Source organism: Lytechinus pictus, chromosome 3 (genome assembly GCF_037042905.1).
Source record: "Lytechinus pictus isolate F3 Inbred chromosome 3, Lp3.0, whole genome shotgun sequence".
Lineage (NCBI taxonomy): Eukaryota > Metazoa > Echinodermata > Echinoidea > Temnopleuroida > Toxopneustidae > Lytechinus > Lytechinus pictus.
Window position 1 is genome coordinate 42,000,354 of NC_087247.1, and position 66,446 is coordinate 42,066,799.

At 34.9% G+C, this 66,446-nt stretch overlaps 1 protein-coding gene and 1 long non-coding RNA gene across 2 annotated transcripts; both read left to right on the forward strand.

The window, feature by feature from the left end:
- The first annotated feature begins 18,291 nt into the window (after positions 1-18,291).
- Positions 18,292-24,248, forward strand: LOC129274485 (uncharacterized). Its single transcript, XM_064097091.1, has 4 exons — positions 18,292-18,372; positions 21,178-21,539; positions 22,958-23,074; positions 23,795-24,248. Exons 2-3 carry the CDS (start codon positions 21,178-21,180, stop codon positions 22,959-22,961), a joined length of 366 nt encoding a protein of 121 aa, XP_063953161.1. The 5' UTR covers positions 18,292-18,372; the 3' UTR covers positions 22,962-23,074; positions 23,795-24,248.
- Positions 24,249-35,461: 11,213 nt separating this feature from the next.
- LOC135153601 (uncharacterized) lies at positions 35,462-56,897 on the forward strand. Its single transcript, XR_010293085.1, has 3 exons — positions 35,462-35,604; positions 45,329-45,470; positions 54,661-56,897. It is a non-coding gene; the product is annotated as an uncharacterized LOC135153601 (long non-coding RNA).
- Positions 56,898-66,446: the final 9,549 nt, after the last annotated feature.

A 66,446-nucleotide genomic window follows, 5' to 3' on the forward strand; every position in this document is an offset into this window, starting at 1 on the left:
ATATTAGTGGTCTCATGTGATGGAAACAAATACAGCATTCAAAATCGCAAAAACGTAGTCAAAGTGCTTAAATTTGCCAAATTTTGCATTCTAAAAATTAAATATTTCTCGCGCGGTTGCTCCCGCTCCCGCGCTCCATTTAATCCTACAAGATTGTGGCCATGAAAAATCACTACGTTTAGGGTATTGCAAAGGTTATATCCGCTGCATCATTCATAAAAGGATGGCTATAAATTCCATTTATGATTTCCTTTCCTTTTATTACAGGAAATAGATCAATCAACAAAACAAAAACAAAACATCTTACATGTCTTGAAGAGTTAGATGTGCCATCCAAGGTTATGATAGTCCTGTATTAAATCTGACCGTCCATGAAACAAACCCTCTTTTCACTTTTGTTAAAATTCTGATTTCCTCTCCCATAGACATTGTGTACACTATGGGTGCACGTGTTTAAGAATATGTAACCCCTTATTCAAAATGATGGAACTTTTTTAACTGTCTTTAGCATTGTCATTTGGCAGTAATGTTTATCAACCTGTGGACAGAATTCTGTGCAAAAAATGAAAACGATTTGTTTATTTATGGATGAGTGAGCACGCATCAAAGGGGGGAAATGGCTTTTTCAAGGTCACAGACTCATTTTGAGGGGTTATAAAATGAATAATGGGCAAATTCAGTTTCAAATGTGACATAATTGCTGTTGTTTCTATCATCCATTATTTTTATCACCACACACTTTCCGACCTTTTTACACTTTCATGGTTGAGCGAGCACACTTGAAAACTTAGGAATTTATACTCTTTATATTGCATAAGATAAGATAAGATAAGATTTTATTAAACTCTATCGACCCCCGATCGGGAGTATGAGAGTCTCAACAAGAACATATTTACAATAATGAATATGCGTATAAAAATGAACATATTTACAATAATGAATTTGCGTATACAAATGAACATATTTACAATAATGAATATGTGCATAAAAATGAAATATTTTACAATGATGAATACAATTGTTTGCATTGTAAAAATATATGTTGCAAAAGGTTAATACAACAACAACAATAAAACCCATTATAAACTCATATTTTGCTGTGTTTAACACAATATTGTATAACGCACTAGTTGTTTGACCACCCTGCCACTTCTAGTAGTTACATTCACTCTGGTAACTGTATTATTATCAAAAAGCCTTTCATCAATACATGATTTAGAGAAGTACAACATTACCATTCTAATGAATTTTACAAGTTTTTTTCAAATGGCACCTTTTATTTACACTAAACAATCTTTCCATTTGGTAAGCACATGGTCTTACATCTGTCTTTCTTTCTGTACTCCTTGTATAATATCTTTGTATGTTCTCATTTTTTGTAAACATGTATATTTCAGCCACTGGCTGCCAAACGTGTATTGCCAATAAACCATTACTATACTATACTATACTATCAGTGTCACTTAAGATTAGGAAATATGTCTCAAACTCCAATTCTTTTTTCATCATCTTATAATTCGAACAAATCCGATTAGACCATGTTGCTGCATGCCAATCTTGTTCGGACATATCCTTTAAACGCAATTTCAAGGCTTTTAGAAACCAATCAGTCCCTAATTCCCTTGTGATGAAAATATGTTACCAAAACCTGCTTTCTGTAGTATATCTTCAATGCAACTCATCCATTTTGACGTGAACTACATAGTTGGATCTTGGTGCATATTAAAAACCAAGCTATAAATCAAGAAAGTGTACTTGTCCTCCTCACCTGTCACAATTCTAAGCCAAAATCCAATCATTCTACAACTGATATGACTTAATAAAGTGGAGCGCCCAGTTTCTCCATATGCCATGACATCTGGAGTAAACTTATTTACCCGTAAAATTGTTCTCAAGAACTTTTTGTGAAAAATTTCAATTTGAGCAATGTCTTCATACTCCCATACTTCACACGCATATGTCAGTATTGGTAAAATCATTCTATCAAATAATTCACACTGTGTATCAATTGACAGTTGTAATCTTTTTGCTTTTGATAATAAACTGTACAAAGCTTTCCTTGCATGGGATACCTGCTTTGTGACTGTTAATTTGAACGTACCATTATACTTAAATCTAAATCTATAGAAGTAAATAGTTTTCCCAAACAACATAGTAAAGTAATACCCCTGTAGTTATCTGTATCAGCAGCATCACCCTTGTTTCTGTAGATTGGATTGATTATGCCTGCACACCAATCTGTGGGTATCCACCCTGTATCTAACACGACATTAAAAAAGCGGACTATTATCATGATCATGTTTCTTGGGCAATTCTTGAAAAATTCATTACGTAATTTATCAATACCACAAGCTTTACCACTTTTCAATTTCTTTATCGTAGACACTACTTCGTCTGCAGAGAATGGATCATAGATACCATCAAAAGCAAGTTCAATATGTATATCATTGAGTGAGGTCACTGATAATTGATCAAGATCAATGTTCCTATTGCCAATCTTTCTAAAGTGTTCAACGAAATCAGACAATCCAACTGATGCCTCAACCATATTAATGTGTACCCCAAACAGACTTCAAAATGGACCAATATTGAGCTGGATTATTATTTCTTAATTTCCGCAATGACTCATTTTGCTGTTTAAAATACAACCTTTTTTTCGTCTCAATAATCTTTTATAACACTTGCTGGCTTCACAAAAATCATCCTCAGCTGAAGAAAGAGAACCTTTGCTCTTATTTTTATACCTATTCTTTTTATTCAAATATTCCCTTCTAGCTTTATGACATTCTTTGTCAAACCATGGTTTATTTACTTTGTTTTCCTTTCTTTCCACTGCTCTGCGAGGTGGCAGATATGTACACACACCAACTTCCGTCGCAGAATCTACAAAAACCTTACTTAATTCAGTACAAAAATTATTAACTTTTTCACTTGTTACATCAACTTACAGGTAATCTATACCTGAAGAAAGAACATCTAATGAATTACTCACATGCTGACTGAATGCATTCTTTTCCTAACAATTTTTAAGGATTAGTTGAATTTATGAACTAATGATTGGTGAATCCAGAATTTGAAAATGGGGAGGGGGCCGAGAAATATTGTTTCTATCATCAATCAATTTTATCACCACACACTTTCCGACCTTTTTACACTTTCATGGTTGAGCACACTTGAAAACTTAGGAATTGATACTCTTTATATTGCATAATGCTTTCTTTTCCTAACAATTTCTATAAGGATCAGTTGAAATCATGGACTAATGAGTGGTGAATCCAGAATTTGAAAATGGGGAGGGGCCGAGAAATTGGGGAGGGGAGCCACTATTAACACTTTCCAATTATAATATGCTTTTTAAGTCATACCATAAACCCCTATGATGATACGTCACAAAAAAATTGTGCTCACTCAACCATGAACATATACGTTATCAAAATTTTGTTTAGAGTGGCTAAAAGGTGGATAATAAAACAGCGTTAGCAATATAAAATTCACCAAAAACCAACCTTCGCCCAACTTTGTATTTACACAATCTTAAAAATGACTCTTGTGACTAAAAAAATGATAATTTTTAATTCAATCTTTGATTACTCATACCTGACTCAACCGATCAATCTCATTTTTTTTCATGGAGTTGCGTAATGAGTGTAGAAAACCACTTACGAAATATTACAGGAACATAGTCAAAACATGGCGATTTCGTAACGACAACACGTAAATCCGTCTCTCCTGATTTGTCAAACTTTTGAGGATTTAATCTGCACCTATCCGGATATAAACCCACGTATTCTAATCATAGGACATCTACACATCCACGGACTTAATATATTGGAATAACAATGTCGTATGATCTGCGAAAATCACAGAAAGCAAAAGGCTTAAAACCCACCACAGGACTACCACCAGGGGCAGTGCAGAAATCCAGCTACAAGAGACCAAACCCTTTCTCGCCGAAAGCTCCGGCTGAGGAGCAAGCTCTGAATTCAACCTCAAGTCCCAACCCTGCAGTCAGACTGCAGGTCCCAAGAAAGTGGCTTCTTTCATCCAAGTGATATTCATGACTTGAGATGTTTTGCATATTTAATGAGCTTGATGCGGACCAAAACACCTCTTTTCATTCGGTCATTGCTGCTCTAATTGTGCATCGAATTTCATGAATTTGGTACCATTGTAAAGAAAAAGAATCATTCTTTCAGGTCATGTGTTTGGATTTATTCAAAGATTTTGTAATATAGGTTAAAATTTTGATCTAAAATATGCTACAAAATAAATATTTTCACCTGACAAAAGCTGCTATTTTCACACTTTATTTTTGTTTGAGCCCAAATGATTTTTATATCATGATAAAGCTGAATATGTATGCTTTGAAATGATATAGGTTTCAAAATAAGAATTGGTTTAATCGGGTCAAGATCACACTTTTCATTTGCCAAGTACATAAAGCAGCTTGAAAACAAGAATGCTGCACTCTGATTGGTCAAAAAGACAACACAATGGCAAATTCCAATGGTTCCAGTGCCTGGGTTCGTGGGAAGGTCACACTTCCCATGTGGTAATCTCCTCAAATACCCCGCGCCTGTTGTTCTGTGAACCTTATCCAGCCAATCAGAACTCTGGAATTCATGCAAGTACAAAATTTCAGAAATCTCGTCTTGTACCTTGGTGGGAAAAGTGTGATCTTGACCCGATTAAAAGGTGCCGCATATCAAGAGTGGCATTGTGAGAAAGTACAGAAGTTCAGCTTTATGGTGATATAGATATTATTGAGGCTCAAAATAAAAAGTTTTGCACAATTTGCAAAAGAAAACAGAGGAAGAAAATTCAGTTTTGAGGCACATTTTCAGGCCAGAAATTCACTTATTTAACAAAATATTGTATACAAAATAAATGACCAATATGAAAGAGTAACTTTTACTCTATCTGATGGTGCAATAATATTTCATTTAACTTGAGGTTAAAACAGGTAAATTCTTAGAGAAAGAAAATCTCACGAATCACGAGATTTTGCAAGGAGGAGGATTCAGCCACGAGATGATTTGGATGAATCTGGCCTTTTTGCTCATTAGCATAGGGACCTGCGGTCTGACTGCCTGGGAAACAGAGCCACTCAGCCACTCCCAAAGACGTCATCACCATGACAACAGTCGCCGGCGATTCTCCGCCCGAGCAAGCATCCCAACATGAATACAGCTTGTTTATCACAAAGAAATTCGAAGAAATGCTTGATAGGGCGGTTGGCCGTCTCGAGAAAAAGATTGAGGGAGTTGAAATTCTTCTCGGAGCTTCCCTTGAATTTGAAAGACAAAGGGTTAACGATCTCCATGACAACCAACGCCGCCTTGAAGCGAAATTAAAGGCCTTAGATGAAGAGGTAACCAGACTCCGCGCCGATGCCGACAAGGGCGAGGTAGCCGCGAACAAGAGCGAACGGTTTTCGAGAAGGAACAACATTCGTCTCGTCGGGATCGATGAATTCCAGCCAACGACAGGTCTTGACGATAGTGGATCATCTTCTCAGCTTCTAGCAGCCTCCCAACCTCATCAAAGTGAAGATTGCATCGCGTTAGTAGAAGAAAAGCTACGATCCCTCTTCGGCATCAACACGAATGTTGAGCGTGCTCACCGCGATGGTAGGAAAGTTGCTGGTAAACCACGTCACATTCTTGTGAAGCTCTTATCCTACCGCGATAAAGTTGAAGTGATGAAGAAAGCAAGAAATGTCCTAAAAAATGAGAAGTTTTTCATCATCGATGATCTCACTAACGCAGATCTTCAAGAAAAGCGCAAATGGGCTAAGCAAGTTCAGGCGCTCTATGCCCAAGGTACAAGGATGCGTTTCTACGCCGGGAAGTGGCGCGTCCGTGGAGGAGATGCCTATAATTTTGAGACCCCATCCCACGATGTCTTACGTAATTCAGCAACCGGTGAGGAGTAGTGAGTTGATTACTCTTTCGACCAACCAGGTTAGTTAAACCTCCTGATGTCAATTTCACGCCTCATTTTGGCAAAGGCGTGTATGTCACCACCTCAGCTTAATGCCTTCAGTTTTATATCTGACTTGAATTTATCATATTCGTTTCTTCGAGGTATATAGATGCGATCGTTTTTTTTTTTTTAATTATTATTATAAAGCCACATTTTCGTTTTCTTATTGGAGTAACTCAATACCTCTTATTATGTTTATACTTCATTCCATCTCGTTGAATTTTATACAAAGCTCTGCAAACTGAGATAATCTTGTCATAACAAGCTTGGGAGAAGTGGGTTATTTTCTCCATAATATTCAATAACATATTTGAGCAAGAAAATGGTTCAAAACATGGGTTTTTTGCAACCTTTGTCTTATAATAATAGTTCAACATGCAGTTGTTACTCTTGGAGATGAACTCTTTATTTCACGACTGAAATGTGATTTTCCCCCTCTCTCTTTGGATAGTAGGCTAGGCCTACACACTTTGTTCTGCTCCTGGCCGAGCATTAGCTCCATCATCATTTCCACCTTCTCTATGTGTGTTTTGAGTTTGCCTGGATACTTGATCTTTAGTAATCTTTCGATCACAACGAATACAATCGAGTTATGTTAATTTGTTGAAACAATGTGAATCTGAAAGTTTTCTAGTTGTTTTCTTTTTACTTACAAGCACTGACCTTGACATTCATTTTTCCATTTAATTTCCTGTCAATGAAAAAGCATCATACGACAGAATTCCTTTAAAACACATTTACCTCGGGTCATAGCGTTAAGCATTAAATTTTCAGTTGCTGACTTTACAGTACCAATCTTCTACTGCTACATGATGCAGTTTGGGGATGATTGATCTTTTTTTTTATTATGCTGGCATAATCAAACTGTATGTGGATATATAACGAATTGAGTTACTGTTTTTAAAACGAGATTGGTTTGGTACATTGTGCCTTAATTTCCATGTTCCTTGATCCTTTAAGGTTCTTCAATTGAAAATATAATGTATTATACAATCATTAGAAAGAAAATGTTTTATCAGTCAATTTGATGCTTGCGACAGTTCAAACGAAAATTTCACTTTTTTCACAATTGGTAGTGTTGTCTCTTTAAAACACTTTTCGTTTGTTGCTGCCTGTGCATGAGTGAGTCCAACCCGACATCTTTCCCTCTGAGCGAATGCGCATCTAGAGAGCTATGTTTATATGTTTCCGGTTGGACGCACTCCTTTCTTGTACATTATTCTTCGAACGACATTGCGATCGGACATGTCAGAATTATGGTTGTCATGTTGAATTAATCATGTCAACCTTGTACATGTGGAAGCATGCACGTTCGGCGATCTCCCCTAATTAAGCACATATTTCACCTTTAAATTGTATTTCACCTTTAAATTGTATTTCATGTTACTCAACTAAGAGATCTCAGTTGTGTGATGAGCGGCATGTAACACTTTATTGGGTTATCATCATAGTGTTTTGGTTTATTTAGGAAATGGTAACAGCCGTGCGCATGTTGCAAACAGCTTTGGGTTTTATTTGTTTGTAGGAGCATGGACCTACTAATAGGTCCATGGTGGGAGTCCGTCTTCGAGTGTTAAGGGTTGCACTTTGCACTGCTGACTTCAAAGTACTCTTGTAGCTTTCCACAAAGATATTTCTTGTGTACAATAATCATTCATACTCAACCTCATAACCCTCAGCTTGAGGTACTGAACTATATTCTTTTCGAATCATCTGTTATCAACCCCTTAATTGAATTCAACGCAAGGATCAATTGCAAATTCAGTCACGTTTCCACGTTATGCTGCTTCATATTCCGGTTCTCTCTCGTGTAATTGTCAACGTCAGCAAAGTTGATCAGAGAGTGGTTCAATTTATAGGGATATGTTTTTCCGCAATGTTTCACTTTAATGAGAATGTCCCATTTTTTTTCCTGATAGAGTAATTAGCTACCAATTAAGCAGTGGCTCTGGCATTTCGACTAAATGTAAAAACTTGATGTTTTTAGTTTTACTGAATTTTCCCTGGTAGTAATGTAGATGCTACCTTGGACGTCATATCAATATATTTATATATATTTATATTTATATATATTGATATTCAATCTGAAGTTTGAGTAATTTTTAGATCGCAATTATACGGTTGTGCCGGCTGAATGCAGTTAGTCAATATATTGTACACGCGGATTCATCCACGTTTGGCGTTTTCGCCTAACACAACTATACCTTTTTCTCTTTTTTACTTTGTTTCAGGGAGCCATTTCATAAGGCTGTTCGTGGGCTGCTCGCGGCTGCGCGCACGACTGGTGGCACTATCTTCACGTTTTTTTTTTATATACCCACAGGGTAACTTTACGGATATACCCCTCATTTATTATTTATTTATTCATTTATACCCCTCATAATTGCTGATTTTCTCAAGAAATGGTAGCCAGTCGTGTGTAGGCCGTTGGCAGCTCCGACTAGCCTTCTGAAACACCCAGCTGTTTGCTTTCAGAATCATAACTAATTGTTTTCTTGAATTATTATCTTGAAATATGTATTTTTCTGTGTCTATCCGGCTTACGCAACCTCACACTGTCAGTTCGAGTAACGGAATCATAGTGTTATTTATATTTTTTTTAAAGTATGGTTTGCAAATGGAAAAAATAAATATCGGCTCGATATTACTGTTACTGTTTTTATATTCAATTCGATGTAAACATACGATCTTGCGTTAAGCATCTAACATTGGTAATCAATTCTTGATCGAAGATCACATATGACTTCTACTACTGTTAATTTTCTCGTGCACTACGTTTATTCAAGCGTACGTACGTGAAAAATCTGTTCCACGAGGCTCCGATGTTCCATGTGTTTTTGCCGACATGCAAATATCTTTTCAGTATTTTAAATAAATATTTTCCAGTATAGAAGGCCTATTTTACGATTTTGGACAATTTGATATTTCCACATATGAAAAAGATGACTTCACTATTAAAAAAAATAATAATAAATAAAAAAAAGTGCAGTCAATCAATAAATATATCGTGTTTACACGAACTTAATAATCTGATACAATATTTCATGCAGTGATACATGTTTTTGGTCAATATTGCGGTGCATACGACTATTGGTCCCTCGTCCTCGTTTTCTCTCTTCGCTTGAATTGACTGTATATCTCTTTTGATTGTAACGTGACTCCATCCATGCTCAGTGTCTTTACTGTACAACATTTTTAACTTGTTTCCAATCGATTATCTTCGGTATTTTTTTTTAATATATAAATGTACAGTATAGAGACCAAATAATCTGTAGTCTCCGTCCGCTTGTTGGTTGATCGATCTCTTTTGCTTTCTATCGATCATCTAGGCTTAAATCCTGTATTTGCTTACTAGTATACGGTTTTCTCATTTGTACTTATGTATCCTCACTTGTTTTAATTACGTCATAATTTTACTGGAGAGACGGATACAGGTTGAACATTTGTTGTCTATATTTTTTCTTATTTTGTTCATTTACGTTTTGCTTCCTTTCTCTCTTGGTTTTTTTTTTCTTCATATTTTTTTTTTATTTTTTTATTTATTTTTTTTTTTTTTTTCTTTTTTTTTTTTTCTGTAAATTATTTAAAGGTAGTTAAGTATATGGCATAGTGTATTCTATTCGTTAGGTACTATTGTTTAATTCCTCCCCTTTTTTTAATGACCGACTTAACTAAGTTTCCATTTAGCTTCTTGAACAATGATGACTTGTTGTCTCTCTCGGCGCAACGTGGCACTACTCAAACATTAGATAATCATGAAAATTCCAATTACGATACACACATACGAAATTTTATGAATAACAATACCGCTGATCTTAATTACAATTTCGATTCCAATGATCAATGCGGGCAGCTCGTTACGTCACAATATTTCACAGAACAACATTTCAGATCATTCGTTACGTCAGACAAAGCCGAGGAAAACCCCTTTCTTCTCCATATAAACATTCGCAGTGCAAGCAAAATTTTTTATAAACTTAAGTTATTTCTAGATAATAACCAGTTTCCGCAATCGTCATTCATTGGTTTAACTGAAACGTGGTTCTCGGACAACCCATGTTCCCTCTTCTCACTCCCTAATTTTAATTTGATTGTTAATAATAGAACAAAAAGACCAGGGGGTGGTGTCGCACTTTACATACCGCAACAATACGACTATACTCTTATAGCTAACATGACCATATCTAACGATGTTTTAGAAACACTTTTTGTTGAAATCAGAAACCCAAGAGGTAAAAACTTTATAATAGGTGTATTTTATAGACCTCCACATTCAAATGCCAATGCTTTTTTAGAAACCCTGAATGAAATTTTACTAAATCCTCTTTTGAAAAATAAAGATTGTTTTTTTATGGGTGACTTCAATATTAACTTAGTAAATTGCAACTCTAATAGCACCTCGCAAGAGTTTCTTGAAATGTTTCTATCACATTCTTTTTTGCCCCTTATTACGAAGCCGACAAGAGTGACGAATAACTCAGCCACTATAATAGACAACATTTTCAGTAATACAATTCGACAAAATCATAAAGCTGGTATTATTCTTAGTGACATCTCTGATCACTTTCCAATTTTTGCCAAATTATCTACGAATAAAAGTGTCAATAAAGAAACATTTAATCCTACATTCCGAAAGATAACTGACGACAACATAACCAATTTGATTAATAATTTAAACATAACAGACTGGTCTACTGTATATGACTCCTCGGACGCTGACGACGCATACAACTGTTTTATTACCATACTTACCTCTTCTCTAGATACCCATGTTCCCCTTACAACCAACAGAAGATCAAATTATAAAAAGATCCCTATCCACCCTTGGATTACTAAATCACTCTTAAGATCCATCAACCGCAAGAACAACTTATATTATAAATACATAACTAAACCAAGTGATACATCTCGCTACAAGTACACTTCATATAAAAACATTCTTACATCTTTACTTCGTATTGCGAAAAAAGAATATTACACTTCTCAACTCGATTTATACAAAAATGATATGAAGAACACGTGGAAAATCATCAATGGTGCATTAAACAATAAGAAGAAGAGTTCTACAATTACAAAAATAAAATCAAACAATACCATCACTGATGACAATAACATAATAGCAGAAGAGTTTAATTCATATTTTTCACAAGTTGGCAACAATTTAGCAAGCAAAATCCCTCAAACGAATAAATCTTACAACAATTTTCTCGACAACCCAAACCCAAACTCCATTTTTTTTAATCCCACAAGTTCAAGAGAAATCATAAATATTGTTAACAGTCTGCAGTCCAAAAAGTGCCCGGGGTTTGACGGTATTTCCAACCTCCTACTTAAGAAAATTATTTTGGCTATCGTCGATCCTTTGGTGCATATATTTCATATTTCTTTGAACACAGGAAGGGTACCCAGTCTTATGAAAATCGCAAAAGTAGTCCCTCTTTTTAAAAAAGGAGATAATCAGCTCGTCTCCAACTACCGTCCCATATCATTGCTCACCTCGTTATCAAAAATTCTTGAAAAACTTGTCCATACACGAACTAGTACGTTCTTTAAAAATTACAATATCTTTTCGGATTTTCAATTTGGGTTTCGCGAAAATCACAGCACCTCGCATGCAATTTTATCTTTCATTAACAAAATCACTACTTCCACTGACAAAGGTTGTCACACTGTCGGTATTTTCCTGGACTTCTCCAAGGCCTTCGACACCATTAACCACGAAATTCTTTTGTATAAACTATCTCATTACGGTATTAGGGGGAAGGCCTTGGAGTGGTTCAAGAGCTACCTTACAGATAGGACTCAGTTTGTATCAATAAACAATCACAATTCATCCAACCTTCCAATTACATGCGGGGTACCACAGGGTAGCTTACTCGGCCCTCTTCTTTTTATCACTTACATTAATGACATCCACAAAACTTCAAATTTACTTTCATTCATACTCTTTGCTGATGATTCCAACATTTTCTTTTCTCATGATAACATAAACCAACTTATTAGGATTGTTAACTCTGAACTCATGCATGTGACTGAATGGATCAAGGCAAATAAACTCTCACTTAACTTACAAAAGACCAATTACATGCTATTTAGTAATAACATAAATAGTTTGCCCGACAATCTCTTTTTTGATAACACTGTCCTTGAAAATGTTTCTGAAACAAAATTCTTGGGTGTACTTATTGATAATAAATTATCATGGAAACCACACATCGACAATATATGCAAAACAATTTCAAGAAATATTGGAATTATCAACAAGCTCAAATTTTTTCTTCCATCTCGTACACTACTTACACTATATCACACATTAATATTACCATACATTAATTACGGTATTTTGGCATGGGGTTGTGCAATCCAAACACAATTACATAGGATACTTTTGTTACAGAAAAAAGCACTTAGGATAATATTTCATACACATTTCAGATGTCACACAGATAAATTATTTTTTGAAAATAAAATCCTTAAAGTTAATGATATATATTTGTTCCAACTCGGCCAATTTATGTACAAACTAAATATAGATGATCTCCCCGCAATTTTTTCAATTATGTTCTGCAAAAACTCCTCTGTACACGATTATCCTACAAGACAACGAAACTCCTATCACCTACCTCCAACCCGAACTTTACTTGCAAAAAATTCTTTTGTCTTTTCTGGTCCCGTATATTGGAATTCCTTGCCCAACGCCTTTAAGGAATCCCCAAGCATCACAGTTTTTAAACATAACCTTAAAAAGATGCTTATTAGCCAATACTTTACACAAACAAGTCAATCTACCATATAACCAAAACTATATACAACAAAAACTTTTTTTTTTAAACCTCCCAGGATACAACTTGCCTGCCGACCTTTTCCCGCACCTGCCATGCTCCTCTTTGCACCTCCAATTGTACCTGCACCCCCCCCCCCCTCTCTCCCTACATCTGCTTCTCAGTTCCTCCCTCATTATCACAATTATTGTAACCATACTGTTATTATTTTTTTATTATTATTATTACTATTATCACTTATTCTAATTTGTGTTACTCTTTCGTTGTTACCTTTGATATTTTGTATAGCCTCCTTTTCCCTCCTTTTAAACTGTCTCCCGTCTCTCCTTTATATTATAATTTTGTAATATACGTACTGAAACTAAGTTACGGGGGCTTGCCTCTCATACAAGCTTTGCTTTTCTTGGCAAGCCCCTCCGTTCTGTTTTATATAGTCATTATAGTCAAAGTTACTTTAGTTCGCATTAGTTCTCATTGTTTATACCTTACTCCGATTGATGTTGTACTTCAAATTTGACTATGTATTGTTTGATTTTGTTGTGCTTTGTGAACGGAAAATGAATAAATCTAAATCTAAATCTACATCTCTAAATTATTCTGTTCAAAAGTTACAGCATTTTGATTAAGGGGGACTTACTTTTTTGTTGTGTATATATAAATATTTACTATTCTGGAAGCTTCTAATAGTATTGTCTACAAAAAGAACATTCTGCCAATTTCTAGAGCAGTCTAATTTTAGAAGATTCTTGAATGACATCAGTGAAATAAACAATGTAAACAACATAGCTAATCCTATTGTCCATTTCCACTACCACGAGGAGTCTCTATTGTGTAGCAGAGCTCTATTGTGTATATTTGCACATTCCAGAAATAACAAAAATTACTCTCATTAAATAGGTGTAGGCATGCCTAACAAAGCTTTACTGAGACATTCTGAAATATTCTTAATCATTATAATGATGCTAGAATATCCTTAAAAAGGAAATAACTAAATAAATGAATGTAATTGCTCTTAAAATTCTACTTATATATAACAATTGTATGATTCAATTCAATTCAATTCAAGGTGTTTTATTCAGATATTGCAGCCTAGAAGGCTGAATTGCATATGAATTTACAATTAAAAACATACAAATTGTTGCATATAATACAAAAGATCAATTTGAAGATAAACCAAGAATTACATGTTTGAAGCAAAGAAAAGTAGATTACAAGTAATATAAATGATTTTAAATAATAAATAATCAATTTGAGTTAGGCCTATGTTGCAAGTGAAGAAAATATAAATCTGAATTGTATTATAAATTAAACTAACAATACTCATTTAAGGCAAGAATTGTGTTTAAACTATTGCAATTTTATAAGACAATAAGGAACACATGTTTTAGTTACAAAATATTAATGGTCATGATCATGATAATTTAGAATTTAATCATATTACAAGTGAAGATAATGTGAATTTAAATTTGAACTGTACAGACAAGTTAGATTTATTATCTTTAAATGTAGTAATAAATTTGACCATAAACCAATCAAAACATCCTTCGAATAAACTGGCGTGATTCAGTGGCGTAGCTAGGATTTTTTCCTGGGGGGGGGGGGCACTGGGGGTCCTTGCTCTTTCAGAGAGTCAACATTTTTTTTTCTGTGTGTGTGTATGTGTCACGAGGGCGGATCCGACTTTCGTCAATACGGGGTGGGGCCAGAAATTATCTTCAATTATATTTTCCCGAATCGGTCACTTCTTTATTCTTATAAAACAACATAAATATGAAATAATGTCATAAGCCCTATATAAAAAGTGCGAGCGCGAAGCGTGACCGAATTTTTTTTTAACTTTCATGTATTTTGTCCTGAAAATTTTATATTCTGGGCAATGTAATTTGTGATCTTGAACAAGATGCGTATGTAACTAGATATTACTGCGAATGCCAAGCACGAGCAGAAATTTTTGATAACTGTTCTAGCATGATCGAAAAGGGACCTGTTAAGGACTGTTTACAGTTACCCACGAAGACGGTACATATTTCAATAATAGAAGCGCGAAGCGCGAGCCAAATTTTTTTTGGTCATTTTGGTCATTCTAAGCACTTTTTTAAATCATAAACAGGATAGTTATGTAACCAAACAATTGATGCGAGTGCGAAGCGCGAGAGGAAGAAAATTGAGATTTTAGACCTAAAAGTGGGACACTCTATTCATTTTGTAAATCATGAATAGGATATGGTTAATTGGGTATCATTAATAATGCGATCGTGAAGCGTGAGCAGACAATTATTGATATTCTGATCTGAAACTGGCTAATTTAAGCACATTTTAACTAAAGAACATGCAGGCTATCGCGCATGTTTTAGATTTAGACCTAGAATCTGGGCATTCTGAATACATTTGTTCAATCACGAGATAAAAATATTGCAAGCACGAGCTAAAAACATTTGATATACCGATCTGAAAAGGGTCAATTTAAACACTATTTCAAGAACTGTGTAGGAAAATTGTGAAGTGGATGTGGATCACACTTAATGAATGATGCGAGCGCGAAGAGCGAGCTGATATTTTTTTTAATCATTTTAACAAAGGACCGGTACATTTTAAGGACATTTTGTCATCATATGAAAATGATGAATATCTTCCTATTATTCCTAACCTTTTCGATATTCCATCATACTGAAAAGACCCAATATAGTTATTAGGAATTCATGAAAGTATTATTTCTTATTTGTTAATCTAATATGCGTAAAGACAGCGTGGAAGTTGTTGTTTTAAGGCTTGAAAACTGGAAATTTTAAGCACTTTGTAATTATGAATACGTATTACATTAGTTTATACATTTTTAAACAATTAATGCGAGCGCAAATCGCGAGCTGAATTTTTAAAATAAAATGTAATGAAAAGGGGAGCTTGTTTGGTTATATATAGAATTGATAAAGAGTACTCGCCAATCAAAATGCGAGCGCGCAGCGCTAACTTATATAAGCCTACGTTTGACAATCACATCTGAAAATTGATATTTTGAGAACTTTATGGAATACACGAAGACAATAGGAACAATAGAGACAATGCGACCACGCAGCGTGATGTTGATGTTGATATGTAGACCATAAAACGGACATTTTACAGAGCATTTAAATTTGTAAATGAAAAAAACTAATGCAAGCTCGATGTCCGCGCTGAAAAATGTTTTGTATATTGACTTTAAAACTTGATATTTTAAGCTCCATGTCAGCCTATTGAGCAAGATATGAATCTCATCGAACAGGCAATTCTGGCGCGAAGCGCAAACGAAAATTTTATATAGTTGCATGAAAGATTTGTTTTTTTTTTGCAAGTTTTCCCCTCACATTATTTCATTCATTCGTCTTCCTCCTATTTTCCTCTTCTTTATCCCTTCTGTCTTTCTCCTTTTTTCTTTTCTTCTTTCTCCTTTTTTTTTCTTTGCTCCGCCAATTTTTTTCAGGGGGCACCTGGGGGGCACACCAAATCTCAGGGGGACACGTGCCCCCCAGGCCTCCCCGTAGCTCGCCACGGGCGTGATTGTGGGGGAGGAGGTGGGGCACATCTTAAAATCTTTTTGGAATTTGGGAATAATATGTACAAAAAACATAGGCATACCCTATACTTTAAGTGTACGATGAGTTACTGATGACATTGACCATATCAATGCCGTCAATGAAACTCAGAGGCATGTAAGGACAGCAATATTCCCCACACACTTTACAGTTTTATCCGTTTATCATGCTTACAGGAGACTTCAAATGGCATTTATTCCATAACAATCTAATAAATATTCCATATGTGAATTTTGCTCAAAATTTTGAATGCCGCATTATCTTTCAACTTAATCTTAAATATTATTTGAAATCTTTCCATTCTGCAATATTTTCATTTTAATTTGCATCACTGTACTATTCCTACGTTAAATTTTAAATTTATTTATTTATTTATTTATTGTTTTTTATTTTTTATATATATATATATTTTTTTTTTTTGGCATGTGATGGCCTATAATGATTTAAAAAAGCACCCTTTATCTCGATAATTATGATCCTATTTTTGTATCATTCTGATCTCACTTATAATCACTGAGCATTATGAGTTTTCATTGTACAAAATCAGGACTGTTTAATCCCTATTTGCGTTTTATATATTTCTTCTCTTCTTATATTCCCTTTACCCCTAAAGTTAACATTATTGATAATTTACCGTTATTACCGTCTGTAATATATGCATATCATTTTAAATGACACTCTAAAAAAAGTTCACCCAATATTTGGTAAAATGGGAACATGCATGTTTGTTGGGTAAAAAGATACCAAATATTTTGTAAATTTTACGGAATGTTGCGTTGAAATTTACCCTTCAAACATGCATTTTGCCCAATATTAGGGAAAAAATTACCCAGCAAACATGCATGTTCCATTTTTATGAAATATTGAGTAAATTGTTACCTTCTGTTTTTAGAGTGGACTGAAGCAAAACAAATTTTCAAGACTCGCTCTCTATGCTCACTCGCTGCATTTCTCTAAATGCAGCGAGTGAGCATAGTGAGCAAGCCTTGAAAATTATAAGGGGCCGTTTCATAAAGCTAATCGTAATTTAAGAGCCACTCTAAGAACGACTGGTGATCCTTTCTTGTGGTAAATAATATAGACCATTAAAATGTTCATTGATGATTATTTAGAAAGGTTCACCAGTAGATCTTAAAGTTGCTCTTTAAGGAAACCAAAACTTAATAGAATCAATCTTATTGGAAAGAGTAAAATGAGAGGAACAATTTAAAACAAGTTTCCTCAAAATCGGTTTTGAAATAAGCAAGTTATGGACGTTTGAAAAGTCTTGTACTTTCTTTGGGGATCCTCGAATTGCAAACGTGCTATAAAATGGCTGATTTTGTGGACAACTCTTCGTTTGTTTTGTACAAAAATTTCAGATTTTCCCATTTATTTTACATATTTCACATTATCTCCTCCTGACCTTGACATATGTGGTGTGAATTATATTTTCCCATGACATATGTTGTGCTCAGAAGGAGGCAAGTTGCAATTTGAAAGATAATGGGGAAAATCTGAAAATTTGTGTACAAAACAAATGGAGAGTTGTCCACAAAGTCAGCCATTTTGAAGCACGTTTGCCAATTTGAGGATCCCTATGCCTATAGAAAGTACAACAAGAGTTTTCAAACTTCCATAACTCGCTTATTTCATAACCGATTTTTGATCAAACAAGTTTTAGATTGCTCCTCTCATTTTATTCTTTCTGATAAGATAGATTTTTTTCCTTGTAGTTTGGTTTCTTTTAATTTGCGAACCGCTTTATGAAACAACCACCAGGGGCCCGTTTCATAAAACTTTTGACTTGCAACTGTAACATCTCCCATATCTATGGCAAATCTTGTTATTGGAATGGCAACTTGTCATAGTTGCAAATATCCGTTTCATAAAAGCTATGACAAATTGTTATCGTAAATAAAAATAAATAAATTAAAAATAGTTCGTGAACGAGCCTGATTTGCAGCTAACAGTCGGTTTTTTTCTTCACACACGTAACGTCGTCTGCGATAAAATTTTGATGGTGACAGAATTGAAGTAAAATTTGAATCGGAGATGTAAGTAATTTCTAATTATTGTATTTATTCAATTATTACATCATTTGATAAAGTAATAAATAAATCACTTCCGAAAGAATGACATTGATAATACATATCATATTTCCATCGTTTTCTACGAGGTAAACATGCATTTTGCCCGGGGATATCGTGGAGGCATCATCGAGATGCCGAGTGGTCGCTAGCCCGGAGCTTCGGCGTAGTACACGGCAGTAGTGTTGATGTGTGTGGGGTGGAGCTCGAATGAGCGGCGTTGCGACTTGAGTTGCATCTGTCTTTCTTTCTGACTTTAGTCTTTAATTACCTAATTCAGTGCGATATGTGAACAGCTGTGTGAGAGTGAGCCTTTATTTTTTTGTGGCTTGGGTTGTTGTGGGCGACAAAAATACAGTCAAGTCTCGAGGAGCATTGATGGGTGTGTAGACCAAAAGCTTCAGTCTCTGTATTTTGGTTGTTCCGCTGAACTACCGTAAGGGTACTAGTATTCAACCCGTTTGGAGAGTTTCTTCAAATATATAGAAATATAGAATTTACCTGAATTTCATACCCGTCTTATTTCCAAGAGCAAATGCTGGTTATTCTTTTTCCGTTATTTTTTTCTTCAACCAGTTGACTGTGTGCGCGGGCGATCGAATTATACGGCGACGGATTTTGGTACTAGTATTCAACCCGTCGGCACTAGTATTCAACCTAGCGATGAAAGATGGCCCTGTCTCTCAATCTGCCCTTGTCCCATCCGACTATGGACTAGACCATTTGAGATGAGACCAAACAGGGAATTAATCAAAGCCAGAGACTTGCATAGATCTAGATCTAATTTAGCAATCTAAACCCTTTTGAGATTTGCTATCAATCATCACTAGGTTGAATACTAGTACCATTCAGTGCAAAAGGCCATCGCCGCATAATTCGATCCTCCGCGCATACAGTCGACAGATTGACAAAGAAAATATCGACAACAGAATACCCTGGAAATAACAAAGGTATGAAATTAAGATAAATTCCATATTTCTAAATATTTTGGGGAATATGTCAAAATCTTTGAATTATGCCGGGTTGGATACTAGTACCCATACGGTACGTTGGCTCCACTAGACCAAAAGCTTCAGTCTCTGTATTTTGGTTGTTCCGCTGAACTACGTTGGCTCCACTCACCATACATAATGTAAATGGGGATTACAGTAAAATGTCAGAAATTGTTGAATAAATCCCCAGAAACGACGGTTATTCCTGTCTATGATGGGTGTTGATTGGTGTTCACGCTCATGTTTGGCTTTGGCATAGGCCTATTTTTTTTTTTTTTTTTTTTTTTGGGGGGGGGGGGGGGGGTGACTGTCACAAATAGTGTTCTCTGTAACTGTGAGGGATTGTTTTTCTTATAGTTTTCAGGGGGGGGGGGGTGGCTTGCGAGTATAAACAGTTTGGTGGCCAGACAGTAATAAAAAAAAGGCAAAATTATTTTTTTTGAAAGCTGTGAGTCAGTTAGCAAAAATTTGGGCCTTTTTTAGAGGATATAAGTACTTCTAGATCTAGACTCTATAAAAAATCTGATTTTGTGATAGATTTCGAGTAACCCAGGCAACTGCGGCCCGCTGTACAGGCTGCAGCCCAGGAGCTGTCCGTGTATTACACGGACAGCTCCTGGGCTAGTTGGCAGACAAATGGGGTAGAATTGTGGTCACCATATCACCCCAAATTAAAGGGGGAAAATTATGCACTTGCCTATATATTACATGGATGAAGATCTATCGAGACACAATACTATCGTAGATGCATAAAGTGTAAGCTCAAAAAAGGCGAAAGTTATGTCGCTTTCGTTCTCCTGCTTTCAAAATTGAAAACAAAATGGCAGATCGATACCGGGGCTACTTTTGCTTTTTTGAGCTTACAGTTTATGCATCGACGTTAGCAATGTGTCTCTCAATAGACCATTTTTTTTTTAAATTTAGACAATACAACACTTCTATGTGTGAATCATATCTAAATGCATAACTATTAGTGTTGTATCCTAGGCTGGGTCAGCCGAGACAGAGACCGCTAAAAAAATTTGCCTGTTTTTTGTTGAATTCAATTGACCATTGACCCCCCCTCAAGAAAAATAAATAAATGAATAAATGAATGTAAAAAATTGAAAAATAAATAAATAGAATAAATTTTAAAAACAGGCAAAATATATATATATTACCGGTACATATAATCTATAGAGGGGGGGGGGGGGTGGGGTGGAATCTAGATCTATAATAATAGTGTGTGCATTAGAAATTCACATTGCGTTGATGATGGACACAATTTATGTGCTGGAAATGACTGCATTTGTCAGGCCTCGGAGCCGAGACATCAAGACAGAGGCCGAGACATCAGGCTTCGAGGCCGAGGACGCAAATTCTGGTCCCGAGGCCGTCCTCGGTACACAACACTGATAGCTATAGAATCAGCATGCTCTCTATACCCTACAAGATTGATAACAAAGACATATGTGTTTCAACAAGAAATAATTGGTCAAGGTATATCTGAATGGGGTATTGTACAGTACTATTGATCAACCAATGATACGAGTTGTATTCTGAGATTTAAATCCATGTTTCTCTTTGACCAATGTTGTCAAATAAAAACCTTGCTTTGAGCATAACATCCTCAAGGTGGTCTGAAATTCTATTAGAAGAAGGTACATGTACTCTTCTGTGGAAGTTCATTTTATGCTTTGACTGCTATATCTACAAGTTTTATTATCAATATACTAGTGTTCTGAAGTTGATGTGTTAATAATCAAATGTTTCAATGTTTATTCTACTTAAAACATAATAGATGGCAGCAGGAGCAAATGTTGGTCGTGATGAGGCGTATACCACCATCAACAATGCTGCAATTGCAGTCACCACCACCACTGCTGCCACCACCATCAGTGCTACTAATGCCACCACCACCAAGTCTACTTCTGCCACTGCCATCACCATTGCCACCGCCACTACCAAGACCACTCCTGACACAAAGCCCCCCAGTCCTCAACTGACCAGATATTGCAGCTGGAGAAGGATAGACCAGGAACTTCAAAGCCAGGGCTTGCCGGTCTCCTACAATAAGAAAAATGCCAAGGGCCCATCTAATGAACTTGTTGCAGAATATTTGGCCACAGTTGTAGAAAAGCAGAGACTAACATGCAGCCACAGGTAAAAATCAATGTCAGATATGATGGATAGTCTTTGAAATATGGGTTGCAGAATGAATATCAGTAAAACCCATCATGATGTGCAATCTGATTTAACCCTAAAAAGGCGGTGGGGGGGCTCAAAAATGTTCGCGATAAATCCACAACGTGAAAGATGGTGCCGCGTCATTATATGCCTTTTTTTAAAGATTCATGAGTTTTCAGACAAAATTTGTGACACATGGGTACCCGGTTCTGTAATTACGCAACGTTGTGTAAGTACATGTCAGAATTGCTATAAAATGTGATTTCATGAACAAATCCAATGCAAATTCTGTTTCTAGCCAAAATTCATAATTGTATCATACCGGTAATTTTTATTTTTACTGATTAAAATCAATTACTTTCAAGTTGCTTATGATCAGAAAATTTTGTCAACAATATAAAAAAAAAGTAAAATAAAACAACAAAGAAATACTTCAGAAAAAAAAAATACAGATGAATGGAATTTGATATCATTTAACGTTTATGTGTCTGAAAAAAAAAAAACACTTCAAGGGCTTTGTTTATAGATTTCCAGCCAAATTCTAATTTCATGCATGAATAAGTAAAATTTATTGATTACAAATAAATTTAAATAATTTTAGAACGATCAAATATACAATTTTTTCATCTGTGACAGGCATGTTGCATTTTTTCACAATTGCGCAATTAACGGTCAAGATCTTGAGGGCCCCCACCCCCCTTCCGCCCATCTTTCCTGCCTCCAAGATACCCTGGCAGTCTTATTAGGGTTAGATTAGGTTTACATTAAAATATAAAATTCTTACAATGCATTTCAGTGGCGTAATGAGCCAAATATTTTGAGAGGGCTAAATATGGCGGATGGAACAAAAGTTCTCCAAAGATGCAAGAGAGCGAAGGGAGTGAGCAAAATTGTTGAACTTTTAAATACAGAAATCAAATTTTTAGAAAGATTTTGACGTAATCAGAAAATAATAGACTATTTCACCCTTTCCCATTCCTTTTTTTTTCTTGGTCATGAAACATTGGGGGGGGGGCATTGCCCCCTCATCTATACACCAGTGATGGATTTAATACTTTTTGCATGTACGATGAGAACGCTCGCTCTCTGTCCCTCACCCATCCTCACTACGTGTACATGTGTGTGCAAGATAAATTATGAGGAACAATTGCATAGCATATGAAGTGATGTTTCTCAACCAGAGATTCCTTATATATTATCTATTGTTGCATGTTTGGATTTTTGTTCATCATATTAACCCATCTTGATCCCTTTACCCCCCCCCCCCATGGTAAAAACTTAGTAGTCAAATGACGTTTCCTCTTATTTTCTTTTGATATACATGCAATGTATACATGTGAGAAAAAAAAGTGCCAAACATTTTTTGAAAATTTCAATTTAATTTATTCCTTCAGGTGAGGCTTTGTCCACATTTCCAGAAAGACACAAGATAGTATCAGAAAGCCATGCCAAAATCAACGACTGGAGGGTTTGGAGAGCCATACAAAGAGCCTAGAAATGTGATTTCACCTGTAAGTTAAACACTCTTGATTATAATTCTGATTCACTTTGGCATAGGAAGTATGTCACATGATAACAATTTGAATGATTTTTGTCTTCTTGATTTGCTCTTCGTCAAAAATCCAGTCCATATTTTAGAATTAAACTCTAAGTTCAAGGTGTTAAATTGATATATGATATTTCTTTTACAGCTTCAAAAACAACAAACGAATATCAATCATTGGTAGATAATGTGACTTGCTTTCTCTTGCCAAAGTGGTACATGAATATTCTGCATTTCTATAATTATTGACCCCCACCACTACCACCTAAGATGCAACATGTCAAATTACTGCAAAGACATAGATGCTAGTTATTCACTTCATCATATTTTTAATTATTAATTTGTCAGTAAAGGAGTAATAGGACTCAGGTAGATTACCCGAAGAAGCTCACATAATTTTTTTTTACTGGTAGACCCTTTACATTCATTTGATGAATTGAGTTGATGCAAAATCAACTGAATGTAATGAGTACAAAATCCTGTTAATAAACCTTACTAGGTGAGGCTATTCTGGTAGATCATCCCGGGGGGCGCCTGAGGATCTTGTCCATTTGGAGAAATCTTGCAAAGTATCGAAAGGTGCCTCCACCCCCCCCCCCCCAGTCTATTAAGGGTTAACAATGAAAATGAAATTAGGAATAACTTTGGTATCTTGCTTATATGCATTATAAATTAATTTCTATTTCAGGTACTTCAATCACATGAACAGCAGCAGGAGCAAAAACAGCAGCAACCACACAGGAGATGTAACGACAGTATTGACCAACAGCAACAACAACAGCAGCATAAACAATTTCTGCAGGAGGTGCAAAAACCACACCGGCAACCTCAACAACATCAAGATGTCCAACAACCACTCCGGGAACATTAACAGCAACTACAACTTCAGCAACTACAACTTCAGCAAGAGTTTCAACAAACACATCAGCAAAAACCAACAGCAGCAGCAACAACAGCACTTATGAAATGAATCTAATTGAAACTCAAAAGCCAATGAGGAAACATCTTTTACAAAATGAGACATCATTTGTTCATTCTTTTACAGGATAAAGGAAAGCTTTTTTGAAAGTGTAAATTTGCAGGAACACAATGTATGTTCCCTCTGTATCTATTTATTGAAATAAATTTGACTTTAAAAAGAATGAATGATGATTCAATAAATATCTACTTTTTATTTGTCAATGAGTAAAAATACATGTATTTTCTATTTAGAATGACAAAAAGCAATTTATCAAATCAAAATCATCAAAAAATTGACCAATATGGCTCTTAGGCCCTCAAAATTGTTGGTATTTTGATGAAAAAGCTGTTTCTGTGGCAATATTTGACGCAGCTCAAGTAGCTGCGTCAAATTTGCCGCAGAAATTGTCATTTGCCGCAGCTCCTTGAGCTGCGTCAAATATTGCCGCTGAAATTGTCATTTGCCGCAGAAAGTATCTGCGGCAAAGTTTTATGAAACGGAAACTTGACGCTGTTTTAAGATTTGCCGCAGAAACACAGATTTGCCGCAGAAAATGGGAGTTGCCGCTGCGGCAAATGTTTTATGAAACGGGCCCCAGGGCCGTAATCAGAAACATTTTGTAAATTTGCCAACAGCGCCAACGTGCGCGCTTGTGCGCACAGGTGGGGGGGGGGGGAGCCTGATGGGAATGTGCCCCCCTCAGATGCTAAAAGACTTTGAATTTTTAGAATTTAATTCGTGGCATTTGGTGAATACTTTAAGGTGAATTCTACAAAGATTTAAAGATATTTGCATTGTAAAAAAAATACTCATTTTGGATCAAAATAGAAACTACTGTGCCTGAATTTCTAACTTGCAGGTAGTCGTCAGAAAATATGGCTCCACAAACTTTACATTTAAATTTGATCCGCTTCCGTTTCTGAGGTGGCTCAGGTAGATCCATTGTTGACAATGGTCAAACCTGCAGAGGCGGTGAAATGTATTTTCGGGGGGGTGGGGGAGGAGGGGAGGCAAAGCCAAAAAGGGCACTTTTTGTGTTTTGTAGCAATTAAGTTGAGCAAAGCCTTTTTAAAAGTGATTTTTGATTGATAAAATATACAGTCAGGTATTATTTTATGAAAAAAATTTCAAATTTGAAGTTGTGAAACTCGCTTTTTGGTTAAAATTATGGCGCTAATTACTGTTAAACGGGCATCCTCGCGAGATGATGCGAGCGCGAATCGCAAGCTCAAACTTTTGGACATTTCATTTAATAGGAATTTATTAAGACATGAAAGTTAAACATTCAAGCAGTTTGCATGAAAACGATGTACTAAAGAATCGACGCGAGCGCTTTGAGGCTGATTAATAGGATACATATCTCACTCACCCATCGAATAGTGCAAGCGCGAAGCGCAAGCTAAAAATTTGTGATATTCCAACCTGAAAAATTGACATTCTAAGTACTTTTTGTAACAAGAACAAAATGAGTACATTAGTTATTAAACAGTAATTGATGCGAGCGCAAAACGTGGGCAAAATATTTGAAATATTCTAACCTGAAAACTGGACATTCTAAGCATTTTTGTAATTAAGGACAGAATGAGTACCTTACTAAACAATAATTGATGTGAGTGCGAAGCGAGAACCAAAAATGTTGTGATTTTCTAACCTTAAATAATATGTTTTACCTCAATAAGGGTCTTTTATTTTGAAAAAGGGCACATTTCATTTTGAAAAGAAAGAATTTTTTCCTACGAGGATTTTTTTTTTTTTTTTTTGGGGGGGGGGGGCAAGTGCCTCCTGCCTTCCACGGTTCCGCCGTCCCTGCAAAACTGTTTCAACTTTCAAGATCACAATCAATCCATATTAACAGTAACTATAAACATGTATCAGGGCAGATAATTAGCAGCATGTCCCTTAATCCCTTAATATGGACAAACACAGTATTGCCACAGTGTGTGACTTTGTGTAAATTGTGTGTTAATCATGTGGTTAACTGGTCACAGTGTTGTCACAGTGTAGGACTTCAGATCACATAGTTAATCGGATAATTACCCACATAGTTGGCATTCCGAACACAGAGGGGTACGCATATACTACAATTTCCCACTCATTTTGTACAGTTATTCAAAATGAACTAAATGTTCAAATATAATTTGCATTTGGGAAAACAATTATACATGACAATAACCAAAAAGTGATTTTCGAAATAGTTTAAAGTTTTTAAATAAAAATAGGATATAATAGAAGTTATCAAAGTAGTAACAAATAGATCACATTTTTAGGAAAAAATCATTTGCTAAATACGTATGCGTTCCCAAAGTTGGTTTATTTGAGTTGTCTGTCTTCGGTATCCCTGACTGTGTGTTCAAAGAAATTGATGATTTTTCTATTTTTTATGACGAGGGAAGGACAAAATAAAGAAGAAACACTTATTATCTTGATTACAGTCAGGGGGGTAATGCTTAATTTCGAAGTTTTTGTTATGATACAATTGGTAATGTGGAAGAAAAGACTAATAATTGATGTTTAGGAAGTGAAGTGGAAAAGCAACATTTTGTTGGTGTTTTTACTGCAATCTTTCGCCTGGTATTATCAATATAAAATTACAAAAAAAAAATTAACAAGAAATGCTAAACTGTATGTATTTGGTCTGATATGAATATAAAAGGATACAAATAATAAGAGAAATATTTTTTTCCTACAATATGTTTAGTGAGAAGAAAGAAAGCCATTTTTATGAAGTGTTCCTCAAAACAATTTTGAATTATTACACCACATTGAATATGAAAAGGGAGCACTTACGTCGGATACCCTTTTTTCAGATGTATGGGACTGGACGAGGAATGATCACTTATTGATGAGATAGTTGCACGCACTAGAATGGAAGGAAGAATTAAAAATACATACTTCAATAGATGGCTTAAGATGCTGAGAAAACGACTGCATGATCAACCAGTTAGATTACACAATTTAGCATTATCATCCAACTTGTCAGATAAAAAAAGTTTCATCGTTGTAGATTTAGTACTTTGTATAACAAATTGAGAGAAATTCAATTGAATGTTTTATAAAATCATCTTTGCGAATAATCACTTATACTGTTCTGTTTGATAGCGAGTGATGAATGTTCATTTTGTATTATGAAGACATCCCTATAAGCATTTCTTTTTGGAATATGAATGAAAGTGTATGAGTTTTAAAAATATTTCATTTATCGAGGGAGAGGAAGAAGTAAACCACCAACTCCTGAAGAATTACGAGAAAGGTTACTTTCAAGCAACGAATAAGAAAGAGACATTGCAATAGAACGAAAAACATCAACGCGACACTATTTGGAACATTTTAAAGCATATTTGACTTTAAGCATAATAATGAGAAGGATGGGGAAGGGAGGGGGCTCCTGGTTTGCCCACTTCATGTTCATCATGCCCTCCCTTTGTTTGTTTGTTTATGTTTGCTTTTTTTTTTTACTTTTAAAGTTTAATTTGTTTTAGTTCGTTTGGTTGTTTTTCCTTCTTTTATATCGTCTTTTTTTTGGAAGTGTATGGGTGGTTATTTTTTTCTTGCTTTCTGTAATTTGATAATTAAACAAATTAAAATATTATTCAAATACCCTGTCGTGAATGTCGAGGGAGGGGTCATATCCTGGAATCTTGTGGAAGTGCAGAATAGATTTTACAAAAAAATTGTATGATTCAAGTATATGCTGACCAATGAGTTTCTGATGACATTGTTCAAATCAGTACCGTTAATTAAACACTTGCGCATGTTAGGACAACAATACTTCTTTACAGTTTTATCAGTTTTTATATAGATCTAAATCACATTAAAGATCAAGTCCACCTCAGAAATAAAATGTTGATTGAATCAATAGAGAAAAGGCAGACAAGCACAATGCTGAAAAAATATCAAAATCGGGTATTAAATAATAAATTATGACATTTTAAAGTTTCGCTTATTTTTCACAAAGTGGTGCACAATATATGCACAATTTAGTCACATGCTTTTTTGTATTAAGAAGTTTTTATTTGTCAACAATTTCAAATCATAAACAAAATGAAATATAGACATCAAATGAAATAGCATCTCTTTACAAAGTAATATATAGATACATTAAGAACTCGTATATTTAACACTTTACATTTTCTTTTTTTTCGTGAGTGCTACAATAGAATCTTATAAACTCAATGTACTCAAATCTTTTTTTCTCGTGTCAAATATTCACAACATTAAAAAGCGAACCCAAATACATAAAACTAAAACATTTATAAAACCTAGTCGAATTGAAGCCATTAACAATATGTTCATGCAAATGAGAGAATCGATGATGTCCCTCACTCATTATTTCTTTTGTTTTTTTATCGTTCGAATTATACAATGTTTCATTTTTTACAGATTTGACAGTAAGGACCAACTAGACTGAACCATAAAATGTTAAATGGTAATTCCACATGTTCAGGGAGGAATAAAACTTTGTTTCAAAAGACAAGGAGGAGAAAATGAGAATTTCATATAATAAAATACAAAAGAAATTGTAATGAGTGCTGTCATCCGTTCCCTCATTTGCATACCGACCGGAATGTGCATAACTTTATGAAATTAAGCGAAACTTTAAAATGTTTTACATCCGATTTTGCTGAAATTTTCAGTGTTATGCTTGTTGGATTTTTCTCATTTTATCTAAATCAGCTTTTTTCTTGGGGTAAACTTGTCCTTTGATTAACACCACAGTCTAATGAATATCTAAAATACGAATCTTGCTCAAAATGTTGAATGTTGCATCATCTCCAAATATAATCTTAAAGATTATTAAAAATCTTTCATTTCTGCGATCGTTTCCTTTTCATTTGCCTCATTGTGCTATTTTTACGTTTTTGGAGGTTCATAGTGTGGCCTGTGATCGACTATAATCGTTAAGGCATATTCATGATCCTATTTTTTCCATTCTCATCTCACTTCTAACCATTGAGCAAATGAGATTTAAATGAACAAATTAATCTCAACTGTTTAATCCTTATTTGCTCCTTTTGATATCTCTTTTTTTCCTTTCCTTTTCTTCTCGAGTTTTCGTTTTGATCATGTTGATAATTTGCCCTCTTGACGAGTTGAATTCCTAGTTATCATTTTCATTATCATTAGGATACTATTATTAGTATTTTTTGCATTATCATTATCATTATTTTTATTATTATTATTATTACTATTATTATTATTGTCATTATTATTATTTATCATTGTTATCAATATTATTATCATTATTTTTCTTATTGTAAAGTTGGTGGTGCTGGTGCTGTTGATGTTCTTCTTCTTAACTTATTATCATCATCAGCATCATTAATATCATTTTTATAATTATATTCCCCCTCCTTTCTCTTTCTTTCCCTCTCTGTCCTGTAGTTCTCGTCATGAGCAATTAGGTGTTTTTCCATAAACATGATGAAGGAAATGAATCGGAAGACAAGATCATTATCCTTTAAAAATATATCCATAAATTCTCTCTTTCCTATAGTTCTCGTCGTGAGCAATTAGGTGTTTTCCATGAACATGATGAAGGAAATGAATAGAAGATCATTATCCTTTATAAAATATATCCATAATGATTCTCATTATTTTGAAATGCAAATAGTTGTTTTGACGGCCGTATGTGTCGTGTAATGATTAGTATAATGAGAGATGGTCAGAACAGTTTGTTTCATATGTGTTTTTTATACAGTGCATCCCACAAAAAATCTATAACAATCGATGATTTATCATAACTTGATCACAAATATAAATATCAGTGTAACTGTAAAGCTAATTGTCTCCCCTCTATCTGGTATACTTACATGTAGATGATCCTTCATTCACACCTGAGTGATTAAAAACTATTTGAATCAGATAAGAATAGGTTTTGATTCCACAGAATCCATCCGAGTCAGGCCACATTCTGGCAGAATCGGTCCGAATTTAATCGGGAGAATTCGGTTTTGATGTAACACTGACTTTACCCAGGCTTTAAGAGATCAGAGTTCAGAATAGTGGTAGGACTACTGAAATCGAAATTCAGTCTAGTTCGAGCCTCCCTGTAGCAAATTCAAATCCAAATCGTAATGACGTCATGATCATCGGCTGCGACTTAAAGCCGATTTGGGCTTTAATCCGATCACAGGGCTTGCTGCAAAGCAAAATTATGATTTTATTATTCCTAATTATTATGCCGAACTTAGAATGGAATAATCTTACTTCTTGGAACTTTCACATTTAATGCAAAATGCGATTTATTAAAAAAAAATCGCGTCGCATCGTATCGAAGTGTGCGCTGGGCTTGGGATTGCTGTGTGTGTTATTATACAGGCCTTTTAGCGAAAACTGTGTTTTTTATGGCTTGTCAAATTTGTTTAAAAACCAGCAACCCCTCTTCAAAAATCGTTTCCAGGCCCTACGTGTAAAACGTCTTTATTTGGGGGATTACTGAAATTCAAGCACTATATTATTGATTACAAAATCAACTTTTTGTATGTCGACTTGACGAGATAACGTATTAAAGTTGTCGACGCGTTGACAAACCAATGACACTTTATTGCTTCAGTGCATGGATATGTTATTTGCCTATTTTAAGTTATGAGAAATCATCGATGATTATCGATTCCGTTTTTTTTCTGGGACGCACTGTTAAAAAAAAAAGAAAACCAAAGAAACAAACTGCCAGGCAAAATAAGAATCAGATGTTCCTTTGTAGTAAATGAACTTCAGGTGTAATATAAGTTTTGATCTTGCCTCATTAGTAGAGGGAATTATGTCTCCCAACCTCGTGACTAAATTGGGGAACTAAAGTTGTATAGGCACAAAGTGAAGAACGAAAGAAAACAGGATAGTAATTAAAGGGATGGTCCGGGCTAAAAATATTAATATCTTAATACATAGAGTAGAATGCCGAAAATTTCATCAAAATCGGATTACAAATAATAAAGTTATTGAAGTTTGAAGTTTGGCAATATTTTGTGAAAACAGTCGTCATGAATATTCATTAGGTGGGCTGATGATGTCACATCCCATTTTCCGTTTCCTTATGTTATTACATAAAATCATAATTGTTTTCATTATTTCATACTTGTGTGAATAATATGTCTCCCTTATAATGAAATAAGTTGCAGCAATAAATATCTAATGCACTAAATCACTTGTCAATCCAATTTTTCTAGTTCTTGGAGGAAAAATGTGAATAAACCTAATTTCATATAATAAAATACAAAAGAACAAGTGGAGATGTGACATCATCAGCCCACCTAATGAATATTCATGACGACTGTTTTCACAAAATATTGCTAAACTTTAAAATTCAATAATTTTTTTATTTGTTATCCGATTTTGATGAAATTTTTGGCATTTTGCTCAGTGAATTCTACTCTATTTATTAAGCTATACATACTTTCAGCCCGGACCATCCCTTTAAGCAAGAAATGTAAAATGATGCTAGCTTAGGCCCTACCAATTTTTTTTTCCAGCAGAATATTTTTTTCAGGGGGGCAGGGGGCGCCTGGGGGCACACCAAATCTCTGGAGGGGGGCACGTCCCCCCCCCCCCCCCCTATGCAAACCACGCCCATGACACCGCTGTTTTATTTGTTGAGGAATTTAGCATGACGTCATCATGACTCACTCACTTCTCATATACCATGTATACCAGAAACACGGAACGATACCTGCAGGAATTAAATACATGCGTGCAAGTCAGGTGCTAAAACATGCTAAACTGCTTAGTGTTAATACGAAACTAGCTCCCTGCAAACATGCTATAGCTGGGCCGGAGCGTTTCATGAAAGGACTAATAAAATAATATTGTCGGACATAAATTGTCATCTGACAGTTACCATAGTAATTCTAACTTGTCGGACAAAAATGTTGATGAAACGCTCCTCTTCGAAGATCGCTTAAAGGGGAATGAAACCTTTGGAACAAGAAGTTATGTCGAAACAGAAAAATCAAAGAATAAGAACAAAGAAAATTTGAGAAAAATCGGACAAATAATGAGAAAGTTATGAGCATTTTAATATTGCAATCAAAATGCTATGGAGATCCTCCCATTACCAATGTGACAAGAATGTGTGATGTCACATGTGAACACCTTTCTCCTTGATGGACTATAAAATACCCCCAAAATGTCTCTTTTTGCTTTTTCATACGGTGATACAAACTCTTTATCCATGATGTATTCTTTAAAAATCTGTATTACATGCCCTCCTAAAGAAAGAACACATCAGGGGCCGCGGAACTGGGGGGGGGGGCTTCAGCCCCCCCCCCCCGCACTATTTCCAAAACCGTGTACAAAAACGTAAAAAGGACCATTATGATTGTGATTTTTAGCATGGTCAGCCCCCCCCCCCCCACTTTGGCGGTTCCGCGGCCCCTGCACATGATCTACTGATAGATGTGATAAAAGAGGCAGTTTAAGTAAAATATATACTAAAGTAATGGGGAGAGTTGTTCACAAGTGACATCGCACATCTTTGTCGCATTGCCAATGTGAGGATCTCCATAGCATTAGTGATCGTAATATTCAAATGCTCATAACTTTCTCATTATTTGTCCGATTTTTCTCAAACTTTCGTTGATCTGTTTCTTTGATTTTTCTGTTTTCACACAAGCTATATTGTTCCAAAGGTTTCATTCTCCTTTAAGTAGATTTAAAAGATGAGCGTCATAGATTGTTTAGACCGAGTCGTAGGCCTAATATTTCGTATTTTCAGGAGCAAAACTTAACATTTTTAGAGAACTTTTATGAAACATGCTTTAATAAAGCAATACATGGAATGGGGGCACAAGAGTCACTGGTGCCATTATTACTAATGTATGAGGGAATGTTGCGCCCAAGGAGAAAGTTTTGAAACTAACTTTTATTGACATTCATCAGTTTCCATCTCAATGTAATCCTCCAACATTTCCAAATTCTTAAATGGAATATCCCTGGCTACTCATCAAGTTGATACACTACAAAGAAACGTGACCCCGGGTTCCGAGATCGTCGCGCCAAACTGCTTGGTATTTTGTCGGGTACGTATTTTTTTATCCAAGATTTTTATCCTAGATTTATCTTAGATCAGAGAGCATAATAATAGCAACCAAGTCGTACATTTTTTAACATGGAAACTGAAGAGTGTACAAAGAATCGATCAGAGCGCTTTTGTTGGCATTCAGAGATTATTATCCACAATATTATCGATCGATCCGGGAATATCCCCCCCCCCCCCCCACGGATGGGGGGTGGCCTGTGTGATCCCCCTTAGGGTTCTCTAATAATTCTAGGTCGAACATCATGAAGAATACAGGAATCCCCTTAAAAAATTCAGTGATGTGGGTCTCGAGGCCGCAGAAAATCGCTCGGACTGAGTTTATGATCCTCGGCCTCAGTCAGTCGCAACCCTCAGGTCGGGGAGAATTTAGGAAGTGCAAATACCGAATGTTGTCAGTTTCTAAAAAATAAAATATAATTGAAACTAATATAGAGGGGGGGCGGTCGACTGTCGGTACACCCGTCATGGTACGCCCTTCTTTCTTACTTTCTTTCTTTTGTCCATCTATGTTTGTTCTTGACATCCAAGTCAATTCTCGCAGCTGGCTCGACAATTTTTCTGACACCACAACAAATTCTTACAGTTAATTTTTAGTACACTGATATCTAAGTTTTTGCTGTCTTATTTTGAATATACAAACTGTGATTATTTTACATTATAGCTCTCATTTTGAAGTAAAAATACTCAGTTTTTGTTTGAAAAAAAAAACCACTACCGGTATACTGCTTGGATGCTTCCTATAGGCCTTCTGACTCTTTGCTCCTTCTCAGTAATTATATTATATCTCATGGATTTCAACATCTCCGTCATTCCGTATCTCCATCATCTCAGTCATTCCAGTAAGCAGTATCTCCGTAATCTCAGTATTTCGGTATATCTCAGTAATTTCAGTACCCTCACTCATCTCAGTATTCTCAGTAATCCAGCATTTCAGTATTTTCCGTATCTCAGTCCCGGGATCTCAGTTAAGTCAGGATCCTCACTCCTTCTCTAGTCAGTACCGTACTTCTGCTTTTTTCGTGTAGCTCCATACAACAAATAACGACTAGCAGGAAGCAAGGCATTCATTTCTTGTAACTTTACTGAAGAAATCATGCCCATCCTGTCGCAGCATAGCAGATTCCAATAAAAATTGAACAGAGTTTCGTTTAGAAACCGCTAACTGCCAAGCAGATTGCATGGAGCATGGAGCTCTATTATATGCTCAACAAATCAGGAGGGAGATTGTCATGCCATAAAATTTATTTAAAAAAACAGTTAGGGTCATGAAATAAATCTTTTCAATAACAATGGTAATTGTCACTACTATTTAGAGAGAAGAAGAACAATTAAAGATTAACAGAGAAGAACAATCAAAGATTAAATTCAATTAAATAAACCTTTCATTTCGTTACAACATATATATTATATACTGTGTGGGTGTGTATATATATATATATATATATATATATATGTATATATATATATATATATATATATATATATATATATATATATATATATATATATATATATATATATATATATATATATATATATATATATATATATATATATATATATATATATATATACCGGTAATCAGCTTAGTATCTTAAAAGAACATTGTTTACAAAAAGGCATGTTTCTATTAAGGATGAAGCATACGGATAGAGTAGCTTGTATATACTCGTCTTTATACTGGTATAATAAGTAGGATGAGTAGGCCCTATTATACTCGTCACCGCAAGACAAATAAGAAATTTCAAAAGTACATCTATTCTGGGAACACAAGGCCCTATATGGCTGAATTCAAATGCAAGTTGCAGTCCAAAGTGTCATATTTACAGCTATACATGCAAAATAATATTTCAACGTAATAATCCTTTCACTTTTAATAAGTAGGATGAGTAGGCCCTATTATACTCGTCACCGCAAGACAAATATGAAATTTCAAAAGTACATCTATTCTGGGAACACAAGGCCCTATATGGCTGAATTCAAATGCAAGTTGCAGTCCAAAGTGTCATATTTACAGCTATACATGCAAAATAATGTTTCAACGTGATAATCCTTTCACTTTTAATAAGTAGGATGAGTAGGCCCTATTCGTCACCGCAAGACAAATATGAAATTTCAAAAGTACATCTATTCTGGGAACACAAGGCCCTATATGGCTGAATTCAAATGCAAGTTGCAGTCCAAAGTGTCATATTTACAGCTATACATGCAAAATAATGTTTCAACGTGATAATCCTTTCACTTTTAATCAAACTAGAGTGAAAATGTTGACTTTGCCTCAGACTCAGGCTTTCGAAATCCCGTTCGAAATCAATTCGGTGGCATTATGGACTGTGCAGTTTTATACCATTTTTACTCTTACATGCTGGTTATCTAGCACAATTCATCAGCGCAACACTGAATCTTTTCTGTGACATATTCTCTCAGTGTACAGGTTTTCATCATACTTACCAAATGATCCGGAAAATAATTATAATTCTTTCCCTGATAATAGGGGTATCTCGTAAGTATGATTCATTATTACACATTATATAACTATGTCTTTACATTTTAAATCATGTAAATAAAATTAAGAAACCGCGACGTGTCGCGTCGCTGCGCTGCCGCTGCCACTGCCAGCTAGTGGGACCGGACTGGGAGTGTAAGCAGGCGCAGGGCCGCTGCTCTATATTATAGGCTAGCTATTGGCAGCCAGCGCGTCATGGACATGGTGTGAAGCCCACTAAATTATGGAAGTGGGTGATTTCAAAATATTCCAATAATCAGTGGAATATTTTTTCAAACTCTTAGAATATTTCTGGTATTTTCTGAGCCATCCAATATAATACAAATATTTATGCTGTTTGGCCTGCGACCAATAATCACATGCAATGTTTTGAAATCGGCCGTGAATAATTATAATAATAGTTAATACCGGTACGTGTGAGGAATTAGATACTGGCCTAAAATCACCAATTTTGAGGATAACCGGAGGATGGACACGGAGTGAAATAAGGGTGTAGAGTAAGAAATTAAGCTATTTTTCTTTCTCGTTATATTTTTTTTCTATAATTTTTACAATAAACCACTTTTTGATCCCACCTTTTTGTCACTCGGAATAGCCGATCGAGTTCATTCATGGTCCCGAAGTTCGGGTAGGTGGAGCGTAGTGTAGCGGTAGTGAAGTGGAGTGGAGCCTGCACGAACTTTGCCCGAGAAACCCTCAAGTCTGCGCAGTCCCCCTTGTCTGCGCACACATGTATCTGCGCGATTCTCATAAAAGGAGATTCACAACGAACACTAGACAGGAATAACCGTCGTTTCTGGGGATTTATTCAACAATTTCTGACATTTTACTGTAATCCCCATTTACCGACGGTAGGGTGTACGTGTGGGCTCGCATGTGTTCTCATTCCCTCCCTTTTGTCAATTCACAGTCCAAAGTTTGATGTAATTTTACACATCGAATTTACAATCTAAGGATGTATAAACGACAAACTTTTAATTATTTATATTCCAACATTTAAATACTTTAAACGATATAGATGAAAAAGGCATGAAAAATATACTTTACCGATGTTTAATTGGGTTGAACACGATAAAAAAGGTCAAAATGGCAGCTAGACAGGAATAACCGTCGTTTCTGGGGATTTATTCAACAATTTCTGACATTTTACTGTAATCCCCATTTACCGACGGTAGGGTGTACGTGTGGGCTCGCATGTGTTCTCATTCCCTCCCTTTTGTCAATTCACAGTCCAAAGTTTGATGTAATTTTACACATCGAATTTACAATCTAAGGATGTATAACCAACAAACTTTTAAAACTTGATATTTAATTATCAAAATACTTTAAACGATATAGATGAAAAAGGCATGAAAAATATACTTTACCGATGTTTAATTGGGTTGAACACGATAAAAATGGTCAAAATGGCAGCCAAACTATAAAATATTACAAACGAACGTCAACAATCACGAATGTGATATCGATATTGCTTTCGATATTATACGATCTGCTCCATATGCGAACGAAACCGAAGATAAACGATACTAGTTATACTAGTACTAGTACTAGTTATAATCGCGATATATCGATTCGAGACATTAAGTTAATAACGATAATGACGTCATTCAAGATGGCAACTTGCAAGAAAAACCGTCAGGTCAGGTGAAAATGTCTTAGATGACAGATTTCTCAATCATCCAGAGGATTTTTTTCAATAACTCCGGCCCAAGGTATGCAATTACTTAAGTTATTTATATTTCCCTGATAATGGAAACCATGAAACTTTCAATTTTGCTTAAAAAACAGTTTTAAATCGCGATCTATAAAACGCTAGTTCACTATACGTTGGCTGTAGGTACGGGGCCCCATCCCCTTCAGTCTATGTATGGTGAGTGGAGCCAACGTAGTTCAGCGGAACAACCAAAATACAGAGACTGAAGCTTTTGGTCTAAATGGCAGCCAAACTATAAAATATTTACAAACGAACGTCAACAATCACGAATGTGATATCGATATTGCTTTCGATATTATACGATCTGCTCCATATGCGAACGAAACCGAAGATAAACGATACTAGTTATACTAGTACTAGTACTAGTTATAATCGCGATATATCGATTCGAGACATTAAGTTAATAACGATAATGACGTCATTCAAGATGGCAACTTGCAAGAAAAACCGTCAGGTCAGGTGAAAATGTCTTAGATGACAGATTTCTCAATCATCCAGAGGATTTTTTTCAATAACTCCGGCCCAAGGTATGCAATTACTTAATTTATTTATATTTCCCTGATAATGGAAACCATGAAACTTTCAATTTTGCTTAAAAAACAGTTTTAAATCGCGATCTATAAAACGCTAGTTCACTATACGTTGGCTGTAGGTACGGGGCCCCATCCCCTTCAGTCTATGTATGGTGAGTGGAGCCAACGTAGTTCAGCGGAACAACCAAAATACAGAGACTGAAGCTTTTGGTCTAAACGAACACAAACTTTACACATGCCATACATAGACAGATATTCATTTAAAAATTCGACTAAAACGGTGGAAAAATAACGAATTTTTGGCATTTCATGTGATGGCCTCAAAATGCAGCTTTTCTCATTAAAATCCCAGAATCATGTGCAAAGTGAATGGGTGTGCAGACATGGGGTACCATTTTTGTTTTCTGAGTCAATCTGAAAGTGAGTGCCCAAGGTTTTTTTAAAGGAAATCCTATATTTCTTTCAAATTTTTATGAGATATTTGGTACACTTTAGATTATATCAGGAACATTATCTGAAAGATTTTGTGAAATAAAAAGAAATTCATGTTAAATCTTAACTCACATTGTTGGGTGCGCAGAGCCTCAATTTCTAAAATATGTTCATATTATTATAGGATAATATGAAATTAAGCAAATATAACTCCAAATTTCCAAACAGTTATGGGTTTTCTCTGCATTTAGAGATTTACTGCAGCCTCTGTAGAAAAAAATTGAATAGGAATCGTTTGTCACTCTGCAGTCACAGTTCCACACACAAAGTACTCATTTGCCATTAAAAACTGCATGCGCAATGAGTGGTGCGTAGCTTTAGGGCCCCCTACCATACATGAGTATAACACCAAACATAACATGAAGATGGTCCTGAAAAGTCACTCATTGTCATTTAGCCGTTTGTCAATATTATTGTGATGGAGACCACTCAGATTTCAGTGATTCTCTAGGCGCTATAGTGTATTAAAGTTAGGCTAGTTAGTAGATTAGTAGATCTACCATTGCATTATTAGTCAGTCAGACCGCAGGTCCCTATGCTAATGAGCAAAAAGGCCAGATTCATCCAAATCATCTCGTGGCTGAATCCTCCTTGCAAAATTTCGTGATTCGTGAGATTTTCTTTCTCTAAGAATTTACCTGTTTTAACGTCAAGTTAAATGAAATATTATTGCACCATCAGATAGAGTAAATTTTATTCTTTCATATTGGTCATTTATTTTGTATGCAATATTTTGATAAATAAGTAAATTTCTGGTCTGAAAATGTGCCTCAAAACTGAATTTTCTTCCTCTGTTTTCTTTTGCAAATTGTGCAAAACTTTTTATTTTGAGCCTCAATGATATATATATCACCATAAAGCTGAACTTCTGTACTTTCTCACAATGCCACTCTTGATATGCGGCACCTTTTAATCGGGTCAAGATCACACTTTTCCCACCAAGGTACAAGACGAGATTTCTGAAATTTTGTACTTGCATGAAATCCAGAGTTCTGATTGGCTGGATAAGGTTCACAGAACAGCAGGCGTGGGTATTTTGAGGAGATTACCACATTGGAAGTGTGACCTTCCCATGAACCCAGGCACTGGAACCGTTGGAATTTGCCAGTGTGTGGTCTCTTTGACCAATCAGAGTGCAGTATTCTTGTTTTCAAGCTGCTTTATGTTATTGGCCAATGAAAAGTGTGATCTTGACCCGATTAAACCAATTCTTATTTTGAAACCTATACCATTTTAAAGCATACATATTCAGCTTTATCTTGATCTAAAAATCATTTGGGCTCAAACAAAAAGAAAGTGTGAAAATAGCAACTTTGGTCAGGTGAAAATAATTATTTTGTAGCATATTTTAGATCAAAATTTTAACCTATATTACAAAATCTTTGAATAAATTCAAACACAAATACCAAAATCATGAAATTTGATGCACAATTAGAGCAGCAATGACCGAATGAAAAGAGGTGTTTTGGTCCGCATCAAGCTCATTAAATATGCAAAACATCTCAAGTCATGAATATCACTTGGATGAAAGAAGCCACTTTCTTGGGACCTGCCGACTGACTGTAGTGTCCTATTCCATGTGTGGTGAAATAAGGTTGGCAGTGTTTGGCTTATTTTTTCTTGTTCTAGGAGACAAATGCTTGATTTTTGTTTACACTGTCCTTCCTCTTATAACTTAAACTTGGCTCTTAACTCTAAATTGAATTATTTTAATTGCTTTTTCTGAAGTAAAGATAGAGATTGAAAAATGATAATTTTCTTGCAATCTTAGTTGACTTTCCACCAATAGTGGGCGTACACAGGTAAAGTCAATCTTGACGTTCATATGCCATAATAGTCAATATAATGATTGTGGGCATTAATGGAAAGACAAGAAGATATGCCCAACATTCACGATTTTGAGCGCTCTGTTGAAGAGTTCCTTTTGCGACAGCCACCCAAAATAGAAAATAAAAATATGGAGAAGGTTCAAAATAATATATCTAGCCCTATAGCCTGATATAGAACATATATGATGGGAGTGGGGAAATACCAAAATATGGCTTTATTCCATCAAATTTTCGAGCAGAACCGAGTGCATGTTATTGTCCATATACATCGTTTTATTTAGTTAGTAAAGGGTCTGAAAGCCTAGACTAGTGGAAGATTCGGCTCATGAAAACCCCATCCAGTATCAGCGCTTGCGGGAAGAATCTTGACTGCAGTTACAGCGACGTGTGTTCCAATCCAAGGTAAGAAACACTAAAGAAAAGAACAGGAAGTGAATGAACTGGAAGTCTTGACAATCTTTTGTTATTTTGGGTGGCTCTCGCAAGAGGAACTCTTTCTCAAAATGATTACCAGGTTACAAATGAAAAATAAATTGCAACTGTATGGAAATTAGTATGTTTGGTTACAAAAGTGATATTTAATGAACTTTTTAAGTGCGTGCTCTGTAGTGCATTGGCATTCCATCTACATGTAGATTCCCCACAGGCAGGATGGTTACCACTCAAGGGTTCATTACATGCTGCCGTGCACAGGAAAATAAAGGCACAACGCATGCAACTCTCTCTGACTCTGAGCTGATCCTTACACTTCTTTGGAGATTCCTGCAGTCCAGATGAAACACTTCCATGGGATTGCATGAAATAAATTGGCAAGAGTCCCATATGCATCCCCACTAAAATTAAAAATAATGACATGGAGAAGGTTCAGAATAATATGGCGAAACAAGTCATAATGGATCTAATGAACTGCAGTTGAAGTTGTATCTGCGAGCCGGAGAACTTGCAAAGAGGAAATGATTAAGGTAATGATCATTTTTAGTGATCAGTAAAATTTTGAGAGAGACAAGTGTTATCTTTATTGAAGAATAAGTCAGGTGCTAAACTATATAAATAGTTATTGATTAGAACGTGCATCTGATCACTAGTTGCATATCATTTGAATTAATCACATCGGGGAACTTGCATTATAATATGCAGCATTTATATAGCGCTTAATACAAATGATTCTAAGCGCTGCATACTATTACCCCGGCTCTATAGTGACGTGTGCACGTATAAAAGCCATTGCAGTTTGAAATCCCATCAAGGCAACAAGTTTCCCTCCCCTCCCACCCTATGTACTTTTTCTTTTATAATATTGGGATTTTATGTTATAATATCGAGTGGGGAGGACCTGACGTCAGTACAGAATTTAGACACACAAGGTGAACGTATTAGGGGCTGCATGATTGTGAGGCATTGCAGTGTAACAATAAATGATTGTTGTGTGTCACCATACCAACTGACTTTATACGTAGAGCCGAGTTACTGTTGAGAATAGCCATATCTAGGAATTTCGTGTATCACGATTTATGATATTCCTGTGAGACATTATATTATGGTAGAGAGGCTAGACAAAATTACGACAGTAGGCCAGCATGGTTGGGAGGTTGGGAGAGACATTGACTTTTGAGATTTTTTAATGGAATTAAGAGCATGGAAAATCTTTAGGAAATTTTGTCATTGTGTTTCACGATTTAAGATATTCTTGTGAGATTTTACATTATGGTTGGGAGGCTGGGCAGAATTACGGCAGTAGGTAAGAATGGTTGGGAGGTTGGGAGAGACTTTGAGTCCTTGAGCTCTACGATGTCAATTAGGAGCATGGAAAATGTTTAGGAAATTTTGTGTATCGCGATTTATGATGTTCCTGTGAGACATTACATTATGGTTGGGAGGCTGGGCAGAATCGTGTCAGCATGGTTGTGAGGTTGGGAGAGACATTGAGTCCTTGAGCTCTAAGATGCATATTAGGAGCATGGAAAATGTTTAGGAAATTTTGTGTACCACAATTTATGATGCTCCTGTGAGACATTACATTATGGTTGGGAGGTTGGGAAGAATTATGTCAGTATGGTTGGGAGGTTGGGAGAGACATTGAGTCCTTGAGCTCTATGATACAAATTAGGAGCATGAAAAACGTTCAGGAAATTTTGTGTATCACGATTAAAGATGTTCCTGTGGGACATTACATTATGGTTGGGAGGCTGGGCAGAATCATGTCAGCATGGTTGTGAGGTTGGGAGAGATATTGATTTTATGTTGGAAATTAGGAGCACGGGAAATCTGAAGGTAACTCTTTGGCCTGCATAAGGTTGGAAGGATGGGCGGGCAATTACAGCGTTTATTAAGAAGGCATACACAGATACAACATGGTTGCGGAGACAATCATAGTATGGATATATGTACATGTCATATGTATTTTCAGACTTAAGGAAGCATAGTACGTAATGTGGCTAATTGTGCTAAGAGATGCTGTGTGAAACGAAACTGGGCTAAGGAAAAGTGGGGCTAAGCAATAGCCAATCACAGAAGTCAAAATTGCACGTTAATCACGCTCTGTATGGTAAAATCATCAATATTCATGAGCTGTGGGATAGTCCGAGGTTAAGGCGTTAACCCTGGCTAAGCAGATAGTATGGGGTTAAGAATGGTCCGGGGTTAAGGATAGTATGGGGTTAAGGAAATGCAGTGTGAAAAGCATACAAGTGTATCAACACACACACAAATGCATATGTGGGGCTATCATCAGACCTGCCAACCAGTACGTTTTTGCAACCAAAATACAACAGTAAGTTTTTTTCTTTGAAAAATCCTTTTTTTTTTTTTTTACTAAATCGTAATTTATTGAGAAAAATAATCTCTATATGTCTCTATTTCATAAAACGTACACAAATATGGTTATTAGATCAATGTAATTTCAGGTTACTTGTTTTTTTTTTCAATCATTTTGTTAAAACCAGGGTGAAGATATACACATGTTTTAATGTGTTTTTTTTTTCATCTGCAAGAGCAGTGCGCATTTTAGCTTGCATGCAGCTTGAGCGCTGCGATGAGCGAGTGCGCCAAGCATTTTATTATGAAATACACTTTTTTGGGGAAAAATACAGTTTTTTTAATCACAGAATACAGTTTTTCATTCCCAGAGAGGTTGGCAATGGCAGGTCTGCATATTTATCTCACTCAGTAAAAATACTGATTTTTTTGTCAAAATACTGATTTTGGGGGTAAAGAATACTGAAAATGCAAAATACAACTTGGCAGCTCTGTATCATATATTCAGACATATCACTCGAAACCTGATCTGTTTGAACTAAAACAGAAGTGAAAAAATTCTCCTTTTACTGCTTACAAATGACAGAGTTACCCCAAGTTTTAAGGAAATATGGACATTATAAGAACTTTAGCCTTTTCATGAGTGTGAAATGTGAATTTTGACAGTTCTGTGAGAGATTTCTGCCAGAGGTTAGCCAAGCTTTGTTCGTGTAGCCAGTGGAAAATTTACCATGTGGGCTGTGTGCATTGGCTGGCCACATGTACACTGTATGTTACTCTAGTAAAACTTACATGCGATTCATTCTGTGTGTATTCTGTGTGTGAATGACAGAAAATAACGGGAGGAAAATGGTTTGCAATTTGAGTCATGGAATGTTTTTTATGTTCATGTTGAACCAGTGAATTTGACCATTTCTACAAAAGTTACTGGCCCAATAATGGTTTTTATTTACTGGTCATGTCGGACCCATAAATCTTGCTATTTTTGGAAAAATTACTGGCCCGACAGCAATTTTTACCGGTCGGGACCGTCGGACCGGCGCTAGTGTCGAGCCCTGTATACTATATATTGTGTGTGGAACCCATATTTATGGAAACTCACCCCCTTCTTAATTCAACTTTAAACTACGTCAGCTTACCATTGACCAGTAAGCTCACCAAAAAAATTGGTCCTTTGCGTCACTGTTATGTATGGGCCCGGAAGGAAAACCCGGCTTGAACCCGGACCGGAAGGTATAGCAAAAAAAAAAAATTGTGGGTCCTCGATAGACCCGGAACTCTGAGCACCCCACAGCACTGCCGCTGCAGCGCTGAGAAGCCTGGCCTCGTTTGGCCCGGTGCACGCTAGTGCTAGATCTAGGTCTTAGTGCACTTTCACATCCCGTGATAGATTTAACCAAAACTTTTTTAGCTGTATTGGAATAAAAATATAATCTCCAAGATTACAATGAAAAGCAGATCATAAATGGATGAAATTAGATAACAAAAGTGACTCTGTTGAAGAGAATCAACCTAGACAGGGCAGTTGTGGCTTGTAAATGCAGCAAGTATGAGTGATATGATGGGGTGTCCATTTTTTTATGCACATTTTAAAAATACTAAGTAAGGTAATCAACAAAAAAAACTTATAATTTTACACAAACGCAACTAAAATCAATACTCAATAGATACCAAGATCTGAATCTCCACATATGTAGCTGAACAAAAAATAAGTAGCTCAAAAATGTTTCCCCAATATCACTTTCAGAAAATGTAATGCTGATCAACGAGTGCACATTGTGCTGAAAAACAAGCATTAAAAATGTGACATTTCATGAATGAAAGTTAGCAAAGAGGCTCTTTACAAAAAAAAATTAAATGTGAAATTTTATAATGATTTTGTCAAAACTTTTTAAATTGTTATGTTGATCTTTTTCAAGTTTGATGGTAGTTTAATGGGAGAATGAATTTCCAGACCTTGTTTATCTAATCACTGGCTCTCTGTAATTGACTGGGGTAAGAAGCTATAGCCCTTATTGAGAGTAACAATGATTTTTACTCTTCAAATGTACATCCAGGCTAGATGTACTTGTCCCTTTGTGTGGAACCACTGTCCACTTTTTGACCTCCTCGCAGGCATACCGTAAGTGTTATTCATGTGCCGTAGCCCGACATATGTACATAGCAGTACAAACAATGTGATAACCTTAAACTTACTGAGCAGATGAGAATATATGCCATTAATTTACACATTTTGTTCTCTTTAAGATTAAGATAATCACCCGTCATTGCCGTCAAGCATTTCAAATTGCCTCTTTGTTTTGTTGCTTTTATTTTCATGTAATTTTTCTTTAATTGGTGTTACTCACAAACAACACTTAATGTTGAATTATTTTTTTTCTTGTATGTTTTATCATCAGATTGTGAGAGACTGAATCGCTATGTTAGACATTATGAACTTCTTAGCTACAACACACAAGAGTTACATTCCAAGCATGAAAGAACCAGACGGTCAATAGATTCCTCCCAAGAATTGGAACTTGACTTTGAGGCACATGGGAGGTAAGATAAACTCCAACGTCAAAACCCAAAATCATGTTGTTAAGTGGCAACATCCTTATAAAGTTTTATCAAGGGTTGTCATTCTCATACATTTACTTACAAAATGTTCCTGGGGTCATCTGCCCCTACCCTATGATTTTTTTCCAGTGATGGAAAAAAAGAGGGAGAAAGAGGAAAAAAGAAAGGGGAAAAGACAGCTTTATTATACTGATAAAATCACCCTTTGGTAATCTTGCCCCCTTCTCTCCCACCCCTATAGCAAGGTTTTGCAGCAGAATAATCACATTGACATTGATGGCCTAATTTTCAGGTGTGGACTGTAATAAAAATCAATTTGCCTTATTTTGGAAACCTGCTTGAAGCTTTTTGGGAGCAAAGAGTACAGACTAAAGCAACTGGGCATTTTGGAGTGACCCTGTAATCCATGCTATGTACAGAAGTTAAAACTTGATGCAGAGGCTCGAGAATTGCATTGTTATCTACAGTTTCCAAGTAGACCACAGAAGAATGGATCAGGGCTTACATGTACATGTAATGTAGGATTGGAAACAGACTCCCATGATAAAACAAATTTCAGAAATCAGTGTTTCCTTTGCTTGTAAATTCAGTGATAATTAAAATAAGATTCAGTTTAAAAGAATTAGCATATTTTCATTGCATTATTTAAGGCTTTAATGAAATCATAGTTGTTATACAATCATGGATATAGTACTCTAAACCGAATGTTGTGTAATAAATGGACTGAAACCTGAAAATGTAGAAAATCACTGATAGTCTGACGCAAATATTAGCATTGGCATATGCATGCTTGGGAAAACAGTCTACCTGACAGAATCAGAATTCCTTGCTTATTTTGCTTATCAATCATCAATCAATTTTAGTAATGTATTAAAAAAAATATAAGAATTATTCAGGACATCTTTATTCATATTGTACATACATTTGATTCTGTTCCAATTTCATAAATAGATCATTACCATAAATATGACTACATGAATGTTCAATGACAAAACATAACAAGGTTTCTCCATGATCAGGAAATATCCATGACAATATTAACCATTCTTCACTTGTATCAACTCAAAAGCTTTTTTCTGGGATACTTCCCAATGGCGTAGTGAATATCACTCAGTCTCAGAGGAACATCAGAAAATCGCAGGGGATGAAAAATATTTGTGAGATTTAATACAGTGGGTAGATAAGTATGATTAATGAGGGTACAAGATCCCCCAAAAAGAAAATAAAAGGAAGGCGAATGGTAATCAATATTTATTTGCATACCGTACTTAAAAATGCTGGAATATACCCAGTTAAAATACCGTCCACCTGTACATTTAGATGTACATGTGTCTATTTGAATAGTCACTAAAACGATATTGTTATGCTTTATGCATTCATGTAGGCATACATGTACATGTATAGTACACTTTTTACTGAACACTCACTAAAGGTTGTATTTCATTTTCATATGAATTTCAGCAGTCTAAAGAATTAAATAAGTATATATACATACATAAAAATCAAATCATTCTATGCACTTAAACTATCATTGAAAGAGAATGAAAGAAAATAAGTGAGAAAATGACTTGAGTGTAAAGTTTTGTTGATCATAGCAGGTTTTCAATCAATCAAGCATGATTTTTATCTTGAAAAAAATTCAACTGAAGGAATGAAAATATTGATTTATTCCTACATGTAGCTAATGCTAATAATCTTTGGGCCTTTTTTATGATCGGTAGGACCTACTTTATAATACAGGAGTTCTTTTAGAAGGGTAAAGAGGAGGAGGCTTGTTAGGCATACTTCCTGAAAAGAGTAGGAGAGTCTCTGCTGGCGGGAAATCTGATGTTCTGAATCCTGGCAACAAGTCTACCCTGGTTACCGGGGTAATTCAACCCACAACAAAATAGATCATAATGCTTTCTACCACAAGGGAAGTGTGTTCCCCTGTACTGAATCGATGTATGTAATGATATAGTTCAATGCTATTTACATACATATTTACTTGTAGGCCCTGGCTGTGTGTGCTTGTAGGCCAAATGACTGTACTTGTAGTAACCTTATGATTCATAACCTGCGTCCTGTTTTTAAGTGTGTGATGACAGTTCCAAATAGGAGTGCCATGAATGATGAAGTTTATTGATTTGGATAGTTTAAGAAAAAGAACCAATCTTGGTCTCAAGTGAGAAGTATGCTATTCTTCTATACGTATGCTTGTGCATAATGGATAACTGAAGAAATACAAACATGCATTAATAGAGAAAGAATTAATTTTTTAACCAAGATAGATGAATTAGGATTATAATTAAGTAAAACTATAAAAGCATGTCTGCCGTGTGCAGATGCACTGCATGTACAGTAGGCCTACATGTAGTTTTTAGATTGTGTAAACATGACTATTATAAATGTACTTAATGTTTACTGAGACTCGAGATGGTCATTATATTGAAGATTGTTTATTTCTTTTCTTTTCACATTTTTATGGGGTTGAAGGATATGGAGGGAATCATGCGAAAGGTTTTATGGCATAAGTACACTCATTCAGGCATCAAAGACGAATTCAGTTGACACCAAAGGGCGCTCTCGATCTAGGCTCTGAATAATTTGCGCGCGCTAATTGAAGTTGTTTACATTTTGTTACACTCGTCGGCTGCTACACAGAAATGACAGGGTGTGACATGACTGCCGATCATTTCCAGAGAGAGTCGAAACGACCCTTTACCTTTACCCGAGATTCTGGAAGAATGCTGATGATCCCAGCAGTCGTTGAAGATATGATCGAGGATACGTTTAAAATGCTTCCTTCTTTCCACTCAAATCAAAGACTTTATCAATCACAATTCACATGTCGCATGCCGCAAAACATTCAAAGAACAACGGGGCTGGGGAGGGGATAGCGCGCTATGACGTAATTTGACAGCTGGTGAACGGACCGAGATAGGTTCGAAACCTTGTGTGCGTTTACATCTACGAATCGGTGGACCGGGGCCGGCCCGATACCTACCCGAGACTACTTCTGGATGTGGTCTCGGGTAGGTTCGCTAAAAGGAGGCCGAGGTAGGTTTGAAATGTTTACATCTGATTTCTTTCCGACCCGAGGTAGGCCCCGGGCCGGCCCGAGGTAGGGAATCTCTCAGATGTAACAGGGGTCTGAGAGTTGTTAGTAAGGAGAGAAGTCTTGCTGCTGTCCTTACCCCATGCTCAACACCTCTGATATAAATCACAAGTTATGTGCTCAACTGATCTGTTGCCAGCTGGTTAGATAATGCAATCACATGAATAATAAGTTTAAAATTTCTGCAACAGAACGTATCTCGACAACGCTTCGCTATACCTTTCATATCAATGGTCACATGTGTTATTGTCTCATGAGTAAACACAAAACTATTTTAATATACATGTACTATTTCAACTGCAAAAATAATAAAAAACACTCGGAAACAAGCAAATTATCTAATATTGAAGATTTTTGATTAATTACAGGAAAATTGTTAGCAAATTACTGGAACATCGTTGATGATTTTACGAACCAGGTCAAACCTCGGCTGGTCTCCAAAATATGATTTTTAGATAATTGTGTTCAAAGTTTGAAGGGCTTCAGACGCTCATAATTTCGTGCTTTGAAAGGAACCAGATCAATTATTGATACCAATTTAAAGCATACATGTACATTCTATTCTTTTATCATATACAAAATTTTGTCTGCAAGTCGTATTAATTCTTTCAATATTTAATATGTAGTGCATGTTTTACCAAAAATGGGGTTTGAGCCAGTTCGTAAAATCACACACACTGTTTTTTAGCGGCACAAACCACAGTTTGAGCCAGTTCATAAAATCATTCTTGCCATGTGCATATATTTTTGCGGCACAAACCACTTATACATAAATTTACACGCAGCATCTAGGTTGGTTCTTTGACCTGCGTGTGCGTGCCATTCTAGAGACTTTGTACTCAAAGAATGGTTTGAGCCAGTTCGTAAAAATCAAAGGAGGGGGTTGAGCCAGTTTGCCAAAAATTTAAATATATGCTCTTATTCTTCAAATAATACAAATTTTGATCTGAAATTTGGCAAATCAATAGAGTGAATCACAGGCTTTCAGAATATATGCAAAAAATAAATTTAGAAAATTAGGTTTGAGCCGGTTCATTAAATCACTGACGATATTCAACTATTGAATTTTTGAAAGAATCTAATTTTCCTTTGATCAACTCTGGTACAGAAATTGCTAGATACATGTAGGCATAGTGCTAAATTTGAGAACTTGTGTCCTATTTCATACAAACCATTCATGAATCTTGTAATTCATATTGCGATTTAACCAATATTTCCATAAATTCGAAACTTGTACTGGGGTTCCAAAAATCACCTCAACAGAAGAACGGTGTGCTGCATGGAGGCTCAAAGCCAAATATGGAATGTTAAAGGAGAATGAAACCCTTGAAACCATCTGAATCCATATAAAAGAGAAAAATCAAAGAAACATATTGTTGAAAGTTTGAGGAAGATTGAATGAATAATAAGAAAGTTATGAGCATTTGAATATTGAGATCACTAATGCCATGTAGATCCTCCCATTAGCAATGCGACCAAGATCTGTGATGTCACACACGTACAACTCCCTCATTACTTTAGTACTTATTTCACTTATATTCTCACTTTTATAGAGTCTATCACAAGGTGAGGTGTTCTCTTTATGAGAGGACAAGTACAGAGGTTTCACAACATTATATCATTGATGAATCGTTTGTCATATGATTAGAATGAGCAAAAAGAGATGTTTTGGGGTATATTTTCAGTGTCCAAAACTGGACAACTCTCCCCTTTTGGACACTGAAAATGTACCCCAAAACATCTCTTTTTGCTCATTCTAATCATATGACAAACGATTCATCATTGATATAATGTTGTGAAACCTCTGTACTTGTCCTCTCATAAAGAGAACACCTCACCTTGTGATAGACTCTATAAAAGTGAGAATATAAGTGAAATAAGTACTAAAGTAATGAGGGACAGTTGTACGTGTGTGACATCACAGATCTTGGTTGCATTGCCAATGGGAGGATCTACATGGCATTAGTGATCTCAATTTTCAAATGCTCATAACTTTCTTATTATTCATTCAATCTTCCTCCAACTTTCAACAATATGTTTCTTTGATTTTTCTCTTTGATATGGATTCAGCTGGTTTCAAGGGTTTCATTCTCCTTTAAGAAGCCCATTGTTATGCTCTAGAACCCATCAATGTGTTAAATTACAAGCGTTACTTACAGCGACAATTTGGTGGAAATATGTTGAGCCAAAAATAAAAGTAAAATTATACCATACCCTGCCTATAAAAGATTAATGTACTTTGCATGCATTTTTATGTAAACAATAATTGAAAAGCAACACTCTCTCAGCCTGAAAAAAATGTATATGAAACAATCTTCCTCTAATTTTACTGTACCTGTAGTGTTACCACTCTATATATTTATTCCAATTTATTTGTTTCCCCATACACATTCATGTAGGCCCCCTTTTATGCATTTTATTTTTAAATCAAAATTTATTAATGATAATTAAACACAAAAGTCAGGTACATGTAATATGCAACAACAACCTCATGTACAGTCAGTCAACAAATCTCATAACTTTACATGCAAGTGTATTTTGTACATGTACATACAAATAACAGGAACTTGCATTGACTCAAAATTGAAAATAATAATTGCGTGATCTATCAATAATGAACTTGTGAATTCTACTCCATTTTATGCCCTAAGTCCTGTACATCATGTATATTGTATTTGTTCACTGACTGTTAAGGTAGGCCTATTTGATTTGTTGGTTATGCGTGTTGCATGACGGGAACAAAATGTACTGTACATATGCAAATATATAATTACATACGTCAGTGTTTGTGAGGTTTCAGGCGTGCTTCTATCAGCCTGATTTTTCTTTCGAATCTCACTATTCTAGCTTAAGCTAACTACAAAAAGGAAGCAAAGAGATGTTCCCTCCAGCCCAAAATGGGATAATTTTTTTTGTTTTAGGTTTAAAATTAATTGTATCATACATGTATATGAATTAAATGGGGGGGGGGGGGGTCCACATCGTGCAATATCAAAATCTATTAAAGAAAAGCAGAAAAATTACAAAAAATGTGATAAATAAAAATTTTGAGAAAATCAGTAAATAGTGAAAGTTAATAATGATAATGATAATAATATGCATTTATATTGCTCAAAAACTATTTGTATACGTATTCTATTGCGCTGTAAGAGCCTTCCAGATGCTGTACATACTATTGGAATAGATAGGTTTTTACTTTTAATTTGAAATTACACTGTATGTAAAGTTGTTGAATTCCTAATGTCAAGGGGAAGTTTGTTCCATAGTTGTGGGGCTGATATAAGAAATAAGTTAACAGGTTATTGAAGTGAAGTTCACTCAAACATCAGATTGATTGTAATAAAATACAAACAGAAAATGAAAGAAAAACATAAAAATCTGTGATGTCACCTATCTGCATTCTTGTTAATGTATGTGAATTGCCTTTTTTTCAGAAAGTTAAAACTGTTCTGCATGATTTTATCCATGACATATGGGGGAGCCGCTTGCATATAATTTACACATGATGTCACAAAATAAAAAATTGAAAAATCATCACTCTGTAAATATTTTGTCAAAGCATGATTATTATTTTTGCTTTTATCAAAATCTATTTGATTTTGGGGGTGAGTATTCCCTCTCACTTTATTTTTTAATTTTTATTTCTATTTGTTATTTCATTTTATTTTATTTCATTACTATTATTTTATTTTATTTATTTATTTTTTTGGGTATTATAGATTTATACAAGTAAATTAATAAAGTTTTCCTGAGCTTCTAGGGAAAATAAGTTGTTTCATCATAAGACTAAGGGCCTTTTTACACGTTAATCTTTAATCATCATTGTAATGATGATTGCAATTTGTCTTTAGAATCATTGGACCTTTCACACAGAAAATTTGTACCGTAATTTGAGTGAAAAAAGTGGAATCCACTTCCGGAGTAGAATTTTAATTCGGGTCATTCCATGTCAAATCACCCAAAAAAATTGAAAATTATAACTCGGCCATTTTTTGTGATCCCACAGTACCAAATTTTAGGTCAATCGGGTCAGGGGTTTGTGAGATACGGCCTGTTGAATTTAGAGATTTGCGGCAAAAATGGGCGTGGCCGCCTACCTTTGAACCCTTGTACCTCAAAATCACTAGGCCAATCAAAATAAAAAAATGGTAGGGTTAAACCCATTGGGTGATTTGACATGGAATGACCCACTCATGATTGTGATAAGTGTTTGTGATTCTAGTTTGGTTTCACACATGCTAAAAATTTGTCATTGGCCTTATTTTTCACTGGAATCATCATTCATATTACGATTTTTCTACTGTGTGAAAGGGCGAATAGAAAAATAAGATTCTATGTGAACTTATGAAACTTTTTGAGAATGAGAGCAGCTTACAGGTGGCTTTACTTTAAAACTCAAATATATTTCCCTCGAATGATATTATTCACCCAACATTTATTAAACTAAGGGCAGAGACACAATAAACTTTCCCTTTTACCTATTCAGCCCAAGGTATGCTAATTTGCCAAATCATCATTTTGCAAAAGATTCATGTTGGACTTATAACCCACAAAATTATTAGACTGATAGTGCTAATTAAATCATCATCAAACTTCAATTTCAACTACACTTATTTCTCTGAATCACACCTATTTTGAAAGTCATGTGATTAAGAATCAAAGTAAAACATAAATCTGTGCATCGGTTCTCTTATCATGCATGCAATTATGCAGTTAGCATTTTAATTGTTTCCTCATGAAAGGTTCAAATTTGGTGCGAGTTGAATTAAAATATAAATTCTCACAAATCAAATTTGCATGTGTATGCTGCATATATAAAATATTCAGGTTCCTTTTTTAAATTTGAAAGCCTAAAATTCAACAGTTATGTACATACAATAGATCCATATCTGGAGCATACATGTACTGTGTAAACTGTTGAAGTGTTTTTCTGTTTGTTTTTTTCAATTTTTTTTTTCATACAGGAATTTTTTTTTTCCTGTATGAAAAAAAAAATTATGTTTCTGCCTGGATTTAATTTTTGAGCCTGTTGCAGAAACATATACTATACGTGTATGCAATAAACTCATTACTCAATTTATGCATTGCATCTGAGTTGATAAATTTCATTTTGATTATCAAATTATACTGCAAATATTCCATGCAATATCCTCTTGTGTAATTTGTAAAATTTTCAAAATGTGCACGTCTATCTCTCGCTGTACGATGTACTGTATAAGCTGTTGTTTTCGCGGATTTTGTGAAATGCCGATCGGCTGCGAATTTAACAATGCGCGAAAATATTGACACATTTAGTAATCAGTTCCAACTTCTCAACAGCATAACTACAGTATGCTATTGAAAACATCCTGTGGTGAAAAATTGAGATATGCACCTATATATAAAAAAATAAGGTTGAGAAATAGTAATTCAAAAAGTTAGCTAGAATTTCACTTTTTATTTCTCAAACAAAATCAGAGCCTAAATATTTCCTAACATATTTTAATCACTATTTATTCACTCTCTGTAATATTACAATATATTTCCATGAAATAATATGATTCTATTCTGTCATCTGATTGACTCTATATGCATGTAAATTGGCAGCTATTTGCATATTCATTAATATTCATACACATGACCAGAGGTTTGAGAGGTGTAAGATTCTGTTTACAAAATTCAACATTTTTGTACTTACATGTAAACCAACTTTTTTTTTAATTGATTCTAACAAAACAAAACTTCCAGAGATTGCTTTTACAGATCACATTGTGACATGATGAATTTTCAGATCTAAAGGTACAAAAAAGTGAAATTTAAGCCACTTTTTTCACACATTGTAACTGTTTTTACAGGGACATATTTACATGTAAAAGACATGTCAGCAAGGGGGCTTTGAGGAGTATACTTTTGCACATGTTTAACACCAGTTTTGCTTCTCTGAACTACTGTGGAAGTGTTGGGTACAAAATCAACAACCCGCGAAAATGTTGGACCCCTGCGATTCACGAAAAATTATGTACGTGAAAATAACAGCTTATACAGTACATGTATGCTTGAAACTGATAATTTTCTTGCATTTTCTTTCCTTTTTAGACCATTTCATCTGAGGTTACGACCCGGAGCACCATACATCTCCCATAATCTCATACTAGAAACAGATGATGGTGCTGCTCCATACAAACCAGATTTCCTCTATATTGGAAACTTAAAAGGTAAATTGAAACTTTTTTTTTATTGATTGATTGATTTGAGTCCTTTATACTTACAATTAATCAGTGAACTTTAGTTTGTAGCAGTTGATATAAATTGTTTCCATGTTAAAGCAATTCTAAAGTGTTTTTGTGGTCCACATTTGATACTCTGTATCCATAGGACTTCTGAAGCAAAAAAAGAAAGACCTGTCAGTACTCCATATTCTGACTTCAATTCACAGAGTATAATATGATTCAAGTGTTGTATGGATGATATGCATGTATATATTTGTCAATCCTCAGACATGCGATTATTGTTTTAATATTGTAAGGTGTCAATATTACAAAGCTGTTAATGCTTTGCAAATAATTAATTAACTTGATTTGTTGCATTTTCGAGAACGTTCCTTATAGAAAAAATATGTATTTTCATATATTATCAGGAAGAAAAAAACAGGATCAATGAAATCTTGAGATAAAATTTTATTTCTTCCCTTTTTGTATTTATATTGGAAGTTTGATGATTATACATAGAGGATGGTGTACATATCAAATTCATTGAAAATGTGTTTTTTTATATGCATTTATGAAGACCAAAAAAAAACGGCTTTGTTTGCTGTGACCCAATTGAGTATAGTAACACCTTTTAGTAACACCTACCAACTCATGTTTTTTTTTCTTCAAATTTGACCCCTGCTGAATTAATAATGAGTAAATAAATAAATAATAATAATAATTCTAAAAGAAATGAATACAGGATTAGATAAAGAAAGAAAGAAGAAGTAGAATTAAAAAACAGTGTGTAGACGGAGCCTTGTTTTCCCAAGTTTTTCCACTTTTTTGTACAAATAAAGTTTATTGAAAAACAGTGAATGGTGCATGAGGATATTGTCCAAATGATGAGCAGAGAACCTTGTGCCTGACCAACCAACCCTTGATATCCATTATATGAAAATGGATCCTAGAAGCTCTTTGATATTCATGTATACATGTACACAAACAAAATTCATTAATTTGTTTAAATATTCAACATATTGATGCAGGATTAAAAGAGTACCGGTAACAATAAAATCAGCAAAGCTTTTTTTCATTAATTTCCTGTAAACACTTAATCATACGTAGACCAATGCCAAGTTTTTCTTCTGTTGAGGCAAACAAACAGTTTTTAGGTGTGGTCTACACTTACTAAGAACTGGGAAGTGAAACAAGAAATTTTGTGTTATGTGCATACATATCATATTTTTACTGGTATACTAGACATTGAATGTTTTAAGTACTTTTTTGAGTAAACATAATTGTACTTGAGATAATATATGTCCCTCTTTCAAGTTGATTATTTTTCTAGATTTTCCATTCAGTCTCCTGACTCTCCTCTCTTTAGACTCATAATATGTTATGATAAATGTACATTTACAGTATAGAGCTTTAAGAAGCTGATCAGCAACTGCTAATATTATGCAAGCAAATCAAAATCACTAACGAGCGCATATAATTTATCCGCATTTATTGTTCAGAGTCAACCCTTTGCCTTTTATGAGATATTGGTATCTTTAATCATATGATAAGTATTAAAGTCAGTGTGTTTGTAATTTAAGGCAGTGAATTTTTAGATATTTCTTAGATATTTCTCGAATGTGATCCATTTCACTGAAAATAATATTATTTGCAAATTGCAATATATTGATTTTAATAAAGTACGAATAGACTGTTTGAAACAAAATCATTATAAAAAAGGAAATTAATACAGATACTGTATAGCCACAAACTCAGAATGTAGGTGTAGATCAACATGTATAGTCTGGTAACTCTCAATAAATTCTGTCCTTTCTAGGCATACTGTATTGATTCACAAGAAAAGCTGCTATCGTTTTAGACTTATTTCCCCTTTGAGTCACCCAGTTTCAACACGATTCTTATCTCATCCGAGAAGCAAATCAATGACGTGCTTCAAACACTCACTCTGATTTTGTCACCATTTTCTCTTCATCGTCTTGTCTGTACCTTTATATTTGAATGTGTTGGGCGATTCTGTACGGGACATTTGGCAACAATTATTTGTCTCTTCGCTGAATGCTTGAGTAATAAAATTTTCTTTTCTGTCAGTGATAAAGGTATGGGGATCGTCTTTGAAAAACCGATAAACAAAAAAAAATGTTTGATTATAGTGAATTAAAGGTGAAAATGTTTTGTGTCGTACGGGGCTCAGAAACATAAGGTACGACACGCAACATTTTCACCTTTAATTCACCCATGGACACCATATTTTTGTTGGTTGTCATTTTTTTACATGACTACCCATGAGTACTTTATTGTTACCACAAAAGAAATTGAAGTTCCTCGTTTGTTTTGGACAGCAGGTTGAAAAGTGTTGTGAAAATAACTGATTTCTGTCTCGCCCACCAGAGGTGAAGGCGACACTTACGGATCCAAATATCCATCACAAACATTATGACACATAACTCCACAACCGTAAGTCACTTTTCAACCAAACTTGGATGATAGATGTACTTAGGGGACCTGCATGTTATGCTGCAGTCGGAGGTCACATGGTAAGGTCAAAGGTCATTTTCAGGTCAACGTTAAAGTATACATGCAAGACTCTTATGACACACAACTCCGCAACCTAAGTCACTTTTCACCCAAACTTGGGTTGTTGATGTACTTCGGGGACCTGCATGTTGAGGTCTCATGGTAAGGTCAAAGGTCATTTTCAGGTCAACGTTAAAGATTACATGCAAGACTCTTATGACACATAACTCCGCAACCGTAAGTCACTTTTCAATAAAACTTGGATGGTAGATGTACTTAGGGGGCATGCATGTTATGGTTGTGGCATAAACGCGGCATAGAAAACGAAAGTCTTTTATCTGAGCAGATGGTCTCGATCATTGTGCAAAAATGAAAGATGAATCAAGATGTAATTATAAACAAAGAAATACATAAGAAAATTATAGAAAAGAAAGCGGAAGAAGGAGAAAACAAAGAAATACGTAAGATTTCTTAGAAAAAAATAAAGAAGATTTAAAACAGAATACAAAATAATTGATAGAACAAAGAAAGAAGAAAAATCTGTACAAATAAATACATAAGAATGAATAGAACAAAAGATAGAGAAGTTATACATTAGAATACACAGAATTGACGGAAGAAAAAAAAATTAAAAAATAAAAACAAAGAAATACATTAGATTTGAAAGAAGAGAGAATAAAAGAAGAATTAAAACACATAAAAAATACATAAGAAATCAAAAAGAAAATGGAAGGAGATAAGAAAATATGATGCATGAGAATTGATAGATAATTAAAGAATTAAAACAAGAAAATAAATAAGAATTGATAGAAGAAAATATGATGAAAGAAAAATAAAACAAAGAATAACATAAGAATCGATAGAAGAAAAGATGAAAGAAAAATTAAAACAAAGAAATAAGAATTGATAGAAAAAGATGAAGAAAAATTGAAATAAAGAAATCATATATAATTGATAGAAGAAAAGATGAATGAAGAGTTAAGACATAGTGATATCTAAGAGTTAATAGAAAAAGATGCAAGGAAATTAAAACATAGAAATACATAAGAATTGATAGAAGAAAATATGAAAGAAAAATTCAAAACAATGAAATACATAATTGATTGAAGAAAAAAGAAGAGAAGAATTGAAAAATTGAAATACATAAGATTTGATAGAAAAGAGAGTGAAAGAAGAATTAAAACGTATTATAGAAATACATAAATCATAAAGAAGAAAATGGAGGGAGAGAACAAAATACAATGTATACATAAGAATAATAGAATATGAAAATATTGAAATAAGCCTTAATAAGGAGATGTTCATAGAAAAAAAAAGAAGATAAAAATAGAACCAGAAAACTACATAGGAGTTGTTGGAAAAGATGGAGAAAGAATAGAAATGTTTCAGAATTGATTGAGCGCATGTTTTCCCCTCACCGGAATAGACGATCACATCGCATCTTGCGATTACTGCAGACGTTTGTTCTAATCTAGATGGCCCTCGCATGTGTACCTCATGTTTTAATAAGGAATTTCATGCAGTGTTCGTTCCAGACGATTGTCTAGTGTGACAACAGAGAGAGACAGATCTAAACGGGGTATAAGAGAGTGAAAAGGAGATTGAAGATTATAATTTAGATTTTTATACTAGGCCTACATGGGACATGTACGTTCCACTATAAACAGTGGGTCATTGTGCTTTATCTGTACCTGTACATGTACCATAATAAAGCTAAGATGAGTATCAGCTTTCAATAAAATTCATCTATCTGGAAGTAAACAGGAACAGGATATTGCATACTTTGGTTATATCTGTGGAAACTTTAACCACAATATATGATTTCCTTGAAAGTTTTGAAAGTAGCCTTTTTTATCAAATTGTCAAAATCATGCAGATCTATGTAAAATGTACTGTATGCTTTGGTAGAAATATAGAACCATGCATTTGTAGACCAATATGTTGAACATGCTTGGCTTATTCTTCATTTCACTTGAACATTAACTGACAGAAAATACATCATGTACATGTGTGAGGAAAGAATGGAGTAATGAATTAAATCAATGATCCATACAGTATACTAAAACTTGGAAAGTCAAAGGCCCTACTATAATAAAGATGTCTATGTTTTATACACCTTTGCATGTACTTTTCCTTGTAAAATTATATTTAAAAAAATACATCACTGTTTTAGTGATTTCATGAAAAACCCTGAACAGTATCCATGTACTTTGTCGTTGAATGGAGTTGTTTGTTACAGGCCTCTAAAGTTGCATTTTTTGAAAAAATGTCCATCCATGGATGACACTCATCAGCAGATGAAAGGATGTAGAAGTGATGCTGGGCTGTTGTCATTATGCACTGTTCTGGAGAGAAGTTCATTTCAATAATTCAATTGCCCCCAAGGAATAAAAGATGTTCTCCCGCTTTTGCGGCGGCATCTACTGTCATACAGCATCCTAGAAAATGTGCTTATTTAGTATTCATAAACCTAGAGCAGTTGAAACTACGTGTATCTTCCTCGATCTTCTTTATAGTAGATTCAGACTCAACTCTATACATGTACATCTACAGTATATCTCTGAGAAATACATTGGCATTTCAGGAACGGTCCATTGTACTTTCACACAAAAGAAAGCTTAAGTTGTTATTTTTACTTGTCTGTCATAGGTAGCACTTTTTATAATGATGATGATGATAATGATTTATATACAGTGGCAGTCAGCAATCTTTGAGCATAGTTTACACTCAAATTTACACTCGGGTCCAGAACAATAGAGTGACCAAGCCAGAACAATAGGAGAACAATACTATAGATTCACTGGACCATTTCCTTTGTTCTTGCTCGAGTGTAAAATCGAGTGTAAACTATGCTCAAAGATTGCTGACTGGGTCACAATATTATTGGTAGTACTATTTTAGAGATGATTTTAAAGATTATCATAAATTTAATGATAAATGATGATTATAGTAATGAAACTTGAAATAGGTGATATACATGTATAATGGCAGTTTCTTGATACTAAAAAAAATAATGAATTATTTCGTTTTTTCTTAATGTTCATTGCATGCTTTCCAATATACTTAAACATTTTCGGTGTACTGTTAACTGTCATGATTTTTGTGTGAATATGTATGAGCTACATACATGTACTGTGCATTGCTTAACATGCCTCATTCAATTTTAGAATACAAAATAAATACTTGTACGTGTACATTACAGTGAGTAATGAAGTACATGCAGTCACTGAGCTTGAGCAGATAACCCACTCCACTATCCATCTTTATATAAGAATGTAAATTTGGAAGGGATTCCTTTTCATTCCGTACCATCAATTATGCTTTCTAACTTCAGGGAAATGTTGGTATTTAGGTTGTTTTCATAGTACTTCCTGGGCGGAGCAAAAAAGTATTTTATGACAGAATGGAGTAATGCACAAACCACAATTAGTTGTTTATGAAATGGATATATGCCTATCAACCCTCGACTATTATTATAAAGATTTTCATGCACAGTCTTTTCCTTTTAGAACGAGAAAGGGGGGAAAATCCTGAGGAAAAATGATATGTCCCTGAAGTGTTTTCATTCATGTTATTTTCCATGATTATTCAAATCCTTGTGATCTACCCATGATCAGGGGTTTGAAAAAAATCTATTAAAAAAGCAATAAAGAAGTTTTTTATTTAAAAAATGAATGTATGATGTCATAAATTCAAATTCAATCAATAAAATCAATTCATTGTCTACCTGCATGTAACAGATATTATATCAGTCATACTTTACCCAGTGACTTGCTTTACAGACACTGAATTTTTTACTAACCTTTGACATTATTATAAAACTAGAATTTTAATTTGTCATGAGGATGAATTAGGTGATCTGTCTCTGATTTTCATGATCACGAATACAATCACCATGTTTATTGAGATCAATATGATCATCATGATGAAAACTGAACTTTTCTTACGAAAAGAACGTGTTGAATACTTTTGAAAAAAGGAAAATGAGAAAGTTGTGTGAAAAAGTGTAGGTCATACACATGAATGTACATGTACATATTGTACATGAAAAGGGATTTTAATCTCTTTTAGTGTCCAATGTTTTATTTCATATACATTGTAATGGTCATAAAGGACAATTTTTTAAATGTTGAAAGGAAAGAAGAAAAAAAATTTCATGTTCACCCCTGGGCTCGAACCGTGGACCCTGGAGACGCAAGTCCGATGCCTTACCAATTGAGCTACACTATTTCCCATAGACTGTACACATAAGCAAATTAAGAGGATATCAAATCCAATTTTGCAAGTGAAATACGGGCATGATCCCGGCATTTGATCGGAAAATGGAGATCACTTATGCAATAGCTTAGAATCTCAGCTACAACATATTCAAAGCTCAGAGAAAACCGACAAGAAAAAGTTGAGATATGGCTCGCAAAATAGAGGAATGTAGAATCCAGTTTTGAGAAAAAGTCATTTCCCATAGAGATTGCACACAAAATGAGCGAAAATTACATACCTCTATAAATTGCCATTTTTTAAGATGATCCGTTCCCTAAAATGTAAAAAAAAAGCCAACACATTAGAAAGAGTATGTCATCAACTACAACATAGAAGACACTGAGCGAAAATTTACCAATATTTACGGAGTTAGAGTCAAATTTGCATAATTATGATGACGTCATAAGTAGCAAAATGGAAATTTTGAGTTCCGACGCCATTTTGATGACGTCATGATGAAATTTAGGGTCAAATGTGACATGAAATTGAAATCATATCTCCCATCCATATTCTATTCAAATATGAAAAAAGAAATTGGGGGTCAACGGACTTCCTGAAGAGCTATAATGAATTTTGTATACAGGCATGTTTTTGCACATATATTGTCTATGGTTAGTGCGCGCGCACGCGTGCTGTAAACTTTGATGGAGGCTAATTCCATTATTACTTGTCGTAGAAGGTCGATCAAGGTATCAAATTACTCAGAAATATATTATCGATGCATTGATATGAAAAAAAATGGCGATCCTATGTTGTATAGTTCCGTTACACACGAGAACGCGCACGCACAAATTTTTGAAATGCTTAAAATGACCTGATTCATACTCAATTTTGGTCAAAAAGTGATTTTGAGCATTTTGAAATTTTGACGCGCGTGTATGCGCTCGTCGTGACCTTTACATGACCGTTGATGACATGGACAGTTGACCCTTGACCTGAAGTTAATGTGATGTAAATATTGTTGATTTTTGATAATTGATAATGAAGATATGATTGATAATGTAAATTTACAAAATGGCGTCTAGATGACGTCATGATGACCTTTTGACCTTGAACTGGTTTCATACAGATGACATGATAAGTCCCCATAACTGATGATATTTTGAAGAAAATTTATGTAGATTTTGAGATTTTATGGTCACAAGAAAAGGGTGGCAAAATAAAAATTAAGAAATAAATAAATAAATGATCAATAAAAAAGAAAATTTGTACGAAATTAATAGTTGATCTGTCGATTGACAGATCACCTAATTAAACTGGTCAAATCTCCAAAAGTGTAGTAGGGGTTGTCAAAAGTATCATAATTTATAGGTTAAGCCTGTGGGCTGTATAGCAGGTAGTGCAAATTGAATAATCCCCCTAATTACACAAAAGGGGCATCTTCATCAGAACGAGGTTTGGGCTCTACATGTAGCTCAATATTGCTGACCTAATGAATGAGCCCGATCAGAAATTACATGTACATGTATCAGGCTTATTTTCTGCTCTCGCCCGCTATTCGGCTCAAAAGGTCAGTTCAAATTACCTGGGAAATTCCAGAATATCCTGATTTACTACTAATTAGCTTTTCATTTTGCTGGGCACCAGACCAAATTTAAGCATGACCCCTCAATTATGGAGCAAGGAGCATCACAGTCATAATGTGGTCTAGTGGTAAGAGCATCAAAGTTCAAACTCATGATTGTAAGGTTGTGATGTGAGTTCAAATCCCAGCTCAGCCATTATTTCCATTTTAACCATAAGGCCAGAAAGTAATTTTGTCGATAAAGTCAGCCACTTCTCGGACTGTAAATAGAAATAAACTGTTTCCTAGATGTAACTGGATTGCATACCAGCTTGGTGTTAATGCAGAAGAAAGCTGCTTTGCCGTGTTCCTACAATTAAGGCCTTAGCTTAGGGTCAAACTTTAGTCTGACTTTGTTCTGACAGAGAAGCTAACTGCAAACTGAATCTCGCTTCTGGGGACCGTTTCATCAACATTTTTGTCCGACAAGTTGTCAGATCTGACATCTTACCTTGATTCTGATTGGCCGAGAGGCACTGTTACTATAGTAACTGTCGGATAAAATGGGACTTGTCGGATAAAACGTCCGACAAGTGCTTTCATGAAACGCTCCCCAGGTGATCAGTCTACATGTAGAATGAATAGAGCAACCACTGTGTTTAGGTGATGAGCGGGTCATAGCGGGTATTATCGACAACGAGAGAAAGGTTATCAATGTCGCTAAGTGGCAAAAAAACATGCGATTATCGACAAGACTAGCGATAAAGAGGTTATCGATAACAGCACTACTTCCAGCAGCAGCATCTTCGTTATTCCTAATTCATACTTTGTGGAATTTCAATCCCATCTAATCATCACACTAGACGATATTCTGTGGTGTGACAGGACAGTTTTATGCACTGGATATTAAAGGAAAAGTTCACCCTAACAAAAAGTTGATTCGAATAAAAAGAGAAAAACCAACAAGCATAACACTGAAAATTTTGACATTTTGAATTTTCCCTTCAAAATTTCACAAATAGTTATATGCACACCCTGGTCGGTGTGCAAATGAGGAGACTGATGACGTCATTCACTCACTATTTTGTATTTTATTATTTGAAATATTCTAATTTTCTCCTCATTGTCCAGTGAAACAACAATTAATTCCCCCTGAACCTGTGGAATCAGCATTGTTTAATACTACCGGTATATGGTTCAGTCAAGTTGGTCCTTATTGTCAAATGTGAAAAAATGAAATTTTGTATAATTCAAACATTAAATAACAAAAGAAATAGTGAGTGAAGGACATCATCGACTGTCTCATTTGGATGTTACTGAATTGTGCATATCACTGTTTTGTGAAAATAAGCGAAACTGTAAAATGTCATAACTTTCTTATTTTACATCCGATTTTGATGAAATTTTCAGCGTTATTCTTGTTGGATTTTTCTCTATAATTATTTCAAATCATTTTCCTGGGGTAGACTTGACCTTTAACTACACTGTACACCTGTACATGGTATCATGGCTTATTTGAGTGTGTGTGAGAGAGATCCAAGCAGACATGAAATGACCTAGTTTTTCCCTCTGTGATGAACAATCTCTCTTTAATGAATCATTCATTCATCAGTTTGTATCATGGAGCTTTGTTTTGAACAGGAAAGGAAGTATACTTGCAGAACAATTATTGCATTAGTCATGTTTTCAAATGTGGTTTGTATAATTTACAGTATGTACTGAAAATGCACTCAGAAGGAGAGCTGGTATTCTACCATGACATGGCATACATGTATGGTAGTGGATCGTATTACCGAACACTTTTCATGAATTCAATCATATAAAAAACATAATTCTCATAAAATTCACTAAACTTTCACCATAAATACACAATTACCTACAAAATATAAATATGTAAAAAAATTGCCGAAATCGTTTTTCCTTTTGACAATATTAGCTTCCAATCGGACCCCTCTCCGCATGTGAAATATTTTGGTCACTTGAAAAAGGTATCGTATTACCGAACGTGTGATTTCTATGGGAAAAGTTGAGAAAACAACAAAATCACTGATGAGCTATTTTGACCATATTTTATTATTTTTAGAATATTAAGACTTTGAAAATGTGTTTTTGACAATTTTTCATCATCTTTCTATTCAAGTTTCCTTTGTATTGGAAGGATGTTGCAAAGAATTGAGCGTATGAAATTATTTTCTGACGCGTACGATGTGCGCGTTCGGTAATACAAGGCCAGTCGGTAATACAATCACTCACTATACATGATAACACACAACATTTCATACACACTTTCACCTATCATGAACTTTTACAAAAAGGAATTGATTGAATTTATTCATGGAATTTATCAGATAACAGATTTATAAATGGATTGTTGCAGGTAAATGACAAATGTATCTTTTTGTTTTTGACATCGCATTTTTTTACCACTGGTTAATTCTAAAGTAAAATTTGTTGAACCTTCATGAACATGTTTCACTTATTATTCTGCACAAACTTGATGTCAGGATGGACTTTCTCTTTAATCCAAAGTGGAATAGCTGCAGAGAGAACTGAAAAGTAAAATACCAGTTGTGGTAACGATCTCAAAATGAGTTCAAACAGAATCCAATTAAATTACCACAAAAGTGTTTGTAGTTATTCATGTAAATAAAAAAATATGTGCCAAATAGCTCTGGAAGAAAATGCTTAATTGCTGAGAAATTAGCAAAATAAGCAAGGGATTCAATCAACTGTCTGGTATTTTTCGAAGCATATGCTTTTCTGTTTTAGTGATCAACAGAATTATCGATTTTGAGCTAGTAAGATTTCAAGATTTTACAAAGATAAGTGTACATTAATGAACCAGATCTACATGTAGATGTATGATAATATTTTGACAATAAACTTGATTTAAAAGACTTTTAGAAATGATAAATAAGATAAATGACTAATTACATTTCAACATCTAGTTTCGGTTTTCAGAAGTCAAAGTAAAAGAATTACAACTTTTAAAATATGATTGGTCAATGTTTGATATTCAAAGAAAAAAAAATACTCAATGGGATGCATGGTTCATGGAAATTGCATAATTTGCATAATTAATGAGCTGATCCTGTCTTATCAATTGCAAATTAAACACGACCTTAGAGGGCCCATGTCCATAAAGCAACTAGATCAAACATACATTATACTGATTTTATGTTGATATTTTTAGATTGTCCCATACGGAAGGTGCTATTCTATTTCAAATTATGCAAATGAGGGCATCCAGTTTTGCAAACATTTCCAAAATTTACATATTGCATTACTGGAAATAGATTCTTTAACTCTTTGGCTACAATATAGTAGCAGTTGTGTTTGAATGAAGTCAAGATGAATTTTTGACATCTGAGGAGACATTACCTTGGACTTGCCCT

Excerpts from the sequence above, each read along its gene's own strand:
- LOC129274485 (XM_064097091.1), top strand. The coding sequence starts at position 21,178 with ATGGCAGCAGGAGCAAATGTTGGTCGTGATGAGGCGTATACCACCATC.